Below are 72,089 nucleotides of genomic sequence, written 5' to 3'. Positions count from 1 at the left end.
TGACTAATAAAAATGACAAGATCATTCTTGACGAGTGGATTAGATCTATTTTTATTCTACCCAGTCACACAATATCTGCTTAATGGAAAGCCCCCTCCTGTGTTCCTCAGTGATTAAAGAGACTTGCCCCAGAGGTAACATGGGAACTTCCTGGTTACATGAAGTTTGTACACAAGTTCTAACTTGAAATATTCCTCATCCAATGCTTAATTGTCTGCCATAAATTGGAAAAAGTAGCTGGGGACTTGGATTTCTTCTGGATTTGACTCTTCTCTGGAGGTTTTCAAAATTTTTCAGCATCCACTGACACACTATGAAGTTAGAGGTTTGGGTCAACTCAAGATTTACCCGATTTTTTTATTTTAAAACCATTGTTGGTTTAAAATCATTCTGGTTTTGGGGCACCTGGGTGGCTCAGTTGTTTGAGCATCCAGCTCTTGGTCGCAGAGGGGGTCATAGTCTCTCAGTTCATGGGATCAGGCCCACGTCAGCCTCCATGCTGAAAGGACGGAGCCTGCTTGGGATTCTTTCTCTCCACCACTCATGCTTTCCCTCTTTTCCTCCATCAAATTAAAGAACTAAAACATTAAAAAAAATTTTAATAAAAATAATAACATAAAATCATTCTGGTTTTAAAGTCAAAATGGCCTCCTCAGCCATCCCTGTGCTTTCAGTAAGTGGACCTAAAATTCAACAATTTGATGCAAATAATTTAGAGCCCTGCCTCCAGCAGCCAAGCAAAAGTCTCATGAAATATATTATTGGTAAAACTATCTTTGATATTAGCTACATATAGGATAGGTATATATATATATATATATATAAGTAATAAAAAGGTAAACAAATCTTTTTGATCAAAAAGGTAAACAGATCATTTGAAAACTAAAAAGTATACTTAGGAGAAGAGTTAAGTTTCTTAAGATAGATAATCAATATACAATAAAGCATGAATATTTATTTCAGAATGTTTCATAAAACTTTTTTTCTCATATGGAACTGTCACAGAATGTCACAAAATGTTAAACAGCCTTTTATAGACCAATCTCTTATGCCATGGGTAAATCCAATCAATCTTTCTGGTTTCTGTCGAAATAAATTTGGGGAAGGAAATACCAATTTTTGGACAGTCATAGAAGTGCTTCCATATATTACACTGAATTCTATCTGTAATTTCCAAATCAACTTCCTTGACTCCTTTTCCAGGTTACCATTCTACCATTGGATGGTTATTCTCAAAGCCTTCTCCCAAGTGTTTCTTTAGGGAGCCATACATTCCCAACTAGTTCATGCATTTGTTCATTAATTTATTCAATATTTATTGAGTATCTATTATATACTGGGCACTGGGGAACTTTTTTTTTTTTTTAAGATATAGCTCCTGCCTTCAAGAAGCTTATGGTTTTTAGGAAGAGATAAACACACAAAAATTCACTATAGAGTGTGGTATACACTTACATAGAGGTTGGCTAGACTTTGTGAGAGCTTACAGCAGGAACATGTTATCTGGGTTTGGGTGTGGGAGGGTGACCAGAGAAACCCTCTAGAAAAGAAGACACTTGAAAGAAGTTTTGGTGACCAAGTTGGAGTTACCTAAGTGACTAGTAATGAAAACAGTGATCCCATTTACCATGTGCCAGGCACTGAGCTGAACCCTTTACAAACATAATCTCATTAGTCTTTAGTAATATAGTAAAGAATGATTTTTTTTTTCTCGTTTCATACATGAGGCAATGAAGGCTTAGAACTGGTCAGTGCCTTAAGCAAGGTATACAGCAAATAGGAAAGCTCTATCCAGGAGAGTGTTTCTGGCCAAGAAAACAGCATATGAGCAGGTCTTAAAAGGGGTAATAGTCTGACCTGTGTGAGCCCGGAGGTGGGACTGTGTATCTGACCCAAAACCAGCATGTGCGGCAGGGAGCGTGGCTGTTGTGTATAAGGAGTCTACAGCTGAGCAATGCGGAATCGCTAAGTTAAATATTTTCAATTTAATTCCACAGCTATGATAAACTCTTGAAAGATCCTACGGAGGACAAGAAAAACTTGAGTATGTTTATATGTGAAGGCTTTAGTTCATCTTTTATTTTATTTGAGACCTGGTGTTACCAAGTGGCATGACTTGAGTACCTCCCATTCCTCCGGTGATCATTTTGCACCTAACATCCCCTCTGCTAATTAACATAGATTTCAGTGGTAGGATTTGAAGTGCTAAGTAACTCCCTCAGGAGCGTTGATCCCTCATTAGGGTTTTTCAAACGCTAACTAACCCATTTAGTTGGGTTAATCCGTGCCTGACTAGGACACTTCAGGTGCCTCCTCACTACGCAGATTAGACAGATAATATTTTAAAGCAAATCAACACAGAGACTACGTAACCGCCAGATGAGAGCTTACTAGTAAAAACAAGAGAGAAAAGTGTCCCTTTGTGTGGGTGTGGGTGTGTGTTTGAGGCAGTTGCCGCAAGGACGAGTGGAGACACGCTAGGAGTGAGGTGGCCCCAGTCATTTCCTTTTCCTGAATGGGTGTGCAGATGATGAGTTAGGAATGTGTGAGCCTCTGCACCCCTTTGTCTGAAAAGCCTCGTGACACGCTCTGGCTCCATAAACACAGCCATTATCCCTCATGCCTTTTCCACAGTTGGGCGGTGCTGACGTGGAGAAGTCAAGGCACAGACAGGCTGACACTGAGAAATGACAGCAGTATCTGAAACAAAGACTCCGGATGGCGTCATGTTTCCACGTGGCTGGCCTGGAGACAGATGGCACATTTGCTGGGCGCTGCTTGGGAGAAGGGGACTTATTCTGGGCTAAAGACAAAGCCCTGGCACCCCCCGGGACAAGCTGACAGGCAGGATGGCAGTGTGCCTCTTTCCGAGCAAGATCTGAAGGAGATCCGGTATGTACTCCTTTTGTGTGTGATGCCCTCAACTCAATCAATGCAGCACTTCAGGAACCACGTGGGATTCCTAGGCTTACAGAATCTCTTAACAGCTCAGGCCCCAACCCTCCCTCGCAAATGAGGGAGCACATCTGCACATACTCACATGATTTTGTGTATACTTTCAGGAGGACCGTGGATCTTCCCCGTTCCTAAAAGACTAGTGTCTTTCAGAGCAGCTTAAACTAGAATGATCTCTGAGGGCAAAAATATCAACAAAGTAAATAAATTTTCCATCATTTCACCTCATTTCAAATCAGATTTTCGCTGAAAATAAAACCAGAATTGTCCGGCCTTTGAAGTGTCTTACAGCAACATGAACAGCCCTCATTTCTTTATTCCTAGTAATGTTTGGCTGAGGTTGGGGGCTACCCAGCAGGAATGCTAGGGAGGGGGTTCCTATACTGGATGGGAGATTGGACACGATGACCTATGCATGGGCCTTACAACTCTTGAGTCCATGAGCTTCCATTTACAGACACCCTTATGACTCCAGAGAAGGAGACTGCTGGAGAATCTCCAGGAGTCACAGAGAATTCATCTCCTCACAGGAGGGTCAAAGGTTGTCCGGAGAGACTTCAGGTCTCTACAGGGAATCAATTCTAAGAACATTGAGTTCAGTAACACGTGCCCATCAAGCCTGCTCGCTTCCTTAAGAAGCCCCTAGATTGGGGACTGGTAGCTGGGACTGAGGGGCAGGAAGGGCAGGAAACAGGAGGCAGGCCTGGGGTCAAATTTCCTCCAGGACTAAGAAGACAGAGATGAGCAGTTGGGGTATTTGAGATCTGGGGGGCTACTCAGAGAGTGTAGTGTAGTTTTCCTGTGGAGTTTGTTATCCCCTCGTCACCTCCAAACCCTAGGCAAAGAGAGTCAGCATTCAAAGATGCTTATTTGAAGACAAAAAATGCTTATACAAAAAAGAAAAAATAAAACACACACGTATAAACAGTAAGACAACACTGAAAGGGACAATAAAATGTTCCTAGTAAATTACTTTTGGGTTGTGAATTTATAGGTAATCTTGGTATGTTGTATTTTATACATATCTTTATATGGATAGTCTGTTTTCTACAACAAACATTATGACTGCTTTCCAACAAAGCAATCACAACATTTGTAGATACAAATTCTTATTTAGAAATACAACCCATCATTTTTGTTAGGTGAGGGCCTGGTAAGACCAGATTAAATAACTCTGGGAGATAAGCAGGCTCTAGGCTTCTTTGGATGCCTTGAGATAATCACCAACACCATGAAACACAGGCAATACACGGACAGGGTTTTGCATTCAACAAACTGAATCTTGCTTAAGGGAGTCTAAACACAAGCTGAGCACATAATACTTTCAAACACAGTGACAGCCTCAGTGATAGAAAATCCCTTCTTGATTTGGGATTCCATCCCTTTGGACACCCTCTCTTTTTCCTGGCACAATTTCAGACTTCTCTTTCAAGAGCTGTATGTAGTCTCAGGAGAGGCTGGGAACAGCGACGTTGGCCACACCTTCTATTTCTGTTCTCATGGTGGCAGCCTAGCCTCGCCTCTCTGACCTCCTGCCTGAACTATTCCGAGAATCTCTACCCATTCTCTGCCTCCATCTCATCCTTCCCACACTGCCCGAACCAAAGTTTCTGTCTGTGATGCCACCTTGCCTGGTGAATCAACACCTCCATCTGAAATTCAAGAGCAGGTGCCCTTAACTCCTAGCCCTGATTTTCAACCAAGCTGTTCCTAACACAAATAACTTTGTATAGAAAGATCCAGGGAAATTAGAAGCAGGAGTTTCTTTATTGAAAAACATTAAACGATTCTCCCAAGCAACTGCAGATGGGTTGATCTTGGTTTATATGTTCTCATTTCGGTCACACTGCCTTTCAGACTAGGCTTCCTGGTCCATAGGGGTAGAGATGGTATCTTCTAGCTCTTTCGAACCCTCCATTTCATTGATTGTAAAGCTGAGCACTGAGTAGATAGTTTATACATTCTTGACACGGTAGAGGCATGGTAGCCGAGGAAATCTGCTACTCTGCTATTGGAACGATTTCCAGGGGCGTAAGGATAGTGAACTCTTCAGAATTACAGACTTTGGACTCAAATCATCTGCACACATCTGCCTATTGGACCAGCATCATGTGTCCTTTGCCACAGTATGTCTGTTTCATTCCACAATCAGACCATGAACATTTAGTGAATGTTTGCTCATGCCAGCGCCTTGGTAGGTAAAGTGGATCCAGAGATGAACCAGGTATAGCTCCCGCCCTCAAGCAGCCCAAATCTACTAGAAAGTGAGATACACAAGAGTGACTGTGACACAGAATAATAAGTACCTTTCAGACTGTGGCTTTGCACAAAGGGCTCTCTAGTCACAAAGGGGCTCAGGTCAGAAAACATTTGAATTGGGCTTTGAAGCGAGAGTGAGACGAAACCAACACAGACTCGAAGGAAGAGCATTAGAGGCAGAGGGAATGACGCGCAAAAGCGCAGAGAGGTGAGAAGCAGATTACATATAGAGAAGCACACGCCTCCCATGTGGCTGGAACTACATGATGAGGTGGGAAGAGGGGAGCTGGCTTCAAGGAGGTAGGCTATAGGGAAGACCAGGGTGGGGAGGAGTGTGCAGATGGTGGGGAGCTGGGAGGGGTGAGGAGGGGGCTTCCTCTCCTGATTCCTCCTTTCATGTCATTTTCACGTAGCCCAGAGGTGACTGGGCTCTCTCTCGCCATGATGTGAGTCACTGCCTGTCTTCTCTGCCCAGGCCTGAGAGTGGCCTGATGGAGGTGAGTGCTGTTACTAACATGTTCCTTCATACACAAGTTTCAACAATTAGTAATAGATGAGGTCAGGCCCACTGTGTCACCAGCTGCCACAAAGCTGGCTCCAGAGTGCCATCAACTCTCCAACCTTGTCCGCAGACAGGTTCCTGCCTCAGGAAACAGGACATCATGCTCAGGAGGGACACACGAAGCGGAAAAATAGGAGGAAAGAAATTGCAAGAGGCTGGCCTGAGACTTCCCAGACAGGGAGTGGCTGTGTAAAGCCAAGATTTTCCCCAAACATTCCAGAACAGTCTATTGAGAAAGAAAGAAAGAAAGAAAGAAAGAAAGAAAGAAAAGAAAGGAAGGAAGAAAGAAAAGAAAAGAAAGGAAAAGAAATGAAAGGAAAAGAAAGGAAAATAAATGAAAGGAAAAGAAAAGAAAAGAAAAGAAAAGAAAAGAAAAGAAAGAAAAGAAAAAGAAAGGCCTACATTTTCTTGTCCTTCATGAAGAACTTCAGTGGGAATGTGAAGAAAGAGCAAAGGGGCCTATTTGCAAGACAGAATGATTGGGTATGCAGGATTAGGTTCATGTGTAAGCCGGGAAAAAGTTTCCCAAATGGTGTCGTTTGTGAGGTTTCTTCTGTACAATAACACGTCAACTAGACCACGGAGCTGTTGGAAAATGCACAGATCCTGTCCTTTGAATGTGTAAAAGTGACTTCTAAGCTGCAAGTAACTGGTGGTAGTTATGTTATTCCTCTATGTGAATACCCTGAAGAGTAGACAAATCTCTTAGAAATTCACACTTCTTCTGTCTTGCACTCAGCAGATATTTGTTGAGCGGCTACCGTATGCCAGATGTTACTCTGTAGATACTGGAAACATCACCGTGAAGAGCTAGTTTATAATCCAGTGGTGTGAATTCACTTACCTATGCCTTATACCAACTGTCTCATATGCAGAGACAGGAAGGAAGGGAGAGAAGAGTGTGTAGACAGCGGTGCTGGCAGTCAGAAGTCACTGGTACCTGGGTGTGGAGAGAAGGGAAGCCCACAGGTAGGAAAGAGGAGAAGAAAGGGGTTGTTGGAGAATCTGAGGAGAAACTTTAGATTTTTACCTTTGTGTGTGATTCTCTTCTTAGCTATAGCCAGGACTTGGGACAAGAGCAGCCATTCTGGTCGTACTATCCCAAGGAAGTTCTCCCAAAGCTCGTATGACATTAAACCTTTTTCGTCTCTTCCCTCTGTGAAACTAGAAAATAGAAACTAATCTCAGCCTGACAGAGAGGAAGGGAAAGAGGAACAGAGAACCAATTCCTGCCAGGAGGGTTCTACCTTGCTGTCTGCTGCCCTGCTCCTTCTCATTGGAGAGCCCAAGTATGGAGGAAGCAAAGGAAGGTGAGGGTTGCAGGTAGGGTGCACAGTGAGGAGTCCGGAAGTCGCCCTCGGTGCTCGCCCTGGGTTAAGTCTTATTTCCTTCACCTGGACACGTGTGGCAGCAGGCAGCCACACAGCTACAAACAAGGGTGGATTTCAGAGCTCAGGGGCTCCGGCACATTTCTGGCACCTGCGGGCCTCCCATGCCATTTGGTGGCCACGGAGCATGGAGACAGCAGGTGGCTGGAGGTGGCTCCCCAGGTAACACGGACATTCCTGAGCTCAAAGAGTTTTGCATCCGTGCAGCCAGCCCACGGGTCCCGAGAGACTCTCTTGTCTCAGGAGGGTTTGACACCCTCATTCCCTTATGTCCTAGGCACCGCTGGGATGCTGTTTACTCTGCCAAGGGAATGCACTCCCTGCCAGTCAGTTCAGACCCAACCACTGTTCAAGCTTTATGACTTAAGACCACAAAAACTGGAAAAATTGCTTTCGGGAAAACGCCCCTTTTTTGGTGTGGTGAGTCTGCACGTGTGGCGAATGCACGGGGAGGGCGTAAGTTTCTTCATTGAGTGCTTTGAGGTGTTAGTTTTCCTCACTAGACCTTACTTGTTTCTGATGATCTATTTGAGAAATTAGAGTAGACTTGACCAATTTCTGGCTGAGGTGTACTTGGGCTCCTTGTTGGAGCACGTGTGGGGAATGGGGACCAGCATTCCTTACCCAGACCCTTTTCCAGGGCAGCCAAATCACCCGGGAGCCGGGCACCCAGTCTATTTGCACAATGCAGTTTTCGACTCTGAATCATCCTAGGTTCTCTTCTTGGTATCGCTTTGGATTGCACTCAACAGCATTCGGGTGCCTCGGCTTCTCCTTGTACAGACAGGTTTGTTTCCCAGGCTCCCGGGGCACCCCGCCTTCAGGAAGCAGAGAGGCCCCGGCAGATAAAAGGGTTGCCTACATTAGACGCCCACTCACCTGGGACAACCAGGTATGGTAACAGCTTTTTATCACTTCCAGCCCCACAGAACTTAAACAAGTCTGCCCTAGGCAAAATGGTGAAACAGGCCCAATTCATCTGAATTCGTTGTCTCTTCTTCTGTCAACACTAGCTAGCATTTCCTTCTATTTACACTGAAATGTGGCTTCATGCGGCAAGTGTTCATTGACATTTATTTTGCCAAGAGATATGAGCCAAGCCCTGGTCTAGGCAATGAGGCTGAGGCAGGGAACAAAACAGATGAGGCTCCTACCTCATGGAGGGGTTGAAAGCTGCCATGATATTTGCTATGTCAACTTTTCCTTATAGCGCACAGATACCTGTACATGGTATAAAACTATACTGAGAAAACAATATTAAGTGGTTAATCTATATGTGCCTTAGAGTATAAAGGAATGCCGAGGAATGATACACTCGGATGGGAGGAGGTCGCCACTGAGACAGGAATGGGGACAGGGTTGAGAAGTATGCAAGAGGGGTCCCAATTGTATCAGTAAAGAATTCTCAAGCTGAGTGGTGGGTACACAAGTATTTGTAAATTATGATTTGTGCTCTTTCGTATGTCTTAAATATTTCATTATAATATTTATTATATTTTAAGTGTATTTATTTATTTTGAGACAGCATGAGCAGGGGAGGGACAGAGAGGAAGGGAGAAAGAGAAAATCCCAAGCATGCCCCACACTGCCAGCATGGAGTCCAATGGGGGCTTGAACCTAAGAACCATGAGATCATGACCTGAGCTGAAATCAAGAGTGGGACGCTCAACCAACTGAGCCACCCCACGTTACAATATTTAAAACAAACTATCAGTATAGGATAGAAAGGTGGATGGGCAAAGATGTCCATTACAGAGTTATTTGCTGTCGTCAAAATATTTTAGACTAAGTGTGAGACAAGAGAAAATCGGTTAAATATGGCACAGTAAAAAAAAAAAAAAAAAAGCCAAATGATACTGTGAATATTACTCTGATTGTCCTCTGAATCTGAAGCCGCCTAGATCAGAGCATCATTTTCCCTGGGCAGAGTGGAAGAGGATAGTAAATTGGTGCCTAACTGAAAGTTTGATTTCCCCCATTTTATTTTCTCCAGAACTTTATTCAGCCCATAATGAGTATAAATGTGTTTACAAAGTGAGTATTCCTGAGGATATAGAAATGTTCAGTTATCACTGTACATCATCTTTCTACAACAGATAAAAGCATTTAGTTCTCGAGCAAGGAGATACGAAGAAGGCAAAATGTGAAAGGCTGAAATCAGGCCCCCTACCACCATCTACGAGACAAGACTTTAGCACACTTGCCTCTCGACTTTCCAGACGAGGAGGCTTGATTTCAGTGGAATTTTTGTTTCCTTTCTCTGATCAGATCGTTCAGATAAGGGAACCATTGATCACTTCTTTCATTAGGCTCTACAATGGATAGTATGTAGTAACGGACCTTACCAAGGATTTGATTACTTCCGTCCATCCCCTTTTGCACACCCTATCCAAGAATTCTAAGGAATGTAGCTTTCAAACCAATGATACAAGACAACTGGCTTTCTGCTCTGTTCTCGGGTGATTAAATTATGATTTTGCAGCCCCCTATAAACTTTTTCCATATAAAACAATCAAACCGAACATTATTTTATAAATCTATGTGGTACAGTTACGGCTACCGGCCACTAGGTGTCATAACAGACAGTTACGCAGGAGGGTGAGCTGGGTTTGTGTTCAGGTCCTTCAGCCCCTTTCACTTCAACAGCTTGGTGATCTCTTCTGAGTTTCCAAGAAAGCTTCCCAACGGAGCTTTATGGGAAGATGAACATATGCACTTATCACTCTGGACTATTTGCATTTATCTCAAATTGTTGAAATGTCTGTTCTCTGTTAATAAACCAGAAGCAAGAGGAGGCGTGTTTCAGGGCAGAAAAGAGATTTGACACCTTTCAGTCGTTCATCCTTCAGGCAAGACTTGCCGTTACATTCAGTGTCATACTTCCGTTTTTGTAGCCTTGTATAATGTTGTAGTGTAGAAACTTAGTGTAAATAAGCTTGTAAATTCAGTGTATAAAGAAAATGTCTAGTTTCTAAAGTCTGTACCTCTAAGGTACATATAGGAATGTAAATCATCAGTAAAACATAAGTATGAAATGTGAGTTGAAGTGGAAACGATGTAATTATACCACATTTACCCCTTATCTTACTTTTAATAAAGCAACCCCCTTTTATCATAAAATGTCCTTCATCCTTTCTGAAACTCAAGTGAGATACGTATATACAGTTGGATCCTTTGACTCGACTCCACATATTAGCTTTATTCTGCAATAAACGTCTATGTTCTTGTCTTACCTGTTGAAAAAGAGAGGCAAAAGTAGGCGAGCTCCAAACCCAAATAGCGCAGCTAACCCTCCGCCCTGAGCTCCCGAACACAAATATGGCCCTCAGTTCCCTGGAGTTCACGTGCCGTCAGTGCAGCAATAAACTAATAGAACTGCCAACTGATCTAACTTCAAAACCAGATGATTATCACTTGTACTTTACAAAGTTGTGAATTAAAGATTTTTAATCTCACGTGATCTTTAAAATCTTAACTATAAATTTCATGAATAAATTTTAAAGTTATAGATGTGGCGGCGCCTGGGTGGCTCCCTTGGTTAAGCGTCCAACTCCTGATTTTGGCTCAGGTCATGATTTCTTTCAGCTCAGGTCATGATCTCATAGTTCGGGAGATCGAGCCCCACGTCGGGCTCTGCACTGACAGTGTGGAGCCTACTTGGGATTCTCTCTTCTTCTCTTTCTGCCCCCAAATAAATAAAGATTTTTTTAATGCTCTAAAAAAAAATAAAGTCATAGATGTGGGTGAGGCTATAGATACAGATGATACTGATTAGGTGTAGATGTAATTTCTTCCAAAAAAGACAGACAATTTGTAAGGGGAAAAATGAGTCAGAGAAAAATGGAGTTTAGTGATTTTGATTATACAGTCCAGTCAACCAGCCCTTTCATGGGAACTGCAAGAATGTGAAGTCTGAGGCTGGATCACAAAACATCGCTGTTCACTAATTACCGCCTAGAACTTGGAAAAGACTGCTCAGCTGTTTGCTACCTAAGATTCAACTTTGAGACTTTTACTAACACTCCGCCTACATAGAAAGAAAAAAAGAATTTGTGATTGGAATTATTCACAATGATTACCTTGGTAGTTTCTATGTTGCTCAAGGCTATTGGTTATATTGTTCTAAAGCACAAGAACTGAAGTATTCATTCTCAAGTACTCAAGGAAAATATTAAATAAGAAAATTTTGAGTAATTCAATATACTTTAGTAAAGATGAGAAAGGAAAGAGGAGGATAATTAGTGTAATTATTGGTATTGGTTCTATCTCTTCAACCTGGCCTCCTCGGGGAATGAGGCATTCTACACAAGTGGGTAGAACATTACTTACTAAAAATTTTAGGACAAATTTTGTATTTAATGGAGAAAAATAGATGCTTCCCTTGAAGATCGCAAAGTACCTTCTATCACTGATCCTGTCTCACTCAGTACTGGAGGTCGTAGCCAACATTACAAGGAAAGAAAGAGAAATAGAGACAAAGGATTAAAAAGTCATCATCTACAGCTGATCACCTACCTAGAGAAATGGACATAATAAGAAAATTTAGCAAGGTTGCTGGATACAGGATCAAATTACAATAAACTATGCTATGTCTTTATGTCAATCCTATCCAACTATATAGCTAATTATATCCAAGTTACCATTCACAATGACAACAACAATATAGATATCTAGAGATTAATTTAACCAATAATATATAAGATCTCTAAGGAGAAGTTTGTAAAACTCCACGACATAAAAGATGATCGGAATAAACAGAAACACATTCCATGTTCTAAGCAAGGGCAACTTGTTATTATAAAGACATTAATTCTTCCCCAGAGTAATCTATTAATGGAATTCAAATTCTGACAGGATTTTTTTTAAGGAAGTCTACAGACTCACTCTGAAATTTAATAGCTAAACATACATTGAAAGTCCCAGGGAAATTTTGGGGTATTTACCAGAGATTGTCCCCTTTGGGGCCCTAAACTTTACCCCCACGGATTTGTTTTTTTTCCCTTTTTTTCTTTCCCCGCCCCACGAATCCAATAAACGCTTTGCTCAGCTTTTCCAGCCTCTCAGCTCCGTCTTCCACAATCAGCAGAGCCTGAGAGGGGAAATATGGCACCATAGTCTGAGCTCTCTGGGGGCCCCTTCGCTTTTGGATCTTGGCTCAGCAAATCCTCACTGTCACGATAGCTCTCCGATCTAACAGATTAGTAATACTTTGTCCAGCTCTCAGAGGGAGGTTTGGTTTCATAGGAGAAATTCCTTTGTTCTTTTTGACACCTTTGCATCATTTCAAAAAGTGCTCTACAAACCCCAAGTATGTAACCTTGGGTTTTACTGTCCGCTGGGCACATTCCGATCGCTACCTGCTTCTTGTCATTGCTATAACATGGTTCTCATGATGGCACAGATTCTCTTACTGCTTGCTCCAAGGCACCCTTGCTCTTTTCTATTTCCACGGTTTAACTGGTGGAAAAAAGATCTCTTGACATCTCATGCCGCTCAAGTCAACATTTTCTCCCTTCCATAATGTTTGATTTATAGACCCTTAACCTAGATTTCCAAATCCTGGTCACTCATTACTTCTTAAGATCATGAGGATTATGTGTATTTTGTTTACCACAGTTTCTCCAGTACCTGGCAAGGAGCCTAGATGAGTGATCAATTGTTGAGGATCGATAACTATCTGCTGAGAATATACCTATGAGCGAAATAGCAACAAAAATGTATTGAGACCTACTTAGTGTGAGGTACTCTTCGTTAAAAAATAAAAAAAGGTTTATTTATTTTTGATAGAGGATGAGGGAGCATGAATGGGGAGGGACAGAGAGAGGAGAGAGAGGGAATCCCAAGCAGGCTCTGTGCTGTCAGTACAGAGTCCAACTCGGGGCTCATTCTCACAAACCGTGAGATCATGGTTTCAGCTGATCATGATTTCAGTCCAAATCAAGAGTTGGATGCTTAGCAGACTGAGCCACCCAGGCGCCCCTGTGGAAGGTATTCTTCTAAGCAATTTACAGTGAATCCTCCCAACAACCTTCCGAGGAAGGATATTCTCTTACCTCACTTTATAGGTAGGACGTAAAGACGTTCAACAACTTGACCTTGTTACTCAGCTAGCAAATGGTAGAGACGGGACCTCGATATAGTTATTGTGACTCCAAAGCTGGCCTTCTCTCTCTTTTTTTTTCCCCCAACTTTACTGAGCTGTAGTTGACACTTAACACTGTTAAAGTTTCAGGTGTGTAACATAACGACTTGCCATATGGTACGTATCACAAAATGATCATCATGATAATTTCACCTAACGTATCCACCACCTTGGGAAGCCAGGCTTCTTTTTATTTTTTTATTTTTTATTTTTTAATTTGAGAGAGAGAGAGAGAGCGTGCACGCATGATCTGGGGAGAGGAGGTGAGGGGGTAAGGGACAGAGGGTAGAGGGAGGAGAGAATGAGTCTTAAGCAGCCTCCATGCTCAGCCAGATGTGGGGCTCGATCTCATGACCCTGAGATCATGACCTGAGCCTGAATCAAGAGTTGGAGGCTTCATCAGCTGAGCCACCCAGGTGTCCCAAGGGAAGCCAGGCTTCTTAATTTCCTTTCTCAATATATGACCTCTTAGAAGGCGCTGGAGTTCTCTCTCCTCCTCCCTTCCTATACTCATTTCCATTTCCTCCCTTTCTTATATAACACTGGATATTCCCATGTCAATATATATTTGCTTTTAAGATAGGAGCTTGAAGTTTTACCCTTACCCAAATCACAGGGGCCACCAAGACCACAGGCAGTCCAGTGCCTGAGAATGGCTTTGTGAGAATCCCTTGCCTCTCATAGGTCCCCAGCATGTCACACAACTCTGACCTGCTCACACCCTTTGATGAGTTATAAAAGCAGGGCTGAGAACAGCCTTCTCAGACTTTGCTCCCGGATCTCATTTGGTTATGCTGCTGATCTGGGCCAGGGCCTGTATGGGACTCATGCTGCTGATCTGGGCAGGGCCTGTATGGGATTCTGCTTCTCATCAGCATCTGCTGCTTGCTGTGAATTCCCTGGCTGGGGCCTGGGTGTGGTTTTCCTTCTGCCTGATTGTTCTTCCTCATGCAGGCCTTATCCTGGTGACCCATTGCTTGTCCTTTCTTGCCTTGGAATGCTCAGATTCAGAAGTTGGCCTTGCTTTTTATAATAAGACTATGTGCCCTATTTATGTTTGTGAACATCCTGGCCTTGAACCCATATGTCATCTCCAGGCCATGTGGACAAGTTAGGCTCTCAATTTTGGTCATTTAATATACCTCTGGGGCTTCCCTACAACCTGAGGCTGACTTGTTTACCCTAAGTTTTGCTCGTTTTCCCACTTATTAAAGAACAGCCCTTAGTGTATTCCCTCAACTCTTTCCTTTCTTCCTCTTCTTGCTCATATTTCTCAGCTTATCTCCACCCTGTGATCGCTGGTTTCATGAGAGAACCAGATGTGCATGTGAGAAACCTTCCTCATTTTTCCCCGAGAACTTCTGCAGAGGAGGTGTGACAAAGCCATTTACGCTAACAGTATGATGTGGTGTAGAGGTGGGGATAATGGAGGCTTGCCAGGTCTGACCTTGAAGAATATTCCAGAAAACTCCAGAAACTGTATGAAAGAGGCCACAGAAATAAAAGCAGAAGCAAACAAACAAATTGTGACCAGAAATTATTCGGTGGGAAATAACATAAATTAAAATAAGATCTAATCGACTCCATTCTGTATGCCTTTCTGTTGTACTGTGTGTGTGTGTGTGTGTGTGTGTGTGTCCAAGAACCTGCTGGGACCATCTGTTAAATGTTTATTTCCATTGTTACTTCGGAGGTGCCAGAAAAGCCTGTGAAGGAAAGAAAGAGGAAAATAGCTTTTTAAGATCATTGGAAGATGATCAAGAAAAAGAAAAGCCAGGAGCCAAATTCAGCCTCAAGTTCTGTCCATCTTTTTATAACCAGAAAGTTCTAGAATAGGCAAGTCTACCTTTTCAGGGAATTATTACCTCCATCTCTGCTTGTTTCCTCTTTGTTGATACCACTCTTTTATGGTAGAGGAAGTGGAGTACTTAGGAGGGAGACATTTTGTCATTTGTCAATACTTCTTTGCAAGGACAGAGGAAATGGAGCAAAGACAGGAAACAAACCATTTTACTTTACTTGTTAGCTCTTCTGGAAAATAGTTCGAGAATAAGGATGAAGTCTTCAGCCAAAATAAGGTACAAGAGCTTGTCTGTACAATTTAATTATTCATGCTTTCCCTTCCTACAATTAGTCTGGATAATCAAATACTGAGTGACCCAGAAAGACTGAAAGACAATGGAACATTTTCCAGTGGCCTCACATGCTCCTGAGGTTTAATCCTTCTTGCTGACAGCCAAGAATAGCTTCATCGTGGAAAAATTGAAGAAGAAAGTAATTAGCATCCCTGAACAAACCTTGAAAGTTTGTGTTTACATTGGATTAAATTCATAAAAGGAAAAATTGGGTTTTTCTGCTCTCCGAACTATAAAAATTTGGGCAGACAATACTTAAAGTGCCAGCAGCTTCAGAGTCAATTACCTTAAACCTTGTTGCCAAAAACTAATTTTATTTGGTGAAAAGCAAAGTGAGAGTCTACTGGTTTGGCCCAAACCTCAAATTAGCTTGCAAATGACAAATTCTCATTTTTTTTCCATCAAAATAAAATAGCTCCACTTAGACATTGTGTATTTCTAGGAGATTGAAACCAACATATAGAACTTACCTTTAAATGCTGTAACCACTTAACAAAGGCCTGGGGGCACTTTTGGCTAGAATACAACAGAGCAGAGCCTGGTAAAAAGTCCATCTGTTTAAGGAAAGTTATAGCGAGATTTCTGTATTTTATGGAAAAAAATTACTTTAGGTTCATCCTATGGAAGTAAAGGACTGTAGTGCTTTACATGAACTCTCATTTCATCCTCACAGCCCAATAAGGCAGGTATTTTTATCCATAGGTTATAGAAGGTAGAAATAGTAACTTTCCCATGGTCTTTTTTTTAATTTAAAAGTTCTTAATGTTTCCTTTTTTTGAGAGAGAGAGACAGAGCATGAGCAGGGGAAGGGCAGAGAGAGAGAAACACAGAATACAAAGCAGCCTCCAGTGCCCAACGCAGGGCTCAAACCCACAAACCATGAGATCATGACCTAAGCCAAAGTCAGATGCTTAACTGACCAAGCCAACCAGGTGCCCCTCCTTTCCCAGAGTCTTAAAGGTGGTGATGAGTCCAGGACCTGCCTGCAGGTGGCTTAGCCTCAGAACTGTCTCTATTAAGCATAGGGGAAAAGTTTTTCCCCTCTAACATATTACAAAGTTTGCAAGATATAAGAAAACATTTAAATTATGGAATTAGAGCTTACCACCCACATAAAAATAAAGGTGATAGTTCTAATGATTGGTAGAATGCTCTCATCAAAAGCTCATAGACACTACTGATCACGAATTCCTCTTTTTTTTCAGAGAGATTGATTCTGGACTTGAGACAATATGCTTAAGTTTTTTGCGGATCATTTTGGCTTTGCAAAGACATGGCCTTTAGGATCATTTTGATTGTTCCATCAGGAGATATTCCATTTCCCTGTGGAAGAGAAAATAGCCAGATTGAGTTATAATAATTAACAAAAATCTCTTACATAAAATTTATTGAGCATTGCCTCCACATCCTCTTAGTTTTTTCCTCCAACCCTTTAGATGCTCACACAAAAAAAGTACTAAGAAAATGACCAAGGCTTTAATCAATGCTAAAGCAAACCAAAGACTGATTTAAACAATTTCTGGAAATAATGTTTGATTTATAAAATCATTTTCATTGATAAGAGTTCTATTTGTGATATGTTTATACTTTTTATGCTAATATACTATATTTTAGAAATATTTAAAGCTGAAATGAAACTCATTTTCCTCACTATTACAACTTATATTTTCAACATCATTATGTTCTTATTCTCATCTTATTTTCCCACAAAATGAGAAGGAATAGAAATCTAGCTCTCAAAAGAAATGCTCCAGAGGTGCCGGCTAGCTCAGTCAGAGGAGCATGAGACTCTTAGTCTTGGGGTTATGGGTTCGAGCCCCACGCTGGGTGTGGAGATTACTAAAAAATAAATAAACTTAAAAAAAAATAAAGAAAGGAAAGCTCCAGGGCAAGATGAGTCATGTAGTAAAAATACACTGGAGGAAACCAATAGGTCCTAGTCTCACGCTACTATTTCCACTAGCTTCTGATATGGCTAAGTGGCTAATATCAGACCACCTCACCTAGGAATATGAATTATAAATTTAGGTAACATACAAATACAACAGCCATTTAAAGGCAATGAAGAGCAAATAGGCATAAACTCGAGGGGATTAAATTCTCGAAATAAGAGAACTGTACTGTCTATAATCCATTTTCATTCGACTTTTCCCTGAGAGCATTCTTCAGACTGTAAGGCATGAATGGACACAACTCAATCAAGAAGTAGCCATTTTGTTAGCCTAAGAAGTCAGAGATGGAATTAGGAGCTACTAGAGTGGTTAGAAATGGGGGAAGCAGATTCCAGGTAAAAGGGGGCCCTATGACAGAGATAAGCCCTCAAATCTAAGCATACCCTACCTTTAAATACTTGGTTGACCCCGGAATAGAGCATGTGCAAGGCATGACTCCAAGGATGCCTGAGGAAAAACAGTGGCTGGACACTGCAAAGAGCAGAGATTTTCGCAGCTGTCTGCTACAGAGAAGACAAAGGGGATTAAAGATCAGAAATGTTAAAGGAGCTTGAAAAACACTCAGAACATTTCAATGAAAAGCCAGAAGAGCCACACTGTCAACGTGAAATTCAAATCCCAGTTCGAAAGGATTTGCCTTGGAACTCGGAGAAAAAACTAAAATAGACCTACACTAATAAAGCCTAGAACCAAACTTCTACAAGTTCAAGATGACTGGCAAGCAATTTACCTGCCTGCTACAAAAACAAACTTGACATTCTTCAAAGGAAGATAATAGAATTCAGGATCTTTACAGTAACTTATCCAATATATCTGGTATGTAATAAACACTTAGTAGACATGAGAAGAAATAGGAAAATGTGACCCATAATTAAGAGAAATATCAACCAATACAAACAGTCCCACAGATGACCCAGATGTTGAAATTAGCAAAGACTTTAAAATAACTCTGATAAATATGTCTTAAAATTTACTGAAAAATATAATCATAATGCAAATAGAGATGGGGACTTTTAGGAGAAAAATGGGAAGTATGAAAAAGGATCAAATGGAACCCCAAAATATAACATCTGAAATTAAAAGTATATTAGATGTTATTAACAGCAGGTTAGACACCATGGAAGTAAAGGATTGAAGACCCTAAAAACCAATGCAGCCATTGTAAAAAAATATTGTATACAGGCAAAAAGATGTTACATACGGAGGAACAAGGATGGGAAAATGTATGAATGATAACTGATTTTAATTAGAAATTGAACAACTTAAAAATTTATTTTAGGGGCGCCTGGGTGGCGCAGTCAGTTAAGCGTCCGACTTCAGCCAGGTCGCGATCTCGCGGTCCGTGAGTTCAAGCCCTGCATTGGGCTCTGGGCTGATGGCTCAGAGCCTGGAGCCCGTTTCCGATTCTGTGTCTCCCTCTCTCTCTGCCCCTCCCCCGTTCATGCTCTGTCTCTCTCTGTCCCCCCAAAAAATAAATAAACGTTGAAAAAAAATTTTTTTAATAAAAAAAAATTTATTTTAATTAGAACATAAATAGGCTTTCACACAATTCTATTGATATGAAAACATAACTGATGATATTTCAAACTAATTCCACTACATTTATTATTATTTAATTTCAGTGGTTTTGAGATATTCTGGAGCAAAAAGGTTTATAATTGACTAAAAGCGACTGGAAGTAGTGCTGTTTCTTTTTTTTTAATATCAAAAAGGAACATATAAGGTCAAAATGATACAAAATGGAGTAAAAAAATATTGCTACATGTAACATATACTTTAAATTATTTTAAAATACACAGAAAAGTAAAGGTGGTAATGATCATTACATTGAGGTGGTGGGATTATAAGTGATTATTTTTCTCTTCTCAAATTTCCAAGTTTTATACCAATGGCCTATTATTCCTTAATATTTCAGTATGTATTTCTGAAACACAATGACACTCTCATACATAACAATAGCACAACCCTCAAAATCAGGAACTTAATACTGATATGCTACCACCATATAATCCAAACATTTCTCTCAAATTTTGCTGATTGTTCTAAGAATGCCATTTATAGATCTACAATTAAGTCCAGATCCTGCATTGCATTTTTATCTCCTTGTACTCTTCAATCTTGAACAGTTTTTAGATCATTCTTTAATTTTCATGACCTTGAAGTTTTTTATACTTTATATGCTGAACTAATTTTAGACTAACAGAAAACTTTCAAAGAGTACAGGAATTCCTATATGCTTTGCATTCAGATTCTTCAAATATTAACCATTTTAACACATTTTCTTTATTTTTTTTCCAAAGTATTGCAGAGAAAAATGCAGCGATGATCACTCCTTACTTCTAAAAAACATCAGTATGAATTTCCTATTAACAAGGACTTTTCCTTATGATACCAAGGCACAATTATTAAACTCAGAAAATTAACATTGATATAATACTTTTATCTAACCCACATTCAAATTTTGTCAAATAACCCACAAATGTTCTTTTTATCAAAAGAAAAAATGATGTCTGGTCCAGGATCCAACCCAAGATCACAGGTTGCATTTAGCTGTTACATCTGTTTAGTGTCCTTTAACCTGGGACAGTTCTGTAGTCTTTTTATCTTTCACAATCTTGGAACTTTTATTTATTTTTTTTAAAGTTTATTTTGAGAGGGAGAGAGAGAGAGAGAGAGAGAATGCATGAGCTGGGAAGCGGCAGATAGAGAGGGAGAGAGGATTCCATGCAGGAGCCCAACTCTGGGTTCAAACTCAGGAACTGTGAGATCAAGACCTGAGCTAAAACCAAGGGTCGGATACTTAACCAACTGACCCATCCAGGCACCCCTGGGAATTTTTGAACAGTACAGAAGCTATCTTGTAGATTTCCCTCCAAAAAATGGGAAACATCAACAGAGAAATGAAAACAATGAAAAGAACCAAACGGAAGACTTGGAATATAATAACTGATATAAGAAAATCACTGGAGGAACTCATGAAAATAATGGAGGTGCAGAGGAAAATGTCAGTGAACTTGATGGCAGATCAATAAAAATGATCAAATGTGAAGAATAGAGGGGAAAAAAAACACTGCAGAAAAGAACAGAGAAAATAGTGACAGAGCTTCAGGAACCTATGTGACATCATGAAAACGTGTAACATACATGACAATGGAGTTCTAGACCGAGAAGAGGGATGTTGGGACAGAAAAAAATATTTGACAAAATAATAGCCAAATGCTTCCCTTATCTGGTGAAAGGCATAGGTTTATAGATTCAAGAAGTTTAGCAAACTCTAAACAGAATAAACTCAAAGAAAGCTTTGGCTAGACCTACCATAATCTAATCTGCTAGAAATAAAAAACACAGAAAAGCCCTGAAAACAGCTAAAGGAAAAGGATAGATCACATCAGGAGAAACAATGATCCAAATTACTGCAGTTTCTCATTAAAACCATGGAAATCATAAGACAGCAGAATAGCTTCTTTTCTGAAGGACAGCCTCAGAATTGTTAGTGTTTATAACCCTCATCTCAAAATTACACCCCTAGTAATTTGGTATAAATAAGTGATCAAAAAACACCTAAAATGCTCATTCTGGTATTGCTTAAAACAGCAAAAACTATATAAGTAAGTAAATAAATACATTAATAAATAATTGATAAACACTTCAAAAAAGGGATTAAATATATAATTGTACATCTTTATACAGTTCTATGCAGTCATTTAAAATTCTATTCATAGACTTATTGACATGGGCAGGTATCTACCATCTTGTCAAATTTGGAAATCAAGCTATTTAAAAGGTATGCATGGCATATTTTCCGAACTTACGTACACAAGTTCTCACCAAAGTAAGGAAGACAGTATCACAACTTTGTCTAAGGAAGAAAGAACAAAAGGTTAAACTGCCGTTGGTTTCAAATATTGTTATTATTTTCAACATTATTTTATCTTAGTGTTAAAATTCTCAAATCATGGCCAAGAAGCTATGTCTTCCTGATTTACATGAGTTCCTCTTAAAAAGAGGAACTTCAGGGGCACCTGGGTGGCTCAGTCGGTTAAGCATCAACTTAACCTGACTTTGGCTCAGGTCATGATCTCACGCTTTGTGAGTTTGAGCTCCGCGACATTGGGCTCTGTGCTGACAGCTCAGAGCCTGGAGCCTGCTTTTGGTTCTGTGTCTCCCTCTGTCTCTGCCCCTCCTCCACTCACGTGCTCTCTCTCTCTCTCTCTTTCTCTCTCTCTCTCAAATATAAATAAACTTTAAAAAAAGAGGAACTTTAATTTTAAGAGGAACATTTAATATAACTGTGGTACATGGTTTAAAAGGGTCCTCGATGAACCGTGCCTCCCCAGATCCACACCCCCTTCCCATGTCACTTTGCTATTCTTCCCGTTGAGAGGAGGCACACACTTCTCCTGAATCAAACTAGCCATGTGGCTTGCTTTGACCAACAGGGTGTAGAGGAAGTGGTGCTTTTGGGTTTTGGAGGCTATATCTTAGGTATCCTGCTAGCTTCTACTTCTGCTTTTGGAATGCAGCAGCCATGTAAAGGCTATCTTACTGGGAAGAGGAATCACATAAGGAGGGAGGCCCAGAGGGATAGAAGACGGAGGCGAATGGAGGCACCACATCTAATAGCCAGCCCCAACGCCCAGAATTAGAAGTAAAGTTTTTTGGGATCCTGGAGGTCTAGTGACATTGTCCCAGCTTATACCACATGAAACAAGGATGAGCCATTTCCACTGAGTGTTACCTGAGCTCCTAATCCACAGGATAGGGTGGTTGTGGCACTCCCTCATCATGCATAGGTAATTGAAACAATACCACTCAGTTACAAATCTCCACATCAACTTAAGGGTGCCCGGGTGGCTCAGTTGGCTAAGCTACAGACTCTTGATTTCAGCTCAAGTCGTGAGCTCATGGTTCCTGAGATTGAGCCCTGTGTCAGGTTCTGTGCTGATAGTGCAGAGCCTGCTGGGGATTCTCTCTCTCCTTCTCTCTCTCTCTGCCCCTTCCTCGCTCATGCTCTATTTCTCTCAAAATAAATAAAAACATTTTAAAAAATCTCAACACAGACTTAAATATTGCTTATAGCTAGAGGATAAATATGTCAGGAACATAACATGGTGACCATTTTGAGTGAACATGCCAGAGCGAAACAGTCCCTATTAAAAAGAAAATTTGGGTATTCGAGCAAAGCTTGATGAATTTGCTTTCTAAGTAGGCATCACTCACCAAGATCCTATTATAAAAAACATTTTTCAAGCTTTTGATTCTGGCATTTAGAATTGTTATGTAGCATTAAATTCAATTCACAAAGGTATATTTGAAAATTCACAGCACCAGGGTAAATAATTTAAAGCAATGTTCTGCTAAAATGACTATCAAAATTCCTGGCATTGAAAGCTTTGAATTAATTTAGAGACACCTGCTATGCAAACAAATTGCCAAAGGGATGTCAATGATTCTCAGTATACACATTCTTATTTAAATAAGTCGTGCTACCTTTGACAACTATGGAACCTTTCTCAATCCAAATACTAAGCAAGCAGTGTAGGTCTAGGTCATTCTATATAGCTGACATTTGAAAAATAGATACGATTCAAAAGCTATTTAATAAAACACAATTTGAAACAAAAGTGTACATTTGAAATCATATTCATCCATTCTATTCCAGTATCAATAATCGGCATTCATTTCAGATATCAACCTAATAACAGTATTAGAAAGATTCTTCTTGAATATGTTAAAATCATTCCAAAAGTGATTTTAAAATGACTACTAAAGAAATCTCTGATTTTCTAAGATAAGCTCTTTCAAAATTTATGACAGTAATAGTAACAGCACCCATAAGAATAATGTCACGTATTCTTGTAAAAATCTCCTCACACACATTATTTTATTAGAGCCCCATAACAGATGTGTATCAATTGTATAGATTAAGAAACAGAGGCCTTTGCACATGAGAAAGGTGCTCACTGTTGCTGTAAAAAGAGTATCTTTTAAATCATACACCTAAGTTCTCTAAGAGTTAATTGCCTAACTCATGTATTATTATCAGTGAATGTCACAAAATTTGTATACAGGTAGCACCATAACTCAGATAGGGAAATGGGGACACCACCCCGCTCCATGTCTACTGAAAGCATAAATTTCATGAGAATCTTTGAGACAGCTATCAAACTTCTGTCATTTTTCCAGATAACCAAAAAAAAAAATTTAAAAACAGCTCATTTTATAAGGGAAACTATCATTTTCTATGATACCTTACCCTAGATTAAATAAATAAACAAAACAAAGACAGATATTGGACAAAATGGCACCCACAGAGAATCTGAAGTGTCCTATAATATTTTGTACCTTGGAAATGACTCCAAGTTAAAATGTTCCATTACATAAGAAAATTGCCCAATAATTGAGTGTGGGTTACATTTTATTGCCAGTTGTCAGAATGAAGTCTATCAAGAAGTCAATTAACTAAAAATTTATTAACATACTGATACTGTGGCAGGTACCAAAAAATTTAGACTTCTAAAGAGAGTTATATTTAAATTGTAAAAATGGGGTGCCTGGGTGGCTCAGTCGGTTGAGCATCCGACTTCGGCTCAGGTGGTGATCTCACAGTTTGTGGGATCGAGCCCCACATCAGGCTCTGTGCTGACAGCTTGCTCAGAGCCTGCAGCGTGCTTCAGATTCTGTGTTTCCTTCTCTCTTTCTCTGCCGCTCCCCTGCTCGTGCTCTGTCTCTGTCTCTCAAAAATAAATAAATGTTAAAAAAAAAAAAATAAAAATAAAATAAATAAATTGTAAAAATGATAAGTATTTATAAGAAAGATATCTGGGAGGTTAGCAAGTTAACTCTAGGAATTAGAAACAGCATATAACTAATAAAGCTAAAAAGAGCAGGCATGGTGGATGCTGGGGGAACAATGAAATGAAGTAAATCCTGAAAATGTTGATAAATAGATGGGCAGGGTTTATGAAGTCATTTCTAGTAAAACAATATAAGGAGGAAAGAAGAGCAGGAAAGGTTTGGAAGTTAGGGGAAACATAGAAATTGCATTTATTTGGACGTAAAACTTTTGAAAATTCCTGTATGCTTTCATTAATGACTGAGGTATTTTCCTTCTCTTCTTTGAAGAGGGTTTGGAGACTATTTGAAGATGCAGTGGGAAATAAAAGTGCAAATTAAATGTTCAGTGAGTTGGGCATGTGAAACAGTCCACATCTGCTCCCTACTCACGCATCATCAAATCTGCACGTCCTTCTATATTCTTGATCTTTGTGAATGGTAAAACCATCCGTCCAGTTTAGAAACCAGAATCCCTCTCTATGCCCTTCTCATTGAATCTGTCACCAAATCCTATACAGTGACTTCCCAATTTTTCTTGAAACTGCTCGCTTTCCATCTCCTCAGTCCATACGCTGGACTCCTAATTGGAGGCCCTGGAGGCCCTTCCCTCCACCCCTCCCGCTCCCCATCCCCAGCTAGCATGATCTCTCCAGCATGATCATACTAGCCTGATAGTTCTAAAACAAAGAGTTGATTATGGTATTCCGCTTAAGATCCCTCAGCGACACATCATAGCTTCAAAAATTATAAACTCATGGATCCTGCCTGCTCTTCTAGCTTCATCTTTATAACCTCACATTTACACAGTTTGTTCCAGGCAAACTGAACAATACATACTGTACTTCAGGACATGTTGTTTCCCACTGCCCACCAATTTACCTATGTAAATGTCACTTAACTTTTATTTTTAATTAAAAATTTTTTTGTTTTTATTTATTTATTTTGAGTGACAGAATGCAAGCAGGGGAGGGGCAAAGAGAGAAGGAGAAAGAGTGAATACCAAGCAGGCTCCACACTGCCAATGCAGAGCCCAACACAGGGCTCGAACCCACAAACCATGAGATCCCAACCTGAGCTGAGATCAAGAGTCAGACACTTAACTGACTGAGCCACCCAGGCACCCCTTGACTTTTAATCTTTGACTCATATGTGTTCATCTCCTCCAGAATACCTTCTTTAGTCCCTCACTCTCAAGTCTGTCTCTCTTCTTGGTTCCCGACACATAGTTTCAGGTCTGAAACATGATCATGGCTTGACGTGGGTTAGGGAAGCGTTAGCCAGGCAATTGTTCAGTACACCAATCTTCAAGAAGACTTAACCTTAATCAGGAACACTGCTGAGAGAGAAAATTTGTGTTTATCAATACTATACGTGGTTAAAAGGATTACTTTGATAGGCTCCTAGGAAATCAGAAGCCTGAGAAGACCCAAGAATATGCTTGAATAGCAATAAATGATTTCTAAACTGCCTTTCAAAGAGGGAACATTTGGTTAGTTCCCATGTTTTTATTTTGCTGGTTAGGGTGTGCAGGTTTGGAGTCAGAGCAAAGCTGTTTGGAACAATATAGGAGAGGGCATCCTCTGCCAACAAACATCCTTCCCTGCACTGTGCTTGTGGTGTGGTGGTCTGTGCAAAACTGTGGTTTCTTTCCAAAAGAAAAGTGGGTCAGATACTTAAGGAACATCAGTTTCAAGGGAAAATAAAGACCTAATTAGCTTTCTCAGGACACACCATGTTTCTCTCTGGTCCTGCTCGTAATATTTATCACATGATCTTGTAATAAGTTAATTGACTTATCGAAGTTCTCCATAAGTTTCCCAAGTGCTGAGACTATGACTTTTTTGTTTTGTAACAAGTCCCTAAAAGGAACACGTTCACCCAAATGTGCTATCTTGAAGTATAGTGAACTGACACCCAAAGATCAGAATTTAGCAGTGGGTCCAGACAGCAGGACTGTCCAGAGAAGAATGACCTTGAGTCAAGCAGGTAAGAATACTATGTTCACTAAAGAGACTTTCTTTTCATGGGATAGACACAGAAGATTGTGAGGGAAAATATCCCTTAAAACTATACTTTCTTTGGTTTGACCTCATGTTTACCAAGTAAACTACTGACTGCCTATTTCCTACTTTCATATAAGGGATGGAGGGTCCTGGATGGAGAAAACCAAATCTATGGTCCCTAGAAAACATATCTACCATTATCAATCAATAACTTTGCATTCTAGTTTATACATTATTCTCCTAAAAGTGTGATTAGTAGAATATAAGATCTCTAAATCTGATTGACTGTGTGTATGTGGACAAATCATAATTTCTGAACCTCTCATTCTGCTGACCACATCAACCTATCTGAGGTTTGGGGTAAATCAAATAAAATAATATGTGTGTAACCATTTTGAAAATTATAAAGTTCCTACATGTATTTTTTTCCTCTTCGACAAGAATGGCCTACATATGTCAAAGGATATTTTAACTTTGGTTATTTTTTCCCTAAAATTTTATTTCATTTTGGTACTACTTTTGCCCAGTAGAAATTTTATGCTCTTGACCTGATTTAAACTAATATTTTCCTTCTTTCCACTGCCAGTAAAATATTGTTATATTCAACTTTTCTCAGGAGCAAGACGATCTGTATTTCTTCATACTAGACTACCACATTGAAAAGAAAAAGGGGTACCTCTTGACCTGATGACTCTTCATCTGGAAAATATACAAAATACTGTGAAAAAACAAGCTATTAGGATCTTTTAGGATTAAGTTACATTGCTTTATTAGACAAGAAACTACACAGATGTGGAATTTACAAGAAATGATGTATTTTCTGGTAATGACCCATATTGATTTGGCAGTTGTTAAATATGTCAACCAATTATATTTAAAATCTCAACCAGATTGGAGAGATAATCTACTTGGAAATTGGAGAGGAAGAAAGTACTATCGAGGGCAAGTAAAACTGTTTTTTGAAAACTGCTACTTGACTTGAGCCTTGTAAAACTCAAAACAAATATGAATAATCTTAAATTTTGTCAAATCAGGATATTAAATCATTTATTTAAACCACTCGACCCAGTAGAAATGCTATTTTCTTGCATATATTTTCTGCTCTACTAGAAAACTGTGCTAAAATGAGCAGGTTCATAATCCCTTATCCAAAACCCATAGGGTAAATGTGTTTTGGAATTAAAACTTCTTCAGATTTTAGAAAAGTGATATTATATGTTTGCCATATAATCAGTGCAGTAGTAGTAAAAGGCTCTCTGAAAAAAAAGTGGGTGTTTGTTATACCTTTACTGAGTAAATGATGTGTAGCCAAATTATAAACAATAATAAAATATATAATATTCTTTTCTGTAATTATATATGACCGATTTTCACAGAATGCTTTAGTTAATTTTTGTCTAACTCTTATATCCATAGCCAATCTATGGTTATGATTAATGAAGGCTGGTAATTCAGTCATGAGTGTTGGTTGGTATTTTCCTTAATTCTTAAGTCTTTTTTGGGGAGTTATAAGTTCTTTTTCTAGCATATATATACATATACACACATATATGCATACATGTACATGTACATACATATTAAATGCATTGCAAGCCTTACATGTCTGACTTCCACTGTAACTGCATCCCTATAAATTTTATGTTGTACTCATTATTGTCTAGTTTTCATTTTATTTTCAAATAGGTTGGATTAAATTGTTTCCTTACTTTAAAAAAAATGATGTAGAGGCACCACTTTAAGATCCATGAAACTTCTTCAAAGTCCTCAGCCTTTATTTCCCTATTCTAACACTTTTTGAAATATGTCCTGCAAAATATTTATAATTTTCCTTTCAATTGACAAATCAATTTGAGAAGAAAGGGTTAAACATAGTTGAAACAGGTTTCCTTAAAGCAGGAATAATGTGCCAATATGTGTTCCAGGAAGGAATTTAGCATGTCTGACTCCATGTTGCATCTATTTCCCTTGCTGCTGCGATCTATACTTTAGAAACTTCTGCTTAGCCCTGCAAGTAGGCATGTTACAGCTAGGATTTGCAAAAAGTGCTTTTTACCCCAAATCTACTTCACCTGAGGAGAGAAGTACATACAGAAATGACTATGCTATGTTTAAGATTTACAGGAATGACATGAACAGTTTCCTGTATGCAAAGATCAACTGACTAAGGACAAAGAAGTTACTCAACCTTCTTCAAAATCTACAGATATCAGTCACCTTTTGACTTCAACTCCCTCCTCCTTCCTTTTCTTCCTAACATGAAACAGGATTGGGACAGCGTCTGGGTGGCTTAGTCAGTTGGGGGTCTGACATTGATTGTGGCTCAGGTCATGATCTCTCAGTTTGTGGGATCCAGCTCTGTGTTGGGCTCTGCCCTGACAGAGTGGTCTGCTTGGATTCTCTCTCTTCCTCTCTTTCTGCCCCTCCTGTGCTCACTCTCCCTCTCTCTCAAAATAAATTAACAAACATTAAAAAAAAAAAAAGCTCAAATCTCAGGATACTGGAGATGTTTTTTGGGGGACAATAGTCTGCCATCTCCTCAGCTTTTCAAAACTGTTTGACTTTTAAAATCAAGTATATGTATAACTCTGTTTTTAAAAGCACAATTTAAAACTAATACAAGCCCCCATTGGTGGGAATAGGAAATGGTGTAGCTGCTATGAAAAACAATATGGCAGTTCCCCCCCAAAATTATATAAATAGACTTACACCATCTAGCAACTCCATTTCTGGAAATACATTCAAGAAACTTGAAAGTGGTTTTTTGGAGAGATATTTGTACCCATGTTTATAGCAGCCGTATCTACAATAGCCAAAATGTACAAGCAATCTAAGTGACCGTCAGTGGATGAACAGACAGACAAAATGTGGTACAACGTGGATGGAAACTTGAGGACATTGTCCTAAGTGAGGTAAGCAGTCACAAAAGGACAAATACTGTATGATTCCATTTATATGAGATAACTAGAGTAGTCAAATCATAGGAAGAGGAAGTAGAATGGTGGTTGCCAGGGCCTGGCAGGAGAGGGAAATGGGGAGGTGTTTAATGTGTATAGAGTTTCAGTTTTGCAAGATGAAAAGAGTTCTGGAGGTTGGTTGCACAACAAGTGAATATACCTAACAGTCCTGTACACTTAAAAACAGAGATGTACACTTAAAAAAGGTTAACGTGGTAAGTTTGTTATCTGCATGTTCCCATAATTATAAATAATTTTTTGAAATACGAGTTTCTAGGGGCACCTGGGTGGCTCAGTCGGTTAAGCGTCTGACTTCAGCTCACAGTTTGATCTCACAGTTTGTGGTTCAAGCCCCACGTTGGGCTCTGTGCTGGCAGCTCAGAGCCCAGAGCCTGCCTTGGATTCTGTGTCTCCCTCTCTCTCTGCCCCTCCCCCTTTCATGCTCTGTCTCTGTCTCTCAAAAATAAATAAACGTTAAAAAATTTTTTTAAATAAATAAATAAATAAATAAATAAATAAATAAATAATAAACATATAATACGAGTTTCTAGGTCTTACTCCTGACTTGATGGGCCAGAACCTAAGCCTGAACCTAAGGAATCAGTATTTTTAACAAGGACCCAAGTCAATTCTTTTTTTTATTACATATTTTTTAATTTTTGTATTTACTTATTTATTTTTAATTTACACCCAAATTAGCATATAGTGCAATAATGATTTCAGGAATAGACTCCAGTGATTCATCCCTTGTGTATAACACCCAGTGCTCACCCCAACAAGCGTCTTTCATACCCAAGTTCATTCTGATGCGCATTATAGTTTGAAATCTACTGCCCTGGGAATAAACCACCTACCTTCCGAATATATTAGACTACCATTTTCAGTAATTTATTAGAACATTCCTGATCAAGGGCATATACTCCCAGTTGAGGAATTAATTCCCAAGTCACTATAGAACATTTATATAGAAATTATTTATATAGCAGTTTAACTCCAAAGAGGGTGCGCTTAGTTATTTACTAATCTCAGTGACATTGTTCTTCAAAGAGTGGGGCAAATTATAAGTATTATCCATCTATAACACATAGAGAAACTGAGGTAAAAGGAGATCAATTGTCCAGAAAAGACCAAATTTAAGTAAGACACAGTATCTTTTGGTAAACATTTAGTAATCACTACATTGCGTTTACTACAGTAGAAATTTAAAGATGAATTTCCCTCTCCCCCAAGAGTTCATCTATCAGTACTGACACCCCCCTAACCTATGGAGATGAGAAACTTCCTCTTGCCAGCTAATCTCACCCTGCAACACACCTCCACCTCTGAGCCCAAGGGCAGCTTATTTAGCCCTCTCTTTCCACAATTCCTAATTTATAGACCCAATTTTAAAATATTATGCAGTTTATCAATGTTTATAATCAATATTATTTTACGAGAGACTGGCAGTCATTAAAAATAGGTAAAAGAAATGTCAATCTAAGTCTGAGACCCATGAAGGGAAAACAGGTATCCTTGACGAATTATGTTTTTGGAACCCAAATCAAAATAAAACCTTATATCAACTTCAGGTCCTACCAGATGAGTCGCCATTTTATTTGGCCAAAGAGAAGATATCTTAGGTAACAGGTGAGAACATTCAAGTTCTTTCTTCAAAGCGCTAAAATTAAAACTTTAAATCTTACCCAAGAATTTGTTTTCCAAAATACTAGTTATTCAATAAGAACAAGAGACAATGAATGCTGTACACAAAACACTTTGAAACACAGAAGTCCTCTAATTTTAAAGAAAAATATGTACTATCACATGGATTACCACCCTGGGGCACATGTTGCCAAGTGTACCCAAAACAGTATTTTTTACATGGCTTTGAAAGAAACCCATTATTGAGCACATAATTAAATTTTAATATTACTATGAGTACAAATAAGCCTAGTTTAATCTGAAATACAATTAAACAATTAAAAATCAACATGTGTTAATATTTGTGTCATAGAGTGCCAAGAAAATGCCTTTTCGTCAAAAGGTATTAACTTCATTAACTTCAAACTGTTCAAATGGCTTCTGGAGGTTTCTCTTATTTTAGCATTTCTCATGAACTTCGGAGAATGGATCTCAAAGTTTCCATTTTGAGAAAACAACAACAAAGCATTTGTTCAAAAAGCCTTGTAAGGATACCATTACACTTGCTATGAGATGATATTAAATTGACTAATTTTAGAACTCATTCACCAAATATGAAAATTTATTTAAAACAATTCATTATGGATTTAAGTAAGTTAAATTATAAGCTCTCCTATTATTAATAAATGAAATTTAACCTGCCATTTTAACTCTGCATATTATAGGCCACTAAACTCTCAATAAAGTCTATTATGATAACCTAATTAGTGACAAATCTGCACATGTAACTTCAGTGCAGTGACTCCTCAAGACGATTGTTATCACCACTTGGAAGAAGAAAGTCATAAGAACTCAGAAATAAAAGAGTTTTAAAAGAAAAATAGCTAGATTGGCTAATGCAGCCTTCTATTGGAAGCAAATTCAACTTTTTGATGTAGAGCTCTGGTGAAAAAAATGCCAATGGATCAGAGTATTGTTAGACATGCTGATTCGGTTTCCCGTCTTTGACAGGTCACTTTTGTATGACACTGGAAACTTTCTTGGCTCTGCTGTTTTGACTCAGAGGAGCTTATGCTAACTTTGATTTTGAAAGAGACTATTTGTTTTAAAGTTTGAAGAGATGAAACTACTGATTTTAATGGTTGGAGCACACACTCAGGGTCCACGCAAATAAATATTTCATATGTAGATTTTATTCATGTTCCTGGACAGGGGCAAACACTACACTATTTATGTTTTCATGGGTTTGAGGTTCACATGAAAACTGCCTTTAAAAAAAAACTAACATTAAGTAGTGTGAATTACATAAGGTTTATAAATTATTTAAAGGAGTGAAACAGTATTTGCATAAGTGATTCTTTTTAAAAGTGATTTGCTATTCCAATCTGACAAAAACCTCAAACAAAATAATTTATTGCCTTCTAAACTCTATTTTGATGGAAACATATTTTATGATTTTCTATTAATATGTAATATTAATTTTTTCCTCATAAATCTTATTTTCACTATAGTTATGGCATTATAAAATAATTTCAAAGATAGTTAAAGCTAGAAATTATAATCATAGCCAGAAGTTTGATAATAAATTTTCATTTCATAAAACATTTTTATTTTAATAATGCCAAGATATGATATCGATTTTTACATGTTATTAGAAAGAAGCACAAACGTTTGAAAGTTCATATTCACTAACCTTCAACACAAATTTTACAAAAGTGTACCTACTGCATATAAGAACAGATAAAACTTAAACAATCTAGATGCCCACTAACTGGTAATGGATAGATGGTGGTATTCATACAATGGACTATTATACAGTAATAAAAATTAATAACTGTGGCTCCATTCATCTGCATGGATGAATTTTAAAGTTTTTGAGCAAGAGAAAGTCATGTAAAAATACATGCAGTGTGAGTGTATTTACATAAAATTCACAAAGAGGAAAAACTAAACAGTGAAAAGCTATAAAAACAAACCAGGGAATGATGAATAGAAAATTTGGGATATAGTTACCTCTGGGGGAGAGAAGTGCACGTGATCAAAGAGAAGACAATGTGGCTATCAGATATGTGAGTAATGTTCTAGTTTCAAAGCAAGGTGGTGAGTACATGGGTATTTGTTTTATTATTCATTCTTAAACTTTGCATATACTTGACAAAGTGGAGAAAATGAGAGGCAAGAAAATGGTGACTGTACATGTAGACAATTCTTTTTGAAGAGCATTCATCTTGAGTATAAAGAAATAAAAGAGTAGATAGGAAGAAATATGAATGTTTACAGAGATTTTGTTTTGCTCTCGTGCTTTCTAAGATATGGAGAGCATCTGAATGACACAGAACATTTCCATCAAAGGGGAGAGGGCAGAGAAACAGCAGGGATGACTAATTAGGCAAGGCACACTTGAAGTTCGCCTCTGAACTGAGGGGGAGCACGACTAATTCAGCCAAAGGGCAGTAAGGAAGGATAGAAACAGGCACAGATTCATACAGTCGCTGTAAACGCAAGTCCATCATATATGGTAGCTTGCTCCTCTTGAATGAGGCAAGGTTATCAGCTGAGAGGGAAAGGACAGAGCTGGCTTTGAGAAGTGAAGGCATGAGTAACAGGTTGGGGCAGTGAGAACAAATGGACTACAGATAAATAAATGCCAGCGTTCTCTTGGGCATTTCACCTCAATTCGTTTCCCTTCCCTCTGCCTAGAATGTATTTCCCCTTCCTTTTCACCTAGAAAATCTTCCCATCCTTCAAGACTCACCTCAGATTCTACGTCCTGGGTGAAACGTTTTCTGACTATTCCATGGCAACCCTTGCCTCTTTTAATCCTTACAACACTTAGCTGTATCACAAATATTTTACTTACTCATCAACTATCTTGCAGTAACTCCTTTGTGTCGTACATGATTTTTTTGCCTCCCTAACTACGGTTCTCAAGGACATAAATCATGTCTTTAAAAAAACAAAACAAAACTTTTGTCCTCCTTTTAGAAATAGTGCATTCTTATACACACAGCAAACATTTAGCTGCATTTTCTAAATATGCCATCTACTTAAACCAGATATTCTTTAAAAAAATAAGATATGCAAAAAAATAAGTAAACAAAGTAAGAACACATGAATGAGTGAACTTTGAGTCCTCCATTGTTTTGTCACTGCTTCTGATTTTCAATTTTCGGTGTTAGAGCTTTGTAGAAACAAGCCAGAGATCTAATGTTAACATAAAACTGGTTTGAATTTTTATACTTTTTAAACAAATTGTTTCTGCTCATTCAGCTAATTTTTTTTTTTTTTTTTTTACAACTTTTAAGATGCTTCTTCATAGAGGTAGGTCTCTTAGGAAATGAAGCAGAACGTTATCAGCAAAGACAAATTATGTTAGGAATGCCATCTTGTGGCTGAGAGTAGTCCATTACACTATAGATCCTTTTAGTGGCAATCTTTAATTCAGAAATAAAATATCCAGGAAATTCACAAATATAAATCATGGTTAAAATTCATGATTACTACCAAGAAAAGAAAGCTAAATGTGTGTGTATGATTGTGTGTGATTTCAGTTGCCAAAAGACACAATGTTCATTATAAAGAGAAATAATAGGCAAATTATATAGGAATGGATTCCAAATAATACGGAAAAACTGCCACCTATAACTATAAGCATACTTCTATTAAGACGATTCAAATACTCTGAATTTTGGGAAAACTTTTCTCATGAAAGAGATAAGTAATTTTACTTCTATATCCACTACTAAGTAGTTCTGTTGATAATTACATCCTAGATTTTAATCATGTGTCTTGATTTTCAAACTGCATCACCGTAACTATAGCTATCCAAAGGGATGTGAAGGACAAAGCACTTATCTAATTTGGATCATGTAGGATACATACCATTAACTGTAGTCCAAAATGTGGAGTTTGAGGAGAGTTAAAAACACTGGCCCTATCTTAAGAGATGGGCTTACTACTTCTTCCATACAAGTTTGCCATTTGAATGATAAATTCTCTTTCTAGTCAATACAAACCTAGTAATGGTTACAGATGTATTACAAAACGACTGTTAAATATTTTAATTGCCAGGGTGAATAGCAGACATTTTGGTCCACTTAAAAGTGGGATGAGGGAGTGGAAATTGACATATCCCTCACGAGTGCAAAGCACTGCACAACGGCACAAAGGTCCATGCACTATGCTACCCTTTTGTCACTTCTAGATGATAAGGTTCCAAGCAGCATGTGCAGGTACAATGTTCAGTCACCGAGATTAGGTTATTGAAATTCCAAAAGATAACAGGCCTATGTATACATGTATTTACAAAAAAAATGAAAATACTATCGTACTCCAAATCAATGTTTGTGATTTATTATCGCATGCTTATCACCAGAAAAAAAATATTTTACTCAAAACATTTTTATACGAATTGATTTTGTATTAGTTTTTCCACATGATTCTTTAGGACGTCCACATCAGCTGCACAGACCTGGTACTCCATCTTCTCTTGCTGCTTCATTCTTTCTAACAAAGCTTCATGAGGTGGAGGTAATGCGTTGTATGAACTCAGTAAATAAAGCTGACTTGATGAAGTATGGTTGATTTCTTTTATCTTTAAAGCCTGCATGATAGCAGGTGCAAACTTTGAGTAATGAGCTGTAGATGCGACAATCACTGGGCAAGTTTTGTCTTGCATTCTGTCCGCAACCACTTTTGCAACCGCAGTGTGTGGATCCAGAATATACCCTGAAGTACTGTAGGTGGAATGAATAGCTGCAAGGCACTCTCTCTCAGAGCACCAGTCGGCTACAAAATCCTGCTGAAGTTTCTCCACTAGCATCTTGTCTATCTGGAAGTGCTGCTGCTCTTCTAGTTGATTAAATAATTTTGTCATTAACCCTCCATCTTTATTAGCCATCATGTGTAAATGTCGTTCCAGGTTTGAAGCTTTAAGAATATCTATTGATGGTGAAAAGGTAGGAGTTATTTTTCTTTCCCTCAGATCATAATGTCCTGTTTTTATAAAATCAGTCAGAACATGGTTCTGATTAGAGGCACAAATAAATTTTCGAATAGGGATTCCCATCATTTTGGCATACACTGCTGCTAAAATGTTACCAAAGTTTCCTGTGGGAATACAGACATCCACTGGGCTTCCAAAAGAAATAAATCCTTGGCTAACAAGATCAAGATATGCAGAAGCATGATAAACTACTTGGGGAAGCAGTCGGCCCCAGTTGATGGAATTAGCTGAACTTAAGATAGTTCCATGTTCCATAATAAGAAAGCCAGTAAAGTCAGAATCTTTAAAAATTCTTTTTATAGCTGTCTGGCAAAAATCAAAATCTGACTTGACACCCACTGCCCACCCATTTTCTTTCTGGCTGCCAATTATTTGTGCTTTTTGAAAATCACTTACTCCATTTTCAGGGAAAAATGTGGCCACGGCTATTCTTTGCTTGTGATTCTTATTAATACGACTAAAACCATTTAAGACTGCGCTGCCCGTGTCTCCTGACGTAGCTACAAGTATCATATAATTGCAGCTTGGTGGAATACAGTGTGCAAACAGATGAGGCAGAAGCTGTAAAGACAAATCTTTAAATGATCCTGTTGGTCCATGAAACAGCTCCAGGATGAACTGGTTGCCTGAAAGGTGCCTGACAGGGGCGATTTTTGAGCAGGCAAAGTTTTCCCCATAAGCAGTTTCAATCATTTCTCCCAATCTGGCAGCAGGTATGTCAGCAGGATGTATACACTTTTCCAATAGTATTTGTGCTCTTTCTATGTAGGTTGCTCCTACTAGGCTTTTCCACTCCCTACAGTTTAATTTTGGAAACTCCTTCTCAGGAACGAAGAGTCCACCATCAGAAGCTAACCCCTCAATCACTGCTTCACTAAAGAATTTTGTTGAGACCTTCTGCTCGCAGTCTTTAGGCCAATTGTGTCTTGTTGAAATGAACGTTTCTGAGTCCACATCTTGGTATCTTTTAACTGCATTAAGCACTTTGTCAGCTACCTCCTCTGGGGAAGCCCCACTTTCACAAAAAACACGGGTATCGTACCATTTCTTATAATACTGTCTTCTAAATTTAAGTAAGTCTTTCATAGATGTGCCAGCATTCTGACCTACAATCCTATCTACTTTCATGAATTTTAAACGACTGACTAGATCTATTAGAGGTACGTCCAGGTATACAATTATCCCATTTTTCTTCAGATGCCACATGCTAGCATCATGCATTGGATTGGACCCAGTAAGGGAAATCACACTTCCAGATGCAGAGAAGTTTAACACAGCTTTTCCTTCCTCTTCTAAAAATTGCTCATTACCAACATCCTGTAATTTTTCAGACACACTCATATTCCAGGTTTTTTCAAGGATATCATCATCCACATCTATGACACAACAACCTAGTTTCTGACCTATTATTCTGCCTACTGTTGTTTTCCCAGCACCAGGAGGTCCCATCAGGATAATATTTTTGTCTCCGACAAGAGAGTGGGTTGAGTGCCATGACTTCCTGAATTCTGCAAGTGCAAAGGTTCTTGAAAGAAACAGCTGCACATGTTTATCCGTTCTAACATGTACACTAGGAAAACATTTCTGGGCTATTTGTTTCAGATGTGGACACCGGTTAAAGTGGAGCATTCTCTTTTCACTTTTCTGCCCAAGTCAACCTAAAAACTGGCTTTAGCCCTTTTCAAAACATAAAAACAAAAAAGACATTTGGTTACTAATTTCAACGGACTTAAAGTCCCAACAGGACTGAAAATAACCATGTCCACTGTACATAAACTGTTTAGAAATCTTTCAAATGTATGGGACATTTAAAAAGTACTTAAACCCAAATTCTCAAATATTACAGATATCCTCTTAATAATCTTTTCGATCTCAAGACTAAATCATCAAAACTTTAGAAATTTGTAACTATAAGCAACACTTTATTCAGAAAATGCCTTACCATAGAGGCTTTAAAACACACACACACACACACACACACACACACACACACACACACACACACAAAATCAGAGTAGTAGTTCTTTTCCTGTAATGAAAATTGTTTCTTGGTTTATAACCCATATAAACAAGGATTATTTGGAATGCTATTTACTTGCAATTCACAAAAGCTGAGTAATATTCTTCATATTTCTCTTTAGTCATATGAACATGCAGACAGACTTATAAGTTTCTTATAAAACTCACAACAGGAAAGCAGGCTAAAATATTTGCTTACAAAACACTTAAATAACTTCCCAAATGATAGGGCAAAGGTATGACATTTTTTTGTCTTTAAAAGCTAAAATGAAAAGGTATAATATTTTTAAAAAGCTAAAATGAAAGGTATAATATTATGCAAATAGTTAAGAAAAAATTGATAATTTACAGCAAAGTCAAAGGCTATGTATCTATAACCTTATCTGCATGAAACTGTCACTTTTGTTTCTGTCCTCTAAACATGATCAGTGGAGAGACTTAACTCAAATTCCAGACTCTACAGTGATAGCAAAAAAAAAAAAAAAAAAAAAAAAAAAAAAAAAAGCCTCAGGAATGCTTCCAGTGATGAGAGAAAATAATTATTCTGGCATGCAGAGCAGCTCTGCAATTCCCCGCGCTAGTCAGATCCCTGTCTTTGGAAATATACTCACCATTAAAACATGAATGTAAGCCATACAAGTCAAATTCTTAGTCGTGTGCAAAATGCAATTTAGGAACTGCTGCAATGTTCATGTACATTCACTACAGGAGTTCTACAGACATGTAGTGGGGCTTTTCACACGTTCCACAACTAAGCCATATTAAATATTAGGTGGTATGTTTAAATATGTTCTGAAAACTTTCAATCATTTACTACTCTGATTATCTGTAATACTGTGTTCTGTAATTACACATTTAAACCACTTTAAACTAACACCGAATTTAACTTACAAGTTAAATTAGAACTGTCAAGAGAAGGATTACATTTCCTTATTTGGCTTTTCAGCTTGTATGTGCTGACTTGTAATTTCCACTGACTTGTAAATATATGACACACAGGAACCAATCTTAGATGAAGAGTTTGTTGATGCTGAGGCAAAGTCAATCTTAGCAAAAAAACGGAGTCTATAATAGAAAAATTTTCAAGTTAATCATCACTGCATATAATATTATAAAATTCCACAGATAGACTGGTCTATTATTAAAATATCTACCTAAAAATTTTAAAGTATAGACAAATAATCAATTGACCCCTTTCCCGTTTCCCCAAATCTATTATTAAAAGATTAAGATACTTTTTTTCAATATCTGTGTCTTACAAAAGAAATTTTATTAAACCGTACTGAAGGAATTTTTTCCACCAAGCAATATGAAAGAGCAATATTACCAAATAATAACAAATGTACAACCTTTCACAATGACACCTAAAATTTTCATTTTTTAACTGTTTAGTGATGACAGAAAAATTTAAATCTGTGGCCTAAAGCTATAAAATGAGTGTCTGAATTTCTCTTGTAGGTTGTTTTATCCATCTGAATCACTACATGATTTGTACGTAATGATAACCTACGGTAAAAAGTGCAAATACAGTGTCGGCTACATACAGGTACCTCTTGGCTACTTAACTGAGCTTATAATAAATTCAAAGCACATATCACAATGGCTGGCACATAAGAATATTCTCATATATGGTAATATTAATTACTGTCATGCAGAAACAGTGGACCAAAATCATTTAATTTGAATCAGAATACCTAGACTCAAGGCTAAGTATATTTTTTTACGGTCTGGTTAGTTTATAAACCTTCAGAGAAAATAATGGTACTTATCCATGTATCAAGAACTGTTTTGCTATGCAGTCTAATTCTCTTCCTGTAGTAAACCAAGGACCAGAGAACGGTACACTTGAGCCATTTCAGCAATCTCTTTTATTGAACTGTATTCTAGTCAAGTACTTTAACACTAGTTATTTTTCCTGGAGGAGAGAACACTAGGTATTTTGAAGGCACTTTATAAAATAACCTGATTAACCTCCTATTCAGGAGGCTTTGGCTTATAACATCACAGTGTGTGTTCTTTTTTTTACTTCCCAATGTGTAATTTTATGATGTCTGTATTAGCAATCATTCTAATATTACCTGAGTAGCTGGTTTGTTTTTATGAACATTAAATCTTTTAACTGATCTTCTCCACTTTGTGTTGGTTACTACAATGCTCACCATCAACTATTAAAAGTAAAAGACTGTAACACAAACATTATGCATCATTCACCTTATCTTTTGTAACCTGAGTTTTCCTTTACTTTATATGAATTAAAAATAGAAAATTATGACAGTTCAATTTAATTCTGTATCAGTATTATTTACCAATAAAAAGCTTCCTGAGAAATAGCAGAAGGGAGTTGTTAAGGGCTATAATATGTAAACAAATAGTATCACTGTTAAAGAAAAATAAAGAAGATGAATTCTATTTTAAGTAACGTACTGAATTTTGTTTTATAACATTTTAGCCTCAAATTAATTTTAGGGCTTCAACATCCATTGTAAGCAAACCAAAAGACAAGATGGAATAATACCCACACTATGTAACTTCCATCTGGAAATTAGGTTTACTTAAGAGTAATATAGTCAATTCTTCTTATTCATGGTAGTTATATTCTATAAAGTCACCATGAGTACTAAATTAGTGAATATTTTGAATATTCTCATTGCTCCTAGGGGAAATACAGGGTTAGGTTCCTGTGAGCCTCTAGTCACCTTTTTGCCAACTGATCAATATATAACCTTGTTTTATGTCTCTGTTTAAAGACATTTTATATATTTTTTGACATTTTATATATTTTTTATATTTTTAATATGTAATTTGTACATATATATGCTTGATTCAATACCATTGAACAGCCAATAGTACTCTAACTTATGCCTGAATGAAGCCTATCTAACGCACATTTTATCTGTTAGGTGCATCATAGCCTTATTGCCTTAGGAACACTAAGCACACTTCAGCCCTCTGGGGGCCATTGTAAACATCAAAATCACTAACTAGAGGCACAGAAATGTGAAAAATGTGGCACTAAATAGAATGGGAGAAGGACACTTGTTGGCCGTATTTGAGCTGAAACCAGAAGGCAGACAGCATCACCTTGCTTGACCTCAGCTTGGAGCACGCGCATCAGGAGACTCCTATCTTTCGCCACAGTGCGTGTGTCCATGAACGAATGCACAGGTTCTGCAGGTAATTACCTTGGAGTTATAAATAAATTCTAGCGAGCAGAATTCACAAATGTCGAACCTGTGAAAAGTGAGGATCAACTGCATATCATCCTCCTTTATGACTCAAAGCCATGTTGTGACACTGAAAAGGCAATTTTCCTTTAGCCAACAGACAAAACAATTTCCAATTAAATGGAAGTCAACTACAAGAGTCAGAAAACAAAAGCGGTATTTAGACCAAATCACTTGGCTATAAAGTACTCAGGTTTTACTATCTCAATATCCTGAAGTATTTTTTGCAGAGCCACGTTCCTCACGAAAATATTTTAGTCCTACTAACTCCTCAGAGGATGGAAGGCCAGCACATTATACAGTAATACTTTTTAAGTAGGTTTTCCTACTAATCACTTAGAGTGGGGCTTTTTGATCCACTAATTCCACTGGCTACTTTCTAGACATAATAGACACCTGCCATTCAAACAGACAAATGAAAAGGCAGTAATGTGTCAGTGTCACAGCAAGAACTTTAAAACACAAAAACACAATGTCCACATGGACATAATGATTCACGTACTCTTTGATCTCAAGACACAAAATTTAACAATTTTACTGTGGCAAGCTGATCAAAACTGAATAAAGAATTCAAGGGAAAAAAAGTAAAGAAATCACTTTTTAAATCACTTTCAAATTATTTCCCATAAATGCTAATAAGCTTACATTTTTTAAACCAAAAGCCATATTAATTTTCAGCAACCTATGTACAGTGAAGTTTTCCTAAGCTCACACTAGATGACTGCTCATCAATTAAAATCATACCCATTATCAATTTTTACTTCCAGAATGGTTGAGAAGAATTTTTCAATTCCATTATAAAATTACCTAGTTTCCAATTCCTCTGGGAAATCATCAAAATCCTATTTAGTCAGGATGATTTAGCATTTCTCACTCATTTAAAACATACTATTCCAAAATAAAACATAAGACACAGCACTTTAAAAATTATTTTATGATGAAAACTGGCTATAGTTCAATAAACTTCTGAGAATATTCATGTCTTGAGTATGCTTGTCACCCTATATTAATGCAATCTAAATTTCTCAGAAGAATGACTAATCCAGTCCATTGTCTTAAGAAGTAAGACATCCTGATTTTTAAAATTCTTAAAAATGACTGCATTTTTATAACAATAAGTCGTTTCCCAATACATAATTTAAAAAATGCAAATATACTAAGACATAAACTAATCACAGGGGGTAAAATTCCGCTCTGGAACACTGAGCAAAAATCTTCTCATAACAAGCCTTTGTGTCAATCAGCTCCTAACTTACCTAGAAATAGCAAGGTGCAACATACACTCCGGTGCCATGTTGTAATCACAGGGCTCTTATAATCAAAAGTAGAATTTACAAGTTCAACCCTCATCCTTGCCCCTATTTAGTATCAAAGCTGATACTAAGCCTTTCCTGTGGCTACTCTTTTGCCGTTGGATATCCTCTTAATGGTCTTGAGTATTTAATTCAAGACTTCCTAAGTATCCTTTTAAACTCTGTAACTTAGAAGTATTACAAAGAATATCTCTTACACAGGGTTTATTTTCCTCCTCCTTGTCTTATTTATATTCCCACCTATGCCCATTTTATTCATCTAAGTAAATTAGATTAATCTTTAGCAAAAAAACTCAAATTTGTATGGACAAGCATTTATAGCAGGGGTCTGTGCAAACCATAACCCACAGGCCAAATCTGTGCAAAACCTGGATAATCACCCTTTTTGTAAATTAAGTTTTATGGGAACACAACTTTGCTTATTTGTTCACCTGTTTAGTATTGTCTTTGGCTGTTTTTGAGCTACAACAGTGGAGTTGAGCAGTTCTGACCAAAACCATTCAGCATGCAAAGGCCTAAAATACTACGTAGCCCTTTATGGAAAAGGTTCATGACCTCTGACAATATATCAATACTAATTCCTGGCGGGCATATTGGACACAGATGTTTTCTTTAACAGTATTGCTATTTTGAGGGAATTATAAAAAATAGAAATATATTTTTTTGTAAATATGTTTTCAAAAGGCAAGCAGAATTATAGACCAAGGATCTAAGGGAAAAAGTTCCTTTCTAAATGATTTAACAATTTCATCAAGACTGTAAACTAAATATACTATAGTGAGATCATAAATTGTTTGGTATTTTTAAAACCACAATAAATACATTGTCATCAGTGAAATTACTGTATTTGGTAACACCAAAGAGTCAGGACTGTAGCTAAGGTCGGGTGGTACTAACTGGAGGTAACAGGCTTTACACTTACTGGCTCTTTTAGGAACTGAATAATATAAAACATCCCAAAGTGTTTCTTCATTAGAATATTTATAAGCTTTAGGCCAATGACCATCCATTGGCTAATGGTGTTATCATTAGGAGTCCTTAGTTCAAAGTTTAGTATGTATTCTTTAGAAAAAGAATTTTTCTCTTTATACATGCTAAGCAAAAAGAACCCCCCCCCCCCAAAAAAAAAAAACATAAAGGGGAAAGGAAAAGGACAAAGTGGTATATAGACACAGAAAAAAAAAGTTTTAAAAAGTAGAAAATCTGATGTGAACAGGTCCAACGTGTCACCCATCTGAAATAAAATGTTAAACACACGGGATAAAGATAAAAATCTGATTAACTGGATAAGAAAAAACTAAATGTATTCTTAGCTAATGAAATTCACTAAAAGTCCCAAATGATCAGCACCTACATATTCTGCATAGCCTTTTAAGTAGGAATTAAAAGGTTAATGAAGCAATCGTGCTGTTTTTCTCTCTCCACCGAGCACCCTGGCAGTGAGCCGACCCACTCTGGTGTTGTCTTTTATCTCTGACCGTCTTTATTCCCTGTGGGCAGTGGCCTCTGTAAGTTTGGTTCAAACCAAATAACTTATTTCCCAAATCTTGCCAAAATGCCTTTTAGAGACTCGGGGTGGCAAAGGCTTCTATATGAATTTCTTTCAGCAATCTTAACGTGAATAGGCTTATGGAAGACCAGGCGGTTCAAAACGGAATAAAACCTTTTCTGAGAAGACAGTATCAAAAAAGGGACAGCAACCAATCAAACAAACAAAATAAGCAAAAATTCAAGGGCCCCTTTAAAAAAGCTTCTCCTTCTGGTTCAGGCTGCTCTTTTTAAAAACAGCCAGTCCACACGTCGGTGGAGTAATACCTAAGAGGAGGGACCCGACTAAGAGGTAAACGGGCGGAGCAGAGAAGCAGCGAGGCGCAGGAGAAAGAGGGAGGCCGGAGAGGACCGCAGCGCGACAGGTGGATGGGCGTAAGGCGGGACGTGGGCGCGCACTCCCGCAGGTGGCGAGCAGGGCAGCCGAGCGAGCTCCGGGCAGCCCAGGCAGAAGCAGCGGGGAAAATGCGCGCAGACACCGTTGAGATCACAACGGAGTAGCGGAAAGGGGCAGAAACGAAAAGGGGAAAGGCATGCGATGGGAACGGACCGGTTTCTACAGTTTCCCTTTCTTTCTCCTCAAATCACTCACCAAGAAAATCACACTGAGAAGACTGGGGGGGGGGGAGGAAAGAAAATGGGAAGGAGCGTCCAGGAGCCGCCACTGCCTCCTCGGGACGGACTCCCACACCTCGGGGCCTCTCCCCGGCTCGCCCACGGCCCAGGCCCGAGGCCCTCGCCAGGCCAGATCCGCCCCCAGCCCCGCGCAGCGGTCTCTGCGCCTGCGTCAGTCAGGGAGGGCCTGCGCGCCGGCACGCCACACCCACGCCCCGAGCAACCTCACGCCGAACACGTGACTAGCAGGCCGCGCTCCACCTATGTGAATCCTCCCTGCTCCTCAGGCTCCTCCCCACCCCGTCCAGCTCTCGGCAAAGGCCCTACGTCAGCCTGGCCTCAGCGGCTCGCCCCACCGCCGCCGAGATTGGCGCCTGCGCACGAGACCTTTATTGTGTGACGCCTGCGCAGGAGCTACGCTTCCCTATGGTCTGCGGTGGAGTGTGTCTTCCTCTCCAAATATGCAGACAGAAACGAGCCGTGTGTTTAAGTAAGGGGACGTCATTCAACTCATTATTCCCAAAGGCACCTATAAACAGTGGTTTCCATATTGAACTTCTCAAGCAGAAGAACTGCAGAGGGAAGAAAACCTAGTTTACAGGGCTGCCTTCTACTTCCACGTAGCCTAGCAACTGTTTCCCAGGCAACCACGCCGTCAACAACGCTAAGCAACCCCTAGAGAATTACAAGGGCTATTTTATTTTCTTCCCAAGAGAGGACTGCTAACAGGTCAAAGGGGAATTAGGTGAAAGAGAGAAACCTTAGTTCCGTGAGAAGTCAAGAGTAGGAAAGGAAACGGGAATCAGTGAAGAAAGGGACAGACATACTGGTATAGTGAGAAAAAAGTTGACTATATTTAAGGAGTCATTTTGGTGGCCATGGATACAACTTGCTTTTCTGAGAGCATTTATAACCTCATACCCAGTGACCGGAAGGAGCCTCCCCAGCCTCCTAGGTATGTGGGTAAACAAAAGATTATCACTTGAAACAAGAATAAGGAATAACGATGCCATTTCAAGATTGAGCAACATATGACTTTTAAAAAGAAATTACATATATTTTTGTCTTAATGAAGTAGACTTGGATGCCAGCTTTTTAAGGAAGTGGCTGCAAAACCTGGGTATTTAACATCTATCTCACAATTCACGGAGAGGATGGTCCAGTGCTGTGAGAGGGCCATTTTATTATGTTAGCCACCTGTTAATATAGTATGTAATTGTTTTGTAATTTAATTGTTCGTACATGATGTGGCATACAAAATAGCGTGAAATTTCTTGTTACTGAAAAAAGAAAATCACAGTTTTATTGTCCTGTGTTAGGATACTTCCTACTTGGTTTCAGGGGTTCGTTGTTTTATTTCTGACTACACTACTGCTCCCTCTCTAAAGGGATAGTAGTTATTTCTGAGATTGTTGTCAAATATACATTCCTGTTTGTTTCTGAGGCTCAGTTTTTTGACTGGTAAGACAAAATAGATTCGTTTCTAAAGTCTTTTTCAGATCTGATAGTTGGATAGAAAGAAGAATAGATGGGTAGAGACCCAAAATATATATAATTGAGTTAAAAATTTTACATGGGTGTTGGGACTCCTTAAGTTCCCCCACATTTCAAAAAGGTAACCCTGAAGTAAATATCTCAGTTAGTCTCCTGTGTATAAACTTAGAACTTATGTAAATCTATGGGGAGAAAAGAAGGTAACTAGTGCAGAAGATCTTATTCCTCCTAGAATTCGAAATATTTGCTGTTCTTTACCTTTCTTCTTTTCCTGATGCACGTCAAAACCACATTGAAAGTGCAATGGGCTTTTATTTTTTTTTTTTTTTTATTTTTTTTTTTTCAACGTTTTTTATTTATTTTTTTGGGACAGAGAGAGACAGAGCATGAACGGGGGAGGGGCAGAGAGAGAGGGAGACACAGAATCGGAAACAGGCTCCAGGCTCCGAGCCATCCGCCCAGAGCCTGACGCGGGGCTCGAACTCACGGACCGCGAGATCGTGACCTGGCTGAAGTCGGACGCTTAACCGACTGCGCCACCCAGGCGCCCCTTTTTTCTTTTTTTTTTTATTTTTTTTTTTTTATTTTTTTATTTATTTTTTTTTTGGGGGGGCTTTTAAAAAAAGACTCTGCAACTAACTGGTCTGGGAATCATGAATAAATTTTCATTTATTTTCTTATCTGTAAGACAAACTAAATGATCCAGATCATCTTTAAGGTTCCTTTCAGATCTAATGGTCAATTATTTATACTAGTAATTCCTTGGGGTATATAACATCAACAAGTGGGCAAACCCTTCCATTGTAAGCCCATGAATCTGGTTTCAATAAGAGCAGTACCTATATTATTTTCCATTAGTTTCTCAGAATCTAGCAGAGAATGGAAAGAGGAATGTAAAGTAAGATGTGATGGACTTGTAGAATTTATGACGAATGTTCAAATTAACTATTGCTGAATGAACTTTTGGTCAAAAAATCCAGTATGTTGTACAAGATAAAGTTCCTCTTCTCTGAAACCCACTGGTAAGCTGTATTTTCTAGAGAGTACTGAATTTGAAAGTTAAGATATTTTATTAGATAGGTGTTCTGTTCATTGATAAATTAAAAAGAGGCATCTTTACTGCATATAAGTATTTTTTTCAAGAAATTTTATAGGAACAGTCTAGTCTGTTCATTTGACAAGCAATAACTGAGCCCCTATTTATGTGTATAACATTGCCTTTGGAGAATGTTCTTGGGAAATGTTGGAAGTGATAGCACAAACTCCTTGGTTGACTCTGAAGGAATAAGTAAGAAAAAGGAACTTAGGGTGAAGGGAATAGAAGGCATCAATTGTGGTGCCAGAGAACTCTCTGTTAGGGTGAGACTGTCCACAACATCCTACACTGTCTGCAACAACCTGGGGAGGTTTTACTTTGATAAAGGTGCCATACAGGCAAACCACTAATATGTAAAAACAGAGCATAATAACACATTTAACAAATTCCTCCTCACCACACTGACACTAACTTGCCCTGACCCAATCCCCCTGTTAGTGGTGTTACGGAACCAGGCTGGAACACTGGCGGAAAAACCAAGTGGCATTCAGGGATCTTGGTGGATTGGAGATTTATTTAACACCGGTGGGCTCAGGGGAGACCATTTCTCCAAAGATCTGAGCCCTGAATGCAAGCAGGAAGCGTAATTTATAGTTGTCTGCCTCTGTATTTGGGGGGGGGGGGGAGGAGGGGGGTTGAGCGCATGGCAAACAGGGCAAGAAGAACCTATAAGAGGGGTTTCTAAGCCAGAGACCAGAGCTTGTTTTAGTCCTCGTGGCCATATTATGGTGTAAAACTTTATTCATTTTCCCAACAGTGGTAAGAATTAATCATAAGAAGGAAACATAGGGGCACCTGGGTGGCTCAGTTAGTTAAGCCTCTGACTCCTGATTTTGGCTCAGGTCATTATCTCATGGTTTTGTGGGTTCCAGCCCTGCGCTGGGCTCTGCACACTGACCGTGAGGAGCCTGCTTGGGATTCTCCCTCTCTCCCTTTCTCTCTGCCCCTCCCCATCTTGTGCTCTTTTTGTCTTTCTCTCGAAGGAAGGCAGGAAAGGCAGGAAAGGCAGAAAGAAAGAAAGAAAGAAAGAAAGAAAGAAAGAAAGAAAGAAAGAAAGAAAGAAAGAAAGAAAGAAAGAAAGAAAGAAAGAAAGAAAGAAAGAAAGAAAAAGAAAGAAAGAAAGAAAGAAAGAAAGAAAGAAAGAAAGAAAGGAAGGAAAATCTATTTGCATTACTGAGTTATAAACCCAGCTTCAAGAAAGCTCACTGTGGCTCTTTGCAAGACTAGCAAGATTACTGTCCAGCTTTCACAAAGTGGTGGATTTCTCAACAACTGACTGCATTGTGATCTCTCATGCCTCAGAGGTTACAGTCTCCTTGGGAAACTAAAATACAAACATTAAAATGTTGATTAACAATAAAACCATATCCCAATGAGAGATGCAGATAACTAATGAGAACTTAGAAAATGGATCTGTGCAGTGAAAGTGGGGTGAAGGCCATCCTCTAGCAGTTGAACTTAATGAGCTGGGATTTAAGATCTAACAATGTTAAAGTCAATGGGAAGCCATGAATCAGTTTTCAAAATTTCAATTGCTCATGACACATGAGATGGTTTCCAAGATGTTCACCAAATTTGTCACCCTTCTGTTGATGGCTCCAGTTACTTAAAATCTCCAACCGTTCTCTCTTTCCCTTTTGTTTAAGGTAATATTCCAGATATGTACCAAAAAGTTTATGGAACCATTATCTTTAGCACAATACTTCCCTTAATGAATTCATTAGCATTTTGACACTCATGTCCCACCATTGCCTCACATTGAAATGCCCACATGACTTATAGCTAAGGTCAGTCTCTCTCATCCTATAATTAATGTAACTGATTTTTTAAAAATCTAAACTCATCATTGATCTACGGAGATAGTTTTGCACTTTAAATCTTTCATACACTGTCTCAACCGTCCCTCCCAGCTTTGTGTCATTTGTAAATCTAATAAGTATGTCTTGTATATCTCCATCTGTCATTGAATAGGGCAAATATTTTGCTTAGTAGACTAAAGGACACTTCTTTCTAGGCTGACAGCCATTCAATGTTTGAGGGTTCAGTCAGTCATCCATGTGCATACATTAATCAATTCATATCTCTCTTATCAGTAAGGATAAGAGTCTCTGCTAACATAAAGGTGTATATTATGTCTAAGGTATTTGCCTGATTTATGAGTCAAATAATCTTTTTTAAAAAATGATATTCATTTCAGGGAATTGAAACTCCAAATGGCTCATTTAATCGTTGCTTCTCTACAGGTTTTTAGATGCTCTCTAAAATTTACATCAGATTCACCAGCATGGAGTTTCTGGATGCATGCTTATTTAATGTGGGAATATTTAATGTCTAAGCACTCACTAGTTGGCTCTTTGGTTTTTTTTAAAGCTTTCTGGTTTTCACTGGCATCAACTGTGACATGGAGTCTGAATTTCATTTTCAGAGCTTTTCATTTTTCTTGGACTATCTTTCATTTTCTTTATTTTCCATACTACTGTATTTTCTGAGGTTTTATAACATCTCTTCGTTTAAAGTCTAGTTATGTATCTGACTTTGCTAAGTAGTCTTGACTATTATGAAATCTTAGATAACATATTTATTTTCTCCTGAGGTTCTTATCTACTTTGCTGACAATTTGTATCCAATAATTCAACTGGGGAAAGCAGTAGTCCTTTTAAATGAACTTATATTCAAAGAAAGCCAGGAATATTCCAAAGTGCTTGTTTATAGAATAATGAAATTTTATGTTAAAATTCTCATTGCTGCCATATGTGGTCTCAGAGTTTTATGATTAGTGTTAGAAATTGTTATTCAGATTTTAATATAGCTGTCCAGTCTCTGCAGACTTCCACAATAATAACATTTTTCTTCATCTCTTGTAAAGAAAAGAAACTTTGCATGTACTAATATGGAAAGAAATCACATTATATTAAGTTTTAAAAAACAAGGTATATTTCATACATAAATAGAAACATAGAAAACAAAATTTATTTGGAAAATGGATTGAGGAGATAGAGTAAAACTAGATTTTTATTCCTTTTTAAAATTGATATATAATTAGTATATAGCATTATGATAGTTTCATCATTTTTTATTTTTGTAATTTGGAAAAATAAAAAATTATTCATAAAGTATAAAATATATTGTTTTGTATAACAAATGGGTAAGCTTTCAGCTCACAAAATAATGTATTGAATCACAAGATAGCAAATTAAAAAGAAGTGAGAGCATATACACTCTTTTCTTACCACAGGGGAAGTTATTTTATTTATCAAGAGATATCTGCCAATTCCAACTTCTGTAGGAAACTTAAGGCACAAATTTAGATTGAACATTATTTTATAAAGGTATCTAATAAACTCATTCTTTTTAGACCATAATTAATCTCCAACCATTGAATTCAAGATTGAGGAAAGGCCTCTAAAAGCAAGAAACAATTTAATGTTTTTCCAAGCAAACTTATCAGCATACATAGGAAAATAATACAAGTGGGTGCCTGGGTGGCTCAGTCGGTTGAGCATCAGACTTCAGCTGAGGTCATGATCTCACAGTTCGTGAGTTCAATCCCCACATCAATCTCACTACTGTCAGCACAGAGCCTTCTTCAGATCCTCTGTGCTCCTCTCTCTGTCCCTCCCCTGCTTGCACTCTCTCTCTCTCTCTCTCAAAAATAAATAGACCTTAAAAAAAGAGAGAGAGAATACAAGTTGTTAAAAGTGGCATAGCTAAACTTCTGCTCCCAATCAAGGATGAAATTTATCGTCTCACCTTAAACAACTAAAACATCTGAAAACAAAGTGTAAAACAATAGTTTTTCATACACTGGCCAATAGACAGCACAGAGCAGTCACCCCTAAGAAAGGAGAAACAAGCTCTACAATTGCCCCAACATTCTCCCTAGAGAGTTTCCAGGCCAAAGCTCAAGTAAGAGGAATTTAAACAAAACTCAGCAGTTCCCTTCTAGACATAAAGGATACCATGCCTAAAATGAAAATAGTCTACTAAGTGGGATTAACAGTAGCTAAAACACTGAAAAAAATATTGTTGACTTTGAAGACACAGTAATAGAACAATACAAAATGAAACAAGAAAAAAAAAGCTGAAAAGGAAAACCATGAATCAGTGAATTGTAGACAACATCAAGCAGCCTAACATAAGTATAATTAGAATTACATAAGAAGAGAAGAGAGATGGGTAAACAGAAAAAATATTTGAGTAATGTCCAAAATTTTGACATTTTAATGAAATTTCTAAATACACAAATCCAAGAACCACAATGAACGCCAAGCAGGAAGAAGAAAAAGAAGGAGAAGGAGGAGGGGAAGAAGACCATACCAAGGGACATTACAATCAAATTTCTTAAAACCAGTGATAAAGGGAAAAGTCTTAAAAACAGCCAAAGATACAAGAAACATTAAATACAAAGAAGAGAGCAAATATCTCATCAGAAACAATGGAATCCAGATGTTAAAAAGTCCTTAATGCACAAGAAAGGATACAAGTTGGAAATTTGGATCTGCATAATGAAATAAAGAACACTGGAAATGGCAAATACATGGGTAAATATTAGAAATTATTTTTTTCTCTTTAAATTTCTTTAAAATATAGTTGGCTTTTTAAGGGGAAAAATCACAATGAATTATGGGTTTTATAGCACATGGAAGTAAAATATATTACAACACTAGGACAAAGGTGGGATGATGGGTAAACGCAAGTATTCTTTTGTTAAGGTTTTTACACTCTATATGAAATGGTATAATGTTACTTGAAGGTAGACTATAAGTTAAACATGTATATGATAAACTTCAGAACTTACATAAAATAAAACGAAGTCAAAAAATAAAAATAAGGCAAATAAAAAGAAGAAGAATGAACAAAGTGGTATGTAGAAAACAAATAGCAAGATGGAAAATTTAAACACAGATGGAGTTTTATTCATTTTTTATTTTTACTTTTTAAATTTTTTGTTTATTTTTTTTTTCTTTTTTGAGGGGGGAGGGGCAGAGGGAAAAGGAAAGAGAAACTCTTTAAAAACATTTTTTTAATGCTTATTTTTATTTTTGATAGAGAGAGAGAGAGAGACAGAATGTGAGCAGGGGAGGGGCAGAGACAGAGGGAGACACAGAATCCAAAGCAGGCTCCAGGCTCTGTGCTGACAGCTCAAAGCCTGACATGGAGCTCAAACTCACGGACCATGAAATCATGACCTGAGCTGAAGTTGGACACTTCACCAACTGAGCCACCCGGGCACCCTTGGAGAGAGAAAATCTTAAGAAGGCTCCACGTCCAGCATAGAGCCTGACTCCAGGCTCAATCTCACGACTGTGAGACCATGACCTAAGCCAAAATCAAGAGTCAGAGGATTAACTGACTGAGCCACTCAGTCCCCCGCAAGTGTATTTTTAAAATTACATCAGACATGAATGGTCTGAACACCAAATAAAGGAGATTTTTAGAAAGGTTAAAGTTTCTATGCTTTCCATAAGAAAACTCCTTTAAAAATAAAGTCACAAAATAAGTAAAAAGTCAAAGAACAGAAAACACTGTGCTGCCACAAATCAAAGGAGTGCTGAAATAATTTTATTAATATGACATAGAGTAGATTTTTGAGTACAGAGTTTTAAAGGGGGTAAAGAACATTACTTTATAATGATGAAGTGGTCAGTTCAAGAAGATATGATAATTTTATTTATTTTTTAAATGTTTTTATTTATTTATTTGTGAGAGAGTGAGAAAGAGAGAGAGAGAGAGCACAAGTAGGAGAGGGGAAGAGAGAGAGAAAGGGAGAGAGAGAGACTCCCAAGAAGGCTCCACACCATCAGCACAGAATCTGATACAGGGCTTGATCTCATGAACCAAGAAATCATGACCTGAGCTGAAACCTAGAGTCAGATGTTTAACCACTTGAGCCACCCAGGCACCCTGATATGATCATGTTCTGTTCTCATGGAATTTATAGTGGGGAGAGAAAGGACACAGTTCACCAATATCAGGAATGGGAGAGGAGACATCACCATTGATGCTACACACATTCACATGATAACAAGGAAACACTATAATCTTTACACTGGCACCTCTCAGGGCCAAACTTCCATCTAGGGTACCTGATAGACAGGGCTCAGATAATTATGCTTTATGTCTATCTCTGAATGAATATAGACTTATATACATTAAAATGTATATCCTTTCTTAAACTGTAAGCAATTTTTACTAGAAATATAAATGCTACAATTTTTTTTTTTTACTTTTAGGTACGTATCCATTTTTAAGGCCTCTATTAAAGATAACACGCAAAAATGTAAAGCTGCAATGAAGACTATGGGGCCACCAAAAGTTGAACTACCTTCTCCAAAGAATTTCCTGAAGAAACATTCAATGGAAAAAACTCTACCACCCAGTAGGTTTCATCACTCTTTTTAATATTAAAAGTGCTAACAGCGGGGTGCCTAGGTGGCTCAGTCAGTTAAGCAGTTGACTTTGGCTCAGGTCATGATCTCACGGTTTGTGAGCTGGAGCCCCACACCTGGCTCCATGCTGACAGAATGGAGCCTGCTTGGGATTCTCTCTCCCTCCCTCCCTTTCTGCCCCTCCCCCACTTGCCCTTTTTCTCTCTCTCAAAATAAATAAATAAACTTGAAAAAAAGTGCTAACAGATAATTTAACTAGAATTATCTTACTGCCTATGAATATTAAATGTTCATAGGTGATTGGTTTACCTCATATTTAACAGAAACTGAGAGGCTAGGAGAAAGTAGAAGTAGAGAATTCAGTGGAGAAAGAAGGTGGAGAATGCTGAGTTATACCCCAAATAGCCTTTCCCTGTCATGGTGCATACATCTGAATGACATCTTGGACTATTTAATGAAGCCCTACCGCTAACACCACATGCCTCACCATCCTAGTCCCTAGCCGTATGACTTCAGTAACAAATGACAATTATAAGAAGAGTCCTAAGCCCCAGTGAGAAGATGGCCTAGCATCTAAACCCTGTCTGGTCTTCCCTGCAAGAGATGAGAAACACAACTGTTATACCAGCTGAAGCGACTATCAGGCATGGACTTTAACTCTCCCAGATCTCTAAGACCATTAGGACAGCAAATAAGTCAGGTGTAATGGAGGACCCTTCGTGAATGAGTGGTAGACAGAGCCAGCTTCTAGGGGATTCGCATGGGGAGGGCCATATGCTGAGGAGCTTGGTTTAATGCTTTGCTTTTGCCGTCTTGAAATTCTTGATGTTTGATCAAGGTGCCCCATGTTGTCATTTTGTACTAGGCATTGAAAATTGTGTAATTAATAATGGTCATCGAGCATATAGATTTTAGGAAGAAGGCTATCTGGAAAATGGACGTATGCATGGAAGAAGCTTCTTCCCATCCTGGGTGTATCTTTCCTGATGTTTTAAGACAATAGAGAGGAGAGAGAAAATAGTCTCTCTCCTTTAAAAAGTTAGCCTTTTTTTGTCACCTGGCATCAAGAAAATAATTCAACATCTGAAGTCCAGCTAGGGTGGATCTTTTGACAAAAGTGGAACTATTTCTCCCTATGGCAATATTTGCTATCCCACAATCCTCTTCAAAACCCATGTGCCATGACAAAGGATGAGGACATTATCAGGAAAGAGGGAAAAAAGCACATCTAAACATCCACGCATAAGTTCATGTCTTCAAAAGTCTATTTTGTGTCTTTCTCAAGAGGAGTCTTGGTATTTTGTGACTCACAACCACTTGTGAACACTGGAAAATTGTAAAATGAAATTAGTTTATGTCAATGATATTAGTTGGGTTCTCATGTATCCTCTGTAGGGTTAAGCACATTATACAATACACTGCCAAACTATATAAATCCTCAACATCAAATAAGGAAAAAAGGGAAGAAATCTATCTCTCCCATTAAAACAGGACAACACAAATACAAAATTATATCTGCCTTATGAATAATCAAGAAAGCTGGGGTGTTGCAAGAGTTCAATACAATGAGTTAAATAAAGGTTATATATATATATATATATATATATATATATATATGCATGCCAAGTCTGCTGCTAGTCTCTTTTTGAATATTCTGCCATTTCAAACACAATAGTTTTGATGCCAGCAATTTTTTAGACACACTGAAAACAGATACATGAACATTTCTCTAAATTCAATTGATAGAACATTGACATGGCTACAAGGCTGTGTTGATATTGCCATTTTGACATAAGGTTAAAAAGCCAAACCATTTGGTTTTCAGATTTATTATCCCAACTGCTGAATAATTTGTGAAAAGACATCTTCATCCCATTTTCCAAGCCTCACCCCATTGCCAACCCCTCCTCCTGGGATGAGAGAAAAGTGATGTTTAGGTAGGTTAAAGGAAAGAAGGTGGCCAGTGTTAGGCTCCATCCACTTGACAATCATAACCAACCAAGGGTTGTCATTTGCTCTACTTCCTCACCTAAGAATGAATTATTAGTCTTTCTTAACTGTTTCCTCACGTTCTAAGAATTTAGTTTACCTCTTATATACATTTATAAAACTACATATTCCCTTATAGCTACAGGAGCCATTTGCATGCACTTTCAACTCATAATTAAATTTGGCCAATGAATAATTTCAGTGTGAACATCTAGAGGAGAGATAACTCCGATTTTTTAGACAAACATTATGCAAATCTGATTTGGTTAAGTGTATCTGGCAGAAAGAAACTCTTTGGGTTGTAACAACAAGTCCTTATTCTCTGCTCCAGGCTTTATAGGAACTCCAAATGAAATCTCTAACAATGCTCACAACATCTCAGTAATGTATTACATAGGAAGATACTATTTTGGTAGATCAGAAACAGTAAACAAATTTCACATATGGTTCAAACAAATATATATATTATATTCTACATATTAAATTTAATTTTTCTTTCCCCACTATAAACTCCATGAGAACAGAACATGAGAGTTCTCTCCATAAGAACTTTGTCTCTTTTGTTTACTATTGTATCTACAGTTCCCAGATCATTAACTGGGGACATGGTATTTGCTCAACAAAAATATGCTGCATGAATTCATGAATAAACAAATTTTCCAAAAACTCCTTTATAATATTTCTAGGTGTGTAGAACTATATCAGAAGTATTAGTTTGCTGGAGCTGCCATAACAAAGAATCACAGATTGAGGAGCTTGAACAGAAATGTATTTGGTCACAATTCTGAGTGCCAGAGTCCAAGATCAGGGTGTTGTCTGAGTTGGTTTCTTCTGAGGCCTCTGTTCTTGGCTTGCAGATGGCTGTCTTTTCCATTTCTTTTCATATGGTCTTCCTTCTGTGTGTGTCTGTGTCCAAATTTCTTCCTCTTCTAAGGACGTCCATTACATTGGGTTAGGACCCACTCTAGAGTGACCTCATTTTAACTTAGGTACCTCTTTAAAATCCTGTGTCCAAAGGGTTTTACCTCTGGTACTGGTGTTAGGGCTTCAACATATGAATATTGGGAGGGACACAATTCAGCCCATCATGAGAGGTTAATCCAGTCCTTAGACTTTCTAATAATATCTTTTTTCCTGCTAATACAAGTCACGTAAACTCATAAAAAAAGTTCGAACAGTGCAGAAATGAATAAAGCCAAAGTACCTAGTAATTGTGTGGAGTTAAGATTTGAATAAGGTTTTGTCAAGACGTCTGTTGCCTTCAGTTCTTGGAAATAAATTGTAATTATTTTACATTCTTTTCTGACAAACCATTTTGATGTGGCTGTATCAAAATAGATGAGTTGGAATGGTCAAGTTGAAGAGGCTGTTAAAAATGGCCAATTTCATCTGCTGCTAATGAAGAGAATGTGGTAGAAATAAATAAGATGAATTCTGTATAGTAGTAATTTTAGGAAGTGAGATGCAATCAGGGAGGAGCGAATAGGAAAGTTCAACTGTGTTGGTAATTTTTGTTAAGCTGCATGTTGGGTACATAGTTATTACATGATCTTCATACCTTATAGTAACAAGAGTTCTGGTGAAAAAAAAATCCATACAGTCTTGGATTTTCATCAAGTTTGATGTATTGGTGATTTTGCAATAACTTTCCTTTGAATAAGCAATTATTAGCAATATTGGTAGTACTCAGAAAAGAGTTTTAATGTTTCTTTGAATTTTTTCCAGTGAGAAAGCTGAACATTTGTTGTTGACATCTTTATTAGAAAATATTTTCACAATAACTAGTAAAAATATATTGGTTAGCTAGCATATGATTTGGGGGGCTTATCTCCTTTCCTTAGGTTAGTATATTGTTCTTCAGCATGTTAATTGATTATGTTTCACTTAATATTTTGCATTTATGATTACTGATTTTTTACCCAAAATATTTGAATATATTATTAATAAAACTCTAATATCCTCATGGTAAAATATCTAGATATTATAAACAGTATTGAATAGCAATGTTTATAATTTAATATTAACAAAGGTATGTTATATTTAACAGAAAAAAAGTTTGATCGGAATGAGCCCAGAAAGCCTCCTGTGCCACTGAGAACTGATCATCCAGTCATGGGAATACGAAGCGAAAAAAATTTTATAAACACAAATGCAGCCGATGTCATTCTGGGAGTGACTAAGAAGCCTAAACCAATTTATGTTGACAAAAAAACTGGAGATAAGCATGATCTTGAAACTTCAGGACTATTTCCAAAATACATCAATAAAAAGGTAACCTTTTAATATATTACTGGACCTAAAATTCAAATAATTTAAGAATGATGTTCATAATGATCATCTATATTATCACTAACAGTGCTCTCACTGGGAAAATTATCTAGATTGCCAATTATCATTCCTCTGAAGTCTGTGCTTGATCCAAATTATATGTGATGAAATTATGAAGAATTTGGAAAGAATAACACCATGTTGCCTAGCAGAGGAAAACTCAGGTTGTTCCCTTAATTTCAATTATTAATATATTTACCAATTCTAACAGTCTCTGAAAGATGTTAATTTTTCGTGAGGTAGAAATTTCATGAAAAGCATAGTCATTACTATGAATCATTACTAAGAAATAGCTTTTCAGAAAGTCCTAAGGGACACCTGGGTGGTTCAGTTGGCTAAGCATCTGACTCTCGATTTTGGCTCAGGTCATGATCTCATGGCTCCTGAGTTCATGAACTCTCTTGGGATTCTTTCTTTCCCTTTCTGCCCCTCCCCTGCTTGTACTCTTTCTCTCACTCTCTCAAAATAAGTAAATAAACTTAAAAAAAAAATAAAGTCCTAAGATTTAGTCATTAGGCTGCAGGATCTTGGTAGCAGAATGAGGAAAAATGAAGAGGAAAATAATTTTAGAGCCATCTCTCCTATCAGTGTACAATTTCAGCTTGAATGTTCTTGGAGTAAAGGAGACCTTGAAAGTACTATACAATAATCTAGTCCTTTGGGGACCTTCATCTCTATCTGAAAAGGTGCTCATCATAGAGGCATACAATTTCATTGGTGAAAATTATAGGAGCCTGAGTTCATTTAAATATAGAAGATCTTTAAAATTTGAAAAGCTTACAAAAATACCTTATACAAAACCTATTTCACTTTGTATACTTACAGAGTACAACATTGCTTAGAACACACATAGGAAAATATGAGTGCACAATCCTAAAGAATAGTAATATGTAATAATGAGTCACGGAAAAAAAAAAAGAAAGGAAGGACAGAAGGAAGAAAGGAAGGAACAGGAAAAATAGAAAAGAAATTGCAATGAAATTGCAAAGAAATTGTATGAAGGGCTTGCACTGAGGTAGTCCAATGATCTACCATGATAAATCCAATGCCTGTTCAAAGCTGAAACAGGAACTTCGAGGCTGTCGTCAGAGCACACCACCTATTCTCTGAGAAACTCTTACCACTCCATAAGCTAAGACACTTCTGGAAGACCTCAGCAGGTATCGAGGGGTTGGCAGCACATGCTCATAAAGTTCTGTCAGACTTCTTTGAGTACTTCCTCCTTCTGTGTCCTGGAGGCTGCTCATATTCCTTGTCCCATGGGGTGTGGACAAGCAGAAATTTCAGTCTCCTGGCTGACTCTTCAGAGCCATTTCCAAGCCATTATTTCTCCACGATGACATAAAAACCCTTCTCCTTTGCTGGTTATGCCACCAGTGACCAGTTTGTACCCCTCTTCTGACTGCCTTCTGCCCCAGCTGTCCACTTCAATGCATCTTCTTCCCTGAACGGAAAATTGAGAGTATTCCACATGGAGACAGAAAAATGTGAAGTTAATCTACCTGTGCTTGTTTACCAAGCCATGTAAATGCTCTGCACCGATGGTGTTGCTGGCCAAGCCTTCAGGGCTCATGAAGGACTTCTCAACTTACTTCCCACTGATCAGAGTTCAGTTTTAAAAATCTGTGAATGATAAGTGAGATAGTAAGTCTTTTGAAAGGAAATGCCATTTTTTAAAGTTTATTTATTTATTTTGAGAGAGAGAGAGAGGCAGGGAGGGGAAGAGAGGAGGAGAGAGAGAGAATCCCATGCAGGCTCCGCACTGTCAGCACAGAGCCCAATGCAGGGCCCGAACTCACAAACCAGGAGATCATGACCTGAGAGGAAACCAAGAGTCAGACGTTTAACAGAATGAGCCACCCAGGCGCCCTGGGCAATGCCAGTTTTTAAAAAGTGAGTGAACCTCATGTTTTAGGTCCAAATGAAATGTTATATGCCCATTCATGCCATGAGAAACCATTTGTGAAAACAAACCGAGGTATACAGCAACAATAGTAAGACAGTGTTTCCAGTTCTCCCTCTGTGATCTTTAAGAAGTCATTAGATTTATCCCAGGATTGTAGTGAGGGTTAAATGATATAAAACCTGTCAAGCACTTGACACAATATCTGGCACCTAATAAAAGTTCAATAGAGAATGGGTATTATTAATTATTAACATTAATGGTATGCATTAGCCCTCAGTGACCCAGCACACGGGAGCATTTCAGATCACTGAAGCTTTTACCCATCTGTGAGATAGCTCTTTTTCCTAAAATGTCTTACTTTATTCCCTTTATTAAACAGAATATGCCAAAAATAATGTTGTGATGACTCAGAATCATTATTATGAACATCAGGATCTGTACTGAGCTTTAATGAGGTGTTGCCCTAAGTGTTTCCGGAAACTAATTGGACTGTTTACCACTGCACTAATTTACCAGAATGCTATGGTCTTAGAATTTATTTGTATAGTGTTTTGCAACTTTCCAGAACACATTTATAGCTAGGATTTCTACCCCCTTTTTTTTTAGCCAGGGTGGGTTAAGTTATGCTTTGATGACAGACAATCCCCAATTTCAGCAGCTAAAAACCAACTAAATTTTATTGTTTGCTTACACTCCATGTCCACTGAGAGTTGGCAGCTCTGCTTCTCAGGTTTAAAAGATGAGAATCAACAAGTTCCCAATGAGAAAAGAGAAAATAAAATTGAATTTTGTCAATTTTCCATGTTCTGAGCAAAGGCTTTAAATCTGTAACATTTCTTTTTCTCCCAATCACTAGTTGGTATGTATACATATGTAAGTTGCATTCAGGATATTGATTTTTTTTTTCTGAAAAATCCTTATAAGGATTACGGTGTCACACCTGAGTATATATGTAAGCGAAATGAGGAAGTAAAGAAAGCCCAAGAAGAATATGATAACTATATCCAGGAAAACCTTAGGAAAGCAGCTATGAAAAGGATTTCTGATGAAGAAAGGGAGGCAGTTCTTCAGGTAAGTATCCCGTAATTTATATTCATATGTAACACTTTAGAACATCTCTGAAAGAAAGGTCCATTGTCGATGATTCTTAAAGCCTGCCCCTTGACTCTAAAATCAGAACGCTTTCATTTGGTTATGGTGACAACTACGTGCAGCACACTGGGTTCTTTGGGGAGAGCAAAAGTTGTAATATAAGAATTATTGAATAATGTTTTGTTTACAATTCTGTGAGCTGTTGTTTTTTCCTGGGATAGTTAGTGTCGTAAGGAAGCCCACCTTCTCCTTCAATGAACATGCAGAAGTAAGGCAAAAAAGCATTTTTATTTTCATTCTCATGTCCCTGAATTTTTCAAAAATAATATCCATAAAATAGATATTTTTCACTAGATGGAGCTCTAGAATAATTGAAACAGTTCCTAGACCAAATTTGTTTTTCTTTCCTGTAAGCCAAATGTCCAAATTTTAAAATAACCAGCTGTGAGGTTTTTAATATATTTTCCTTATTTTTAAAACAATAGACATAAAGATATATGACCTTATGTGTTTAGTGCAAGAAGCATTTAAAATATTGAGAGATGTGAGCAGGGTTGCTCCATATCTTAGGAGATTATTTATTAAGCACCTAATTGTTCTCTTCTAAAGTCATGCTATCTTGGGGCACCTGGGTAGGTCAGTCATTTAAGCGTCTGACTTCAGCTCAGGTCATGATCTTGTGGTTTGTGAGTTTGAGACCCGTGTCAGGCTCTGTAATGACAGCTCAGAGCCTGGAGCCTGCTTCGAATTCTGTGTCTCCCTCTCTCTCTCTGCTCCTCCCCTGTTCATGCTCTCTCTCTCTCTCTCTCTCTCTCTCTCTCTCTCAAAAATAAATAAACATGAAAAAAAAATTTAAACTAAATAAGTAAATAAATAAAGTCATGCTATCTCTTCTAGAGATAAAAATAGTACTTTATTCTTTGTTTTGTTAGTTTTGAAAGATTTCTACAAATCCATTCTAATGACCTTTTAAAAACATTAAAAAAATTTTCCTACATTAACTTCTGTTGAAAATGGATTTGTATGCTGTTATAAATTCTTAATATTTTATCAATGTCATAATAGTAAATATTTACTAAATTCCTGCTTTGCATATAGTATCATGCTAAGCCTCGTGGATGATAAAAAGGGCATGAGATAAAATTCTACTATAGATAATGTTGTAATATAATAAGAGGTGATATGTATATATGTAGATTGTGTGTGTGTGTGTGTGTGTGTAGAAATCATAAGTTTTATTAGGTTCCACGACAGAGTATCTATCCACTGAAGTATGTAGGTACATGTCTTTATCTGGGCCTTCAACTGCACAAGAAGAGGCTATTCCAGACAGCAGAAGTGGTCTAAAGGCAAGGACAGTGTCTCTTTGTTGACAGCCTTTGTTGAATACCTTACTCAGTACCCAGTATAAACACAGATGTTTAACACAGGTGTGCTGGAAAGAAGAAAGGAAGAAGGTAGGCAAGAAGACTGGAAGACAGGGAGGTGGGACTTTGCATGTCATTTTCACAAAGACTACTGGTTTTTGGTCCATTCTCTCTCTCTCTTTCTTTTTCTCTCTTTCTCTTTCTCCTTCTCCAACCCTATCTCTCCGTAGTTCAGATTCTATCATCTTTAGAAAGTACATGCTTTTGTGAAAGCCAGGTTTTTATATCTACCCGATGCTGGAAAATAGGAAAAGGCACCAATAGATAGATCATCTGGACAGAAAATCAATAGGAAAACCTTAGCCTTAAACAACACTTATTAGACCAGATGGACTTAACAGATATATACAGAACATTCCATCCAAAAGCACCAGAATATACATTCTTCTCAAGTGCGCATGGAACATTTTTCAGGATAGACCATATCTTATGCCATAAAACAAGTTTCAGTAAATTTAAGAAGATGGAAATCATATCAAGCATCTTTTCTAACCACAATGGTATAAAAGTAGAATCAATTACAAGATGAAAACTAGAAAAATAACACACATATGGAGATTGAATAATATGCTAATGAACAACTAATGGATCAATAAAGAAATCAAAGGAGAAATAAAAAATACTTTCAGACAAATGAACATAGAAATACAACTAAAATATATGGGATGGCAGTCTAAGAGGGAACTTTATAACAATTAAAATCTCAAATAAGCCATCTAACTTTATACCTAAGCTAGAAAAGAACAAACTAGAAAAAGAAGAACTAGAAAAAGAAGAACAAAATAAACCCAAAGTTCTAGAAGGAAGGAAATAATAAAGATCAGAGTGGAAGTAAATGAAATAGAAACTAAAAAGACTAGAAAAGATCAATTAAATTAAGCACAGTTTCTCGAAAAAGATAAATTAACCTTTAGTTAGATTCACTAAGAAAAAAAGAGGACTTGGGGCGCCTGGGTGGCTCAGTCGGTTAAGCGTCCGACTTCTGCTCAGGTCATGATCTCACAGTTTGTGAGTTTGAGCCCCGCGTCGGGCTCTGGGCTGATGGCTCAGAGCCTGGAGCCTATTTCCGATTCTGTGTCTCCCTCTCTCTCTGCCCCTCCCCGTTCATGCTCTGTCACCTTCTGTCTCAAAAATAAATAAACGTTAAAAATTTTTTTTAAAGAAAAAAAAGAGGACTTAAATAAATAAAATCAGAAATGAAAGAGAAAAGTTACAACTGATGCCACAGAAATACAAATGATCATAAAAGACTACTATGAACAGTTCTATGCCAACATTTTGGACAACCTAGAAGAAATGGATAAATTCCTAAAAACATACAGTCTTCAAAGACTGAATCATGAAGAAGTAGACAATCTGCATAGACCAAGTGCTAGTAAGTAGATTTAATCAGTTATCAGAAAACTCCCAACAAATAAAAGTCCAGGGCCAGATGGCTTCACTGGTGAATTCTACCAAACATTCAAAGATTTAACATCTATCCTCCTCAAACTCTTCCAAAACGTCAAAGATGAAGGAATGCTTCCAAATTCATTTTATAAGGCCAGCATTACCCTGATACCAAAACCAGACAAGAACACCACACACAGTCACAAACCATAGACCAATATCCCTGTTGAACATAGATGCAAGAAACCTCAACAAAATATTAGCAAATCAATTTCAATAATACATCAAAAGTATCATTTGCCATGATCAAGTGAGATCTATTTCAGGGATGAAAAGTTGGTTCAATACCTGCAAATCAATCAACGTGATAGACCATATTAATAAAATGAAGGATAAAAACCATATGATTATTTCAATAGATGCATAAAAAGTATTTGACAAAATTCACCATCAATTTAATTATAAAAATTCTCAATGAAGTAGGTATAGATGGAATGTACTTCAGCATAATAAAGGCCATGTGTGACAAGACCACATGCTGAACAGTGAAAAGACAAGGATGCTCTCACCACTTTCATTTAACAGAGCATTGGAAGTCCTAGACAGAGCAATTAGGCAGGGAAAAAAATAAAAGCCATCCAAACTGGAAAAGAAGTAAAACCCACTAATTATGGATGACATGATTTTTCCGCCAAAAATCTGTTAGAACTAATAAATGAATTTAGTAAAGTTGCACAGCACAAAATCAAGATCTGTTTTGTTTTTAAATACTAACAACAAACTTTCAGAAACAGAAATTAAGAAAATAATTCCATTTACAATCACAATAAAAAGAATACAATACCTAGGAATAAATTTAACCAAGGAAATGAAAGATCTTTGCACTGAGAACTTGTAAGACACTGATGAAAGAAATTGAAGAAGACAAAATAAATTGAAAGGTATTTCATGCTCATGGATTGAAAGAATTAATATTGTTAAAATGTCTATATTACTCAAAGCAATCTAGAGATTCAATGCAATCCCTATCAAAATTTCAAAGAACAAAGTTGGAAGAATCACACTCCCTGATGTCAAACCATATTATTAGGATATAGTAAAAAACAGTATGGTATGGGCATGAAAACAGACACATAGATCAATGGAACAGAATAGAGAGCCCAGAAATAAGTCCATGCATATATGGTCAATTAATTTATGACAAAGGGGGCAAGGATATACAATGAAAAAAGGACAATCTCTTTTAAAAGAGTGTTGGGAAAACTGGACAGCCACATGCAAAAGAATGAAACTGGACCATTATCTTTCACCATATGGCAAAATTAACTCAACAAAGATTAAAGATTTGAACATAAGACCTGAAGCCATAAAACTCCTAGGAGAAAATATAGGTAGTAATTTCCTTGATATCAGTCTTGGCAATGATTTTTTGGATCTGACTCTAAAGGCAAGGACAACAAAAGCAGAAATGAGCAGCCGGGACTACATCAAACTAGAAAGCTTCTGCACAGGGAGGGAAATCATCAACAAAATGAAAAGGCAACCTCCTGAATGGGAGAAGATATTTGCAAATCGTATATCTGGTAAGAGGTCAATATCCAGAATATATAAAGAACTCATAGAACTCAACAACAACAGTAACAACAACAACTAAAACCCAAACAGTCCAATTAAAAAATGGGAAGAGGATCTGAATGGATACTTTCCCAAAGAAGACATGCAAATGGCCAACTGGTACATGAAAAGATGCCCGACATCAATAATCATCAGGGAAATGCAAAGTAAAAACCACAATTAAATATTGCCTCACATCTGTCAGAATGACTATTACCAAAAAGACAATGAAAAGTGTTCGTGATGATGTAGAGGAAAGGGAAACCTCATGCCATGTTGGAGGGAATGTAAATTGGTGCAGTTACTATAGGAAACATTAGGGAGGTTATTCAAAATTTAAAAATAAGACTATCAAATGATTCAGTGATTCCACTTCTGGGTATTTATCCAAAGAAACTGAAAACACTAAGTTGAAAAGATATATACCCCCCTATATTCACTGCAGTATTATTTACAATAGCCAAGATATAAAAGCAATCTAATTGTCCATATGTGTGTGTGTGTTATGCTAAGTGAAATAAATCACACAGAAAAAGACACACTATATGATTTCACTTACATGTGGAATCTAAAAAACAAAACAAAACAAAACTCATAAGAGTGGTGGTTGCCAGAAGGTAATGCGGTTGGGGGTGGGTGAAATGGGTGAAGGGAATCAAGAGATACAAATTTCCAGTTATAAAATAAATAAGTATGAGGATGTAATGTACAGCATGATGACTATAGTCAGTAATATTGTGTAACACATTTGAAAGTTGCTAAAAGAGTAAATCTTAAAAGTCTTCAGTACCAGAAAACGTATTTTGTAACTTTCTACAGTGACAGGGTAGCTAGACTCATATAGTTGTATGTTCTTGAGTCAGCCACATTCTGCTCATTCTTCATAAAATAATAGTCTCACTATACCTGCAAGGGGTCATCTAGTCTAACGATTCCACACTTCTCATTTTACAGATGAGGATATAAACTGCAAACATATTGAGTTTTGTTATCTATTCATTCATTTGAACACCTACCACGTTCCAGGCACTGTATCCAGGCCAAGGGGTACTATGTGAGCAAGACAACTGCAATCTTTACTGACAGTGAACTTAGAGTTTGGTTTACATTTGCCCTTGGTCACAAAATTATCGAGTAGCTAACAAGGGACTAAAACCTACATCAACCACTTCATAGGTCAGTGTTTCCCCACTACGTCATACACACATGCATAGGAAGTAACAAAAGGAAGCTCTGTCAGTCGGAGATCCAACAGGAAATACAAGGGACCTTCAGCCAGGATTCAGGATTCTGAATTTATGAAGGAACTATTTACAGAAGTGAAGCAGGGCTAAGGGAGCAAACAAAAAACACCAAAGCACCTCAGGACTGAGGACAGTGGGAATCCATCACCACCCTAGGCTTAACAGCAGAGGCAAGAAAGTGTTACCAGAGCATGATAAGATCTGGAGCCTGGAAAAGGGGCCACCTCTCAGGATTGCAATTACAGACAGATGAGCCAGAACTAGCGTCCAGGTAGTCAAGGGAGAGGAAGAAGAAATGCCCCAACCTCTCTCTCCTCCCACCAGTGCTGATTCCAGAGGCTGGAGGGCAAAAGAGCTGGAGGTATTGTGGGGAGCCCGCCCACAAGAATGAACCCTGACTCCCACCCCACAACACCATGGCACTCATCACAGAGCAGGACAAGAAGGTGGAGAATGGATGGGGGTGTTGTGGGCACAAAAGAAACATGGAACTGGAGCCACTTACTTATTTTATGACTGCTTCTTCCTAGTTGAAGTTTTCCCCAAATTAATGATTAAAAAAATGAAGAAAGAAAAATTAATAAAAAAATCACTGCAATGAATAAAAGATGTTTTAGATGCAGTAACAAAAGTAAGTTTTAAAAACAGCAAAGAGGCTATTTCAATATAATATGAAATATGAGTTACATCTAGTTCCCATCTCTGGCTGTTGACTTTGATCCAAACATTTTTGTACACACTGGAAGAGAAAGCAAACTATCCTTTAAAAGATAAAGGCTACAGAGAAAAAGTGTAGCTGCTGTGACCACAAGTAATGTGGAAGTATCACTCAAGTAGCTAGAAAAACCTTTGATATTTGAAAGTGTATAAATGCATGGATTTCCTCTCTGCAGTAGACACCCCTGTGGAGCACTGTGGAAACATATTTTTCATTTCATAATAAAAGACTATGAAAAAAGAATTATGAGGTCATCTTTTTGGAATACATCTCATACACTATTAAGGACTATACGCTAACCCATCCCCCTCTTTTTAAAATTTAACCTGGATATCTTCCCTCTATCTTTTCTTTAAACCCTTTATCTAGACTCACTCAATGAGGGTTCAAAATCCATTGCCCTTTCCCCCAGCCAACCTATTCTAGTTCTCATCATCATTTTAACCTAAGCATAGAAATAAGCCATTGAAATTTTATTATCCGCCAAAAGTTTTTACAAGATTAAATTTGTACTATGAGGGCTTATTATGAAGGTGTGATTATAAGGCACTTCTAATCTTTTCCACAACCTAAATATATAGCCATGGATTTCAAGGACTGTATTTTCAAGACAATATTTTAAATTCTATGTTCAGTTTGACTGTTTTTGTGTAAATAAAATGATTTGTGCATCAATAGTGAATAATAGAAAGTGTTAATTTTTCAAATTTCAGAGCACGAATTCGATTAGAGGTTTTGGCCCATTTTGTCAATGAGATCTCTAGTGCACTGTCATAAGGGACTATGCAGAGATAAAATTACCTTTATTGCTCCTAAAAGATCCCTAATTTTGAATTCATAGATTACTGAGAATATAAAGCATTAACTCATTAACTACATTATTGAATTAGCATGCGTGTTACATTTAATGACATCTCAGTCATTTCTAGTATACATTAATGGGAAGTATAGATACTTTGACTATATGAAGAGTTCTTTATAATACATGGAAAAATACATAAAAGATCATCTCTTGTTAAATTGAGTTTTGGCATTTATGCAGTTCCATTTAATCACATATAATCAAACATGCCATGCAAGCCCAAATCAAGCCTTTTCATGAATGAAGATAATGGCTTAAAAAAAAAGTTAAAGAAAAAAAACCTAAAATTTTTACAATGAACAATTTCCTATTCAAAAATATGTTTTGCCTGGTGAGGAGGTGTGGGGGTGGGGGTGGATATCACTTTTAAATTGTTTTTACCAAAACATTTGCTATGACTTTAGTTTCATACTACTTGTAACTCTGCACATTCATAGTTGATGGTAAAAACAAGTACAGTAACATTAAAAACAGAGCAAATAAATACTCCCTCTGGGAATTGAACACACAATCGAGGACAGGACTTGACCTCTGTATAATATGTTTTGTTACTTAGCCAAGTACTTGATAAATACTTATCATCCTGTAACGTTATCTTCCTCTGTTTTCTTTATCAATTTGCATTTTTCTTCACTAGTATACTTTTTTTTTTTATCATTGACATTACTTTTGCAGCTACTTTAATATATTTGCAGGGGCTGAAGAAGAACTGGGAAGAGGTACATAAGGAGTTCCAGTCCCTCTCTGTGTTCATCGATTCCATACCGAAGAAGATTCGCAAGCAGAAGCTGGAAGAAGAAATGAAGCAGCTGGAACATGACATCGGTGTCATTGAAAAGCACAGAATTATTTACATTGCCAATAAGTAATAATGGATTTCTAAAATAGAGTCATTTTCACATAGGAAAAAGCCCGCTGGAAAACATAAACATGAAACTTTGCTTTTCAAAGAGGAAAATACTCTGAAAGAGAATAAAAATAGTTTTTACCGAAATGCTTAGGCAATGTTTAAAGGATAATTGAATTATTCTACTTACATGAGGGAAAATTCTGTTTTTACCAGCGTTACATTTTCTAAGCATGAAGTTTGATGTTGCGTGTTCCAACTTGTAGTATAATCCATTATTATTATGTACTTGTTTCACATAAATATTAATTTCCGGGCCCTAAAGAATAAAGCCAGCACTAGGAACTTCCGATTTTTTCTACACTGCACGATACAAAGAACACAACATTAAAAACTTAAGTATTTTGAATTGGAAATAGTGGCATATGCTTTCTTGCTTCTCCGGTGTTCTTGGCATATTTTTTCAGAACCGCCCACGTTTAGCAGTGTATATTCTCGGATAGCCTATGTCATTTCCAACCATTCCCAACTGCAAATATTTTCAATGTCTATAATGCTATATATGCCGAAGGGCTTATATTTCAAGGAAGAAAAATGAAGAAGGCAGCATAAAATCAAGAACACAATTTACAAAATGCATCACTGAGGATAATCAAAGAGAATAACTTTCTTCCAAGCATACCAACTTTTAAAAACTTTGCTATTCACTGTAAGTGCTTTACTCCATAATTCATTATATGTGTTGCACTGAAATGGGATGTTGCTTTTTCTTTTTGGTCCTATGTATCTATTTTTTAAATTCTAATGTTTCTATTTGTAAGATTAATTTATTAAGCAATAAATTTATGTGAGTAGAGCTGTCTTCAACTCTATGGCTATAAGGAAAGTCTAAAAGGAAAAGATTTTTTATTTTTTTTTTATTTTTGGGACAGAGAGAGACAGAGCATGAACGAGGGAGGGGCAGAGAGAGAGGGAGACACAGAATCGGAAACAGGCTCCAGGCTCTGAGCCATCAGCCCAGAGCCCGACGCGGGGCTCAAACTCACGGACCGCGAGATCGTGACCTGGCTGAAGTCGGACGCTTAACCGACTGCGCCATCCAGGCGCCCCGGAAAAGATTTTTTTTATGAAACTTTAGAGAAATTCAGTAATACATATGAAATAGAAAATATCAGAGAATAACAACATCTGCTACTAACACTGATTTTAATCTTATGGAAAATAGAAAAAAATATGGCAACCTTTTGAGACTTTTCCCAAACAGAATTTGAGAGCGTGGTACAAAAGCTTACTTTAAATAAAATGGTTATACACAAATGTTTTTGAAAACTCACTTTAGACTTTGTTCATATCTTTTTATGAACATCATTTCTTTATTTCTTTATCACCTTCAAGCAGATCTAAAATTAAAGATAGCAATTATCCAGAATGGGTGGTTGCCTCTTAGGGTAAGCTAATAGCTATAAACAATAAACCCTCAAATGTATAATAATAACATAATAGAAACTCATTTCTTGCTCACCTAACAGTACTGTGCTGTGAATAAATGAACAGAAACTCTTTTGCACACAGTTGCTCAAGAACCCAGACCTAGGGAGTGGGTAGGCTCTGTTCTATCCACAGTTGGGAGACTCATGGACAAGCCAAGCTTAGAAAAGATACACACCATTTCTGTTTGCATTTTCTAAGTCAGTTACACTAATTGCACCAACTACCTCCAAATCTTATTTGCCTGATAAAAATTTCTCATTTACATTATTGTCCTATGTTAATGAGGAGGGTATGTCCTCTGCTTTCATGCAGTCAGTTAGGGACTCAAGTCTCCTTTCGTCTAGTGGCTCTGCTCAGTACAGCCATCCTTCTCCATGACACTTAAGGATAAGATGTAGAATTTTATTTGTGAGATGATTCCTATACATACTAAATTTTAAATAATTCAAAGTCAGTAGCAATGCAAAAAAACCCGAATTATTTCAGCCTTATCATGGTTATGTTTTGGGGCCATGAATGAGAGTTGCCTTAAGTGATATCCCTGTGGTTCTAATGGATTATTTTTCTCTCGATTTCTGTAAATTTCTACTAAAGAATACAGACTTTTCCCCAGGCCCACAATGTTGTGCTAGATTGACTTTATTGCCTTTCTCACTCACAGGCTTCCTAGGGAAAACTTCCTATCCGTTGTTCCTGAGACATTATCGTAAACCACCCTACCATGGGATCCCAAACTTGAAAAGCTCCAGTGCAAGCTTCCCATATCCACATCCAAACACACACACACACACACACACACACACACACACCTGGGTCATCCTACCAGGCAGGGGAGGGACAGACACCTGACTCAGGCGTTTGGTCAGTGACTGATCAGATTCTCTTTCTTGAGAACGTGAATTAAGAGACACAAGACCACAGGCATTTGGGAGAAGGCACTCGAGCCTAAAAGGTCAAACTTCATGACTGCAGCTAGTTTGACTTGGTTTCTATTCCTATTCAAAAGAGCTCTGAATAGAATAAACATCTGATATGGTCTGGCCCCTTGCCTGTGATTTCTTCCAATTGGTTCCTTGAAATGCTACCCCCACCCTACTGTGACAGGCGTTCCTTTAATACTGAAGTATAGAAGCCTCCCAAAATTTTGCACAGTGTTTTTCTCTACCCTTTTTTTCTCCTCCTGCCTATCTGCCTGGAAGATCTCTGCTCTTCAAGAGTTGGATCACATTACATTTCTGTGACATCCCTTTTTGATGCCTCAGACTCTGTCCTCCTATTCTAGCATTGCTCATATCGTATTGTGCATATGTGGTTATCTGCTGCTTCCCACAAAACGGCAAGCTTCTGGGGGAGAAGGGACTGTATCTCATCATCTGCATTCCTTAGAATCTACATAATAACTGGTAGATAGAAGGTGCTCAGAAAAGTCTTTGTTGAATAAATTAATGATGCCCAAGCATATATATTAATGACCCTTTGGTATCATTAATTATCATGACAAAAATCAGACTTAGAAGATAGGGATTACTAAACAAAGCAGTTAATACAACAGCAGCTTGCTGCATGATCAAGTCAGGGGAAGGCAATTTCACGTAGTGCTTCTGAACTTAAGCATTGGAGTTGGGTGGACTCAGGTTCACATCCCAGCTCAACACTTACTAACTGTGCTAAA

The 72,089-nt window shown here is 37.7% G+C and overlaps 2 protein-coding genes across 10 annotated transcripts; one reads left to right on the top strand and one right to left on the bottom strand.

Annotated features, from left to right (window-relative positions):
* Positions 1–35,138: 35,138 nt before the first annotated feature.
* THNSL1 (threonine synthase like 1) lies at positions 35,139–55,606 on the bottom strand. Of its 7 annotated transcripts, none has more exons than XM_047867249.1 (2): positions 55,600–55,606; positions 35,139–36,872 (listed from the first exon to the last, which is right to left on the bottom strand). In XM_047867249.1, the coding sequence occupies exon 2, from the start codon at positions 36,503–36,505 to the stop codon at positions 35,210–35,212; it is 1,296 nt and encodes a 431-aa protein (XP_047723205.1). In that variant the 5' UTR covers positions 36,506–36,872; positions 55,600–55,606; the 3' UTR covers positions 35,139–35,209. The 7 variants fall into 7 exon arrangements, with proteins under 7 accessions (XP_047723205.1, XP_047723203.1, XP_047723201.1 ...); XM_047867247.1 differs by lacking the exon at positions 55,600–55,606 and adding an exon at positions 44,919–44,937 and having other exon boundaries at positions 35,139–38,896; XM_047867245.1 differs by lacking the exon at positions 55,600–55,606 and adding an exon at positions 44,509–44,810 and having other exon boundaries at positions 35,139–41,062.
* ENKUR (enkurin, TRPC channel interacting protein) lies at positions 44,810–69,073 on the top strand. Of its 3 annotated transcripts, none has more exons than XM_047867252.1 (5): positions 44,810–45,021; positions 53,355–53,500; positions 57,547–57,770; positions 60,658–60,804; positions 68,775–69,073. In XM_047867252.1, the coding sequence occupies exons 1-5, from the start codon at positions 44,993–44,995 to the stop codon at positions 68,946–68,948; spliced, it is 720 nt and encodes a 239-aa protein (XP_047723208.1). In that variant the 5' UTR covers positions 44,810–44,992; the 3' UTR covers positions 68,949–69,073. The 3 variants fall into 3 exon arrangements, with proteins under 3 accessions (XP_047723208.1, XP_047723206.1, XP_047723207.1); XM_047867250.1 differs by lacking the exon at positions 44,810–45,021 and adding an exon at positions 45,035–45,486; XM_047867251.1 differs by lacking the exon at positions 44,810–45,021 and adding an exon at positions 51,118–51,662.
* Positions 69,074–72,089: the final 3,016 nt, after the last annotated feature.

The sequence above is a fragment of the Prionailurus viverrinus genome, chromosome B4 (assembly GCF_022837055.1).
Source record: "Prionailurus viverrinus isolate Anna chromosome B4, UM_Priviv_1.0, whole genome shotgun sequence".
In the NCBI taxonomy this organism is placed as follows: Eukaryota; Metazoa; Chordata; class Mammalia; order Carnivora; family Felidae; genus Prionailurus; species Prionailurus viverrinus.
Note: the sequence above shows the minus strand (reverse complement) of the source record. Positions and strands in the feature narration are given on the sequence as shown.

Excerpts from the sequence above, each read along its gene's own strand:
- THNSL1 (XM_047867247.1), bottom strand. The coding sequence starts at position 37,441 with ATGCTCCACTTTAACCGGTGTCCACATCTGAAACAAATAGCCCAGAAA.
- ENKUR (XM_047867250.1), top strand. The coding sequence starts at position 45,410 with ATGGATACAACTTGCTTTTCTGAGAGCATTTATAACCTCATACCCAGT. Across the intron at positions 57,771-60,657 it reads CAAAATACATCAATAAAAAG|GATTACGGTGTCACACCTGA; the intron begins GTAACCTTTTAA and ends AATCCTTATAAG. Across the intron at positions 60,805-68,774 it reads AAAGGGAGGCAGTTCTTCAG|GGGCTGAAGAAGAACTGGGA; the intron begins GTAAGTATCCCG and ends ATATATTTGCAG.